General features: G+C 42.4%; 3 protein-coding genes across 5 annotated transcripts in view; 2 read left to right on the forward strand and 1 right to left on the reverse strand.

Annotated features, from left to right (window-relative positions):
* Nucleotides 1-3,916: 3,916 nt before the first annotated feature.
* myofl (myoferlin like) lies at nt 3,917-49,229 on the reverse strand. Of its 3 annotated transcripts, XM_083775596.1 has the most exons (54): nt 49,095-49,229; nt 48,609-48,664; nt 48,095-48,186; nt 39,027-39,135; nt 38,680-38,776; nt 38,160-38,335; nt 37,644-37,772; nt 36,832-36,894; nt 36,515-36,565; nt 36,332-36,362; nt 35,081-35,196; nt 34,448-34,583; nt 34,255-34,358; nt 34,069-34,137; nt 33,836-33,879; nt 33,650-33,732; nt 33,153-33,191; nt 32,180-32,304; nt 31,181-31,294; nt 30,285-30,462; nt 29,763-29,887; nt 29,553-29,662; nt 28,780-28,972; nt 28,095-28,250; nt 27,858-27,989; nt 27,523-27,686; nt 26,440-26,554; nt 25,075-25,177; nt 24,356-24,495; nt 23,762-23,926; nt 22,807-22,894; nt 21,641-21,718; nt 20,835-21,016; nt 20,183-20,341; nt 19,681-19,782; nt 18,630-18,791; nt 17,351-17,519; nt 16,490-16,560; nt 15,873-15,887; nt 15,685-15,786; nt 14,997-15,125; nt 13,327-13,482; nt 12,703-12,794; nt 11,484-11,654; nt 10,441-10,589; nt 9,921-10,060; nt 9,376-9,464; nt 9,182-9,277; nt 8,666-8,807; nt 7,415-7,514; nt 6,914-7,101; nt 6,443-6,552; nt 6,177-6,324; nt 3,917-5,202 (listed from the first exon to the last, which is right to left on the reverse strand). In XM_083775596.1, the coding sequence occupies exons 1-54, from the start codon at nt 49,180-49,182 to the stop codon at nt 5,164-5,166; spliced, it is 6,180 nt and encodes a 2,059-aa protein (XP_083631722.1). In that variant the 5' UTR covers nt 49,183-49,229; the 3' UTR covers nt 3,917-5,163. The 3 variants fall into 3 exon arrangements, with proteins under 3 accessions (XP_083631722.1, XP_083631724.1, XP_083631723.1); XM_083775598.1 differs by lacking the exon at nt 33,153-33,191; XM_083775597.1 differs by lacking the exon at nt 15,873-15,887.
* Nucleotides 49,230-53,357: 4,128 nt separating this feature from the next.
* cox20 (cytochrome c oxidase assembly factor COX20) lies at nt 53,358-57,835 on the forward strand. The gene is made up of 4 exons (XM_083775620.1): nt 53,358-53,425; nt 55,212-55,329; nt 56,537-56,600; nt 57,458-57,835. Exons 1-4 carry the CDS (start codon nt 53,405-53,407, stop codon nt 57,600-57,602), a joined length of 348 nt encoding a protein of 115 aa, XP_083631746.1. The 5' UTR covers nt 53,358-53,404; the 3' UTR covers nt 57,603-57,835.
* Nucleotides 57,836-62,435: 4,600 nt separating this feature from the next.
* The window catches only part of LOC310866172 (leucine-rich glioma-inactivated protein 1-like), a 17,036-nt gene continuing 7,382 nt past the window's right edge, over nt 62,436-72,089 (forward strand). Inside the window, exons 1-6 of the mRNA XM_083775614.1 lie at nt 62,436-63,248; nt 63,564-63,635; nt 64,300-64,371; nt 64,954-65,025; nt 66,930-67,001; nt 71,400-71,572. Coding sequence (XP_083631740.1) covers nt 63,046-63,248; nt 63,564-63,635; nt 64,300-64,371; nt 64,954-65,025; nt 66,930-67,001; nt 71,400-71,572 — 664 coding nt within the window. The 5' untranslated portion in view covers nt 62,436-63,045. The remainder of the gene's footprint in view (nt 63,249-63,563; nt 63,636-64,299; nt 64,372-64,953; nt 65,026-66,929; nt 67,002-71,399; nt 71,573-72,089) is intronic.

A 72,089-nucleotide genomic window follows, 5' to 3' on the forward strand; every position in this document is an offset into this window, starting at 1 on the left:
AACAGGTAAGCTGCAGCCAGGTTTTCTTTCCTCTCGAGTTGCATGGGTTTAACACTAACTACATATTAAAACATGCGAACCCTCCCAGGTGTTGTACATTTTATATAGGATAGGCTAACTTACAGATCAGATGGTCAGTGAGTTTTGACCTGTTCGAGGCACTGCTGATAATGTGGTTATACTTTTACGTTTTGAGACACATGGGAGGAGGAGGAATCACAGCCAGGTAATTCATAATAATAATAATAACTGTGCCAAAACGCAGTTTTGTATGTGCATTGAGTCACTGGAACAACCTCTCTGTAGTCCGACCCCAAACCCTAACCCCACGTTTTTGTGGTTAGACCCCCCCATCCCCCCCTCCCCTAGGGTGGTGGGGGGGACGGATTTTTATCCCCCCTAGCGTTCGGTCCGTGTTGCGCCTCTGATGTAGATACTGTAAATCCTAGACAGTCAGAGTGACCACAGGGCTCAGTCATGGCTCTGCCTTCTGTATGAGAAACAATGTTTGCTGACATGTCCTTATCTAGAAGGCTTCTGACCAGTTCAACCGACTGTGTGCCACTTCAAACCCTATACTGCTACAGTATCTAGTGGCGTTAAAGCTGAAGCCTTTGCCAGAAAGAAAGAAAGAAAGAAATGATCTAGCAGAATCTACAAGTTCTACAGGCTGCAGCTCACAATGCGTTGCGATACATGGGTAAACTTTTAAACATTTAAAGTATGAAACAGGGCCCATGCAGTGCCCACTCAATCCTGGTCTCTAAACTGCCTCCCCCTGGCCAGCTTAATGGAAGGGAAAGGAACTGGTTGGAATAACATGTTCCTTCCACGCGCTACGTCCAACCAGGAAAACTCCCCCCTGACAGGTGTAAAGGAGCAACTTGGACACTCAGGCATGAAGGAAGCATGAGTTCAAGTCCGTTGCTCTCCCCATGTCCCCCATATATGGGGACTAGGTTGGCGGAGGATGTGTAGAGCCCAGGATCACATTAGATAATTGACACAGGGGTGAAAAATGGGTTACAAAATCGTGGGATAAAAATTATAAAAAAGGGAAAAAATGAAACGGGCCCACCCACCGGACTCACCCCCACCGGATGACGGTGCAATAAAGGCCTATTCATACTCCAGTTTTAGATGAAGAGGTGACCACCAAAACGGTGGTTAGTAAAAACAGAGAGATGCGTTGTGTGAGCGGTGACCTCACACATGACATCATGTAATGTTGGTCACCTCTTCACCGAAAACTGGACTATGAATAAGCCTCTGTATTTTTACTATGCACTTTAATTGACTTATAGTTTATTGAGTGTTTCAGGTCGTTTCATCACATTTTTCTTGGATTGGAGCGTACATTTTTCACACTAACCAGTGCATCTAAGTGACAATAAAGTGAATCTAATCAGACAAAAACTAATTAGTCCCGATTATTCGAGTAATCTAAAACGATAGAATCATCGCTAAGAAAATAATCGACAGCTGTAGCTGCCCCAAATTACACTGAAAAACATAGTGTGTGTGTGTGTGTGTGTGTGTGTGTGTGAGCTTGCGCATCTGTCACCTGCTGTGTTCTTCCCTCCAGGATCTCCTCGATCTCGGCCTCCAGTGACTGGACGGCTCTCAGCTGGTCCCTCAGAGCACTGATCTCCACGTCCTGGGCCACCCGCACCTCTGAGGCTTGTCTGATGGTCTTGTGAGAGTGCACGTTCTGCCAAGAAAATGTCGTGCCCATACAGTATGTATGTATGTATGTATGTATGTACAGTATGTATGTACATGTATGGACAAAATGAGGAGCTGAACAACAGTGCTTTCAAAACGATCCATCTCTAATACCGGTAAACCTTTTCAGAGCTACAGTGCAGTGGGCTACAATGGCGGCAGTGGTTCAGGGGTAGAGCGGCCGCTTGGGAACCGGAAGCTTCCCAGTTCGATCCCCTGAACCCCTAATTGCTCAAGATGAGCAGGTTTGTGTCTTGCCTGGTTTCTTCCGCCATTGGTGTGTGAATGGGTGGATATAATGCACAATTGGATGAAGGCCCCGATTTCCAATCATGTGATCGGATCGGGACAACCCTAAAGTGCACCATTTACCATGAAGTAGGCGTGCGAAAGGATTTACTTGACTATTTCTTTGACAGCAATTACCTGGTGGAGGTAGTCACTCTCAGAATATGTTGACAGTTGGCCAAAATGAACACACTTCCCATCCCGTCTCCTGGGTCTGTTGATGTCCATCTCACACTGAGATGTTTGTTTCGGGGCAGCAGAGCAGGCTGATGTTATGTTATCCAACAGTACCTATTTCCAAAAACAACACATACCGTGATAGTACATACCGAACTAGCCCTCCAAGCAGAACCCAATGGTACTGAAGTTTCTGACATTTTGTTCGACCCATCAAAATTTCAGAAAAGCTTTATGTAGGGTCCCGAAAGGGGCTATACCGAACCAGTGTGTCAGCATCTTTATATATATATTCTTTCATTAAGAATTGTTTGTTGTTATTTGTATGATACCCCATTATGTAGGCCTATGTGGTTGGCAGACATCAAAATGACAACAGTAACATGTAGTGGCAATTAGCATTATTAATCGAATGAGATCTAATTTCTACATTTGAGCAAGAATCGTACAGCACTAGTAGTTGGCTGTCCAATTCATTTTAGTTAGGGTCTTGTGTTTTTGCTAAAAGAGAGCCTTTTAGAGGTTTAAGTCAAGCACTTTGATGTTGTCTGTTTAAAGCCACAGTATTTGGCTCCAGGTGCCACATTTGGAATGTAGTACTGTTCAGCAACTATAGACTAAAGACAATAAATTATCTTTCCTGATAGTAAATACTGCATGGAATTTGTGGTCAAATGTCATCAAATGGTGGTCCGTGGCTCAAATTCCGAAAGCCGAATAAATAATGGACATTTACTTCATTGTTATGAAAAGGGTTGAAGACTGAACTAGCTCATGAAAAGCACCGCACCTGTGGCTGCTTTGAGGGAACGATGCAACGAGCAACTGTCTGAGTTCAGAGTGCGTTTTTTGTCCACGTTTGTCCGACAACAGAGGCACAATTTACTATTCTTTTGGGTATATTTAGCAATTGTTTTTTGCCGGGGTATATTATGTAAGTAGTCGTGTATTAATCGTCACAGTACCTTAAGAACCTGGATGTTTTGTTCACAGCTTTGTTCAAGCTGCTGAAGTGTAAATGTTGTTTCCTTCTCACGTTGAGTTTTCGGCAGACTGACTAGAAAAACTGCCCGTCGGTCGGCGTATTGCTGCCCCCTACTGTTGGTGTTTAGTAGTGGTTCTCAAACCAGTTTGGTAAAGCATTTCATGTTTAGATTTTTAGTGGTGGAAAAGGTACTGACATTTTAGTACTGACACAAGTAAAAGTATCAATACTGCAGTAGGCTATAGAAATACTCTGTTATAACTTACAAGTAATTCGAAATGTAATCAAGTAAAAGTACAAAGTAATTGGCATCAAAATATTCTTGAAGTACCTTAAAGTAAAAGTACTCATTATACCGAATGTGTAAGAATCCTTTGAAAATAGCAGATCTACAAGATTGTAGCTTATATCTGATTGTTTCAGATAGTAGTAATACTAATCAGATCCAATAGTCGAGCTGCCTACAGTAAGTCTATATCTCAAAAATAACACCCACGACTGTTACCATAAGTATCGCTACAATCTGCAGTCCCATTTTGTGTAATAAATCATCCACGCCATGTGAAAAATACGACAACAAAAGAAGAAAATACAAATTAAAATGTTTATTAAAATGATTGTCATTATAAATAGAGGCAATAACAAGGTTTAAGTACAGAATAAAAATCTAGAGTTCATAACTTTCAGAAGATGAAGAAATGGGGGGGAGGGACAGATTTGAATTTAAAAACCCTACATGCATGAACTTAAAATAGCCGATCTACAAGCTCTCGATCTAGGCCGGCTATTTTCACAATTTTAAAATGTTTTTGAAAATAGTAAAAAATGGCTAATACGTTAAGGCTTAATGTGATTAAACGAGATATATCTCAAATCACACCTACACTCAATTATAGGTCAACACAACTGTAAAAAAAAATCACACAAACACATACTGTACAATGTTTCACGAAATCCTTACCCCATTGGTATTACATGCCGGTAAACAACGGTAATGTATGACAATGCAGTGCGAGAGTGTGGTCTACAACACCAACTCGGGACCCCTACATCTATAAAATAACAAAATGGCACTTAATTTCAAAAAGTTTGCTAGCCCCTGCTCTACAGTGTTATGTTGTATGATGATAAAGTGTGTTCAAGTATAAAATAACCTTTTGACTACCGTAATTTGAAGACATTCAACATGCATACATGGTTGGCAAGTCCGAATTGGAATTCAGTGAGAAATACATTTAGATTTTATAACCTACAGATCAGAATACAGGCCAATACATGAAGTTGCCATCACCATGAGGCCAATTCACGTGCATTTGGGCTGAAACTTTGGCCCCATCTAACCACGTTTGGTCATGTTTGGTCTTACAATAGCCTCGATACCCAGGCTTTCATTTCGTCTGCGCGAAAGATGAAAGCCTGGAAAAAGCCGTGGGCTGAACCAGTCTAAAAGTGGGAGTCAACCCTTCCGCGTAGGCGTCACTCTAAATGATGTGACGTAGCGCTGCACTAGGGGGGAGAGGAGGGGCCGGGGGTGACGGACAGATCGATGAGATCCAATCAGGGTGCGCGTTTTTCTGAGCCGCGGCCCTCCCATCTAGGCCAGAAATGTCTCTGCTTAGGTCAGGCTAGTCTTACAATTGCTCACATCCAGCAAAGAAATAATTATGGACAGAACAGAAGAGTAATCTTTACAAACCCAACAGTACCTTCAGTGCTTGGACCCCTAACATAATTAATGACACTGTTGTGAAATGTTATCAAAACAAAGCAGCAAGATAGTGAAATGCAGCAGCATCATGTACAATAATACAATGAGTGCAAAGAAAAGACAGCAATGGTTTTATCAGAGAAAATACCAGCCAATGAACACTGGAGGCTGAGAAAACATTGTTGCATATTTCCCACGGCGGACAGTTGGAGTCTATATGATGAAGACCCATTATCCCACAGAAAAAGAAAAAAAAGGCTTCTCTGTAGTGCAGTGCTCCTCATGAGAACGGTTTCACAATCTTCATTGAGATGTAGTTCTGGGGATCAAATAATCAATTTAATAGTTACATAATTAATTACAACTATTGTTTGCCTGAATTCATTTTTCGAACAAGCTCAGCAAATGGACTGGAAACACGGACATAAAAAAAATCCACTTCACTTTACTGTACTGTATGTCAATCACGTTTGCACACTGCCACGAATGTTTCGTCCATATAAAGTTTTTTTTCCGGATCAGGGTCGATTTTGTCCGTTTTCCGCAGCTGTCTAGTGGGGTGTTGGTGACAGGCTGACAGCTATAGTGATAGCCTACTAATTTCTACTGTCTGTGTCTAGTGGGGTGTTGGTGACAGGCTGACAGCTATAGTGATAGCCTACTAATTTCTACTGTCTGTGTCTAGTGGGGTGTTGGTGACAGGCTGATAGCTATAGTGATAGCCTACTAATTTCTACTGTCTGTGTCTAGTGGGGTCTAGTGGTGTTTGTGACAGACTGACTGATAGCCTACTAACTTCCGGGTCCGCAAAATGCAGCGAAAGAAATTGTGCAACCACCTTTACTGATGCTAAATCTGGTTAAATAACATTAGAAATAAATCTAATATGTGTTATAGAATATTAAGTGTACTGTATATAACCCATTTAGACCTGAGGCCGATTCTAAAAAGAAATGCTTCTAAATCCTAACAGTTATCTGAATAACCTATGTTTCTATGTCAGTGGTGCTCAACCTTTTTCAGGTCAAAGACCCCCAGAATTATCTGTATTTTGCCGCAGACCCGCATCTGAAAATATGTTTGTTCCAGGGACTCCCCCAGAAGCAAATATTCACACTGAAAGAATATATATTCAAAGACTTGCGCCACATTTTCAAGATTTTTCAAAAATAGCAGATCTACAAGCTCGAGCTTGTAGATCTGCTATTTTTCAATAGTTAAAGTATATAACATAATGCTAGAAACACCAAAAGGGGTTCCCGTCCAGAATGGGATAATAATATTTGATCTTACGGGCAGAGAGTAGAACATGATCCCCAGGAACAAGAGGACCAGCAGGAGGATAATCCCAACGATGAAGATGCACTTGAATCTTCTCCAGACGATGAACCTCATGGTCTTGCAGGGACTCATGAACCAGAAGAAGGACGTGTCTGGACGGCTGGTGAACAGAAACACAAAGTGGAGGGGAAATTATTCAGACTCTGTATACTGTAATAAACTGTTTGCACATTTTACACTTTAATTGTAATTGGTTTAATGAGCCGAGTGCGCCTTACTTGGGAGCGTCCAGTTTTGGGTTCATGTTGGGCTCATCTCTGCCTTTCGCAGCAGGCCTTTCTTCCATCTCCTTCTCCTCCACTATTTCCATGGTCATCTCCACTTTCCCCTGTGAAACACACAAACAGTGTGATATTCAGTGGTGCTCAACCTTTTTCATGTGAAGGACCCCCAGAATTAGCTGTATTAGGCCACCGACCCCCATCTGAAAATATGTTGTTCCAGAGACTCCCCCAGAAGCAAAGATTTTAGTTAAAAACATTCGCTCTGAAAGAATATATATTCAAAGATTTGCGCCACATTTTCACAATAAAAAAAAAATAGCAGACCTACAAGCTCGTAGCGCGGCACTCGTTGCCGCGCTATGAGCTTTTTCAATAACTGGAAACTAACTGCTATTTTTCAATAACTAAAGTATAACAACGCTTAAAACACCAAAAGGGGTTCCCGCCCAGAATGGGTTAACTCACGCCAAGCACAGCTTTCCCGTCCTGCTGGATGACGCACGGCCACCAGCCTCGTACAGACTTCTGAGAGAACAGAGAGTTGGACGGTGCTTCTTTGCCACCGACACATCCTGGGTTTAACATCTTCAGGCTGCACTTCTCTGGGCTTTTGGCAGGAGGAACGAGATGGAGAAGATCCAGCTCGACTGCTCCTGTTGTCAGAGATGTGGATTAAAACCCATTTAGACCTGAGATCATATTCTACAAAATGTCTTCTAAATCATCACGTCAAGGACCACAAGAATTATATGTAATTGGCCGCCGACGCCCATCTGAAAATATGTTGTTCCAGGGACCCCGCCAGAAGCAAATAATTTAGTTAAAAATGTTCGCTTTGGAAGATTATTTATTCAAAGATTTGTACATATTATCACGATTGGACACAATACGATCGGACACAATAGTTATGGTATACTCCCCCCCCCCAACCTTTTTCCACTGTATAGCTTTATGATGGGACCTTACCTAAGTAGTCATCCAGGGAGAACTTGTCATTGTCCCATATCTGGACGATCAATTTAGGAGGTCTCCTGGATTCCGTTTTATCCAGATTCCAAAAATGGTCCTGAAAGAAGAAAGTTCACAGTTTCGACTTTCTTATTTTGTCACCACACCATAACAAGTCTTAAAGGATCATTCTACTGTCCGTGCATGCTCAGTAGCATATCACAGCTTCAGCCATATTGTAGGCTATGAATGCATTAACTGATTAACAGTTAACACGTCAACTTTGTTTCACATCAGGCCAAGGACCCTTTACTTCTATGTTTTACTAAGATAAGACTGGCATGCAGTGGTGGAAAAAGTACTCAAGTAGTGTAGTAAAAGTACAATATTTGGATCTGAGATGTAGTGGAGTCGAAGTAAAAGTATTGGAAATTGGCCTGGGCCGTGGCTCAGCGGTCCAGGCACCTTGGCTGGTAATCCAGTCTGGCAGTGTGCTGCAGGTTCGACTCCCGATCCCGACGGCCTTTACTGCATGTCTTCCCCCCCATCTCTCTCCCCATTTCCTGTCAGCCTACTGTCTATCCCTCCATAAAAATATAAAATAAAGGCGAAAGCCACAAAAAAACATTAAAAAAAAAAAAAGTATTGGAAATTGGAAATACTCAAGTAAAGTACAAATACATTAACATTGTACAGTAAACTTGAGTAAATGTACTTTCCACCACGGCTGGCATGGTACTTTAACCCATTCTGACCTGAGATCAGATTCTAAAAATGTCTATTACATCCTGACAGTTTCATTATTAACCCATTCTGACCTGAGATCAGATTCTAAAAGTCTCTTCGATTTTTCAAAAATAGCAGATCTACAAGCTCGTATCGCGCCACTCGGTGGCGCGCTATGAGCTTGTAGATCTGCTATTTTTGAAAGTTGGTAGAGTTGGTAACCAAATGGACCCTTATAGATCGTAAAATGAAAAGCGTAAAATGAAGAGCGTAAAATGGAAACCAAAGAGCGTAAAATTAAACCAAATGGACCCATTTGGTTTCATTTTACGCTCTCAAGAGTTTCATTATTGTTAAACACCTGCATTACTTTATTTACAAGAAGTCTACACAATTAGAGAATGTAGAAAAAATATATTTTGATAAACGTTTGGCATTGTGGACAAAATCCTATCCGACGATTCCGTGGCTCAAAAGCCGAATAAATAGTGGGCCTTGAAATGAAAGGGGTTGGAAAACACTGTTCTATGATTACATGCTTACTTTCTGTGAGAACAGACAGAGTTGCTCAGCGGGCAGGTAGTCAAACTCGAAGACGAATCTCCAGTTGAAGTTTCCGTCTCCGTCCAGGGACCTGTAGTGGACATCAGTCTTCTGCTTGTCGTCCTCCTTGCCGTCCATCCACCTGGTGAACACAGCACAGCCATCTTTGATTCAGTGTGACCGACCACGTGTATGAAAAAAAAGAAAAGTGAACATGATAGGGCATTCACTTCTAGTCATTTTTACTAGTTGACTAGTTGCCTAGTTTACTAGTCGACTAGTTGTTTATTACCCGTTTGTTTACCTATTGTAAAAAAGAAGAAAAAAAAAACATACATACATTGGTGACTATAGCCTAACTATAATCTACCTGATCTTGAGGCCTGCAAAAAAAAGAAAGAAAAAAAAAAGATTTTTTTTTTTCTTCTTATCAACTAGTCGACTAGTTGAATAGTCGACTAGTTGCTTAATGCCCTAGTAGTACATGAACAGAATCTGCGTTAAAATCGCGTATACCCTTTGACGTAGATGTCGCTCATGTCCTCTCCAGTGATGCTTTTTTCATCGAGTATGACGTCGGTGGTGTTCCAAACGATGGCTCGCAAGGTGTACCTGTTTCAAAACATGCACTTTGTGTTTAATCCTCGACAACATCACAGAAACCTTATTTCTGCTGTTAAACTTTGACCGTGTCATTATTGGAATCCTACTTCTTGGCCTTGCGTGGGGTGACGACGACAGCAGGTCCAGGCGAGCCCATGCTCTTGGGGAATATGTCCACCCACATCTGGATTCGGCCCTACGTACAGCATGTGACACAGGCTATCAACATGATTGATCATCATCTGGAGTTCAGGATCCTAATCAGGATCAATAAAGTATCCGTCCATGAGGTCCGTCTATGACTTTAGTTCTTTATTTGATTCCGCAAATTACAATTAATTTTACAGGGAAACTTATATAACGAGGTTAAGAGTTCATGGACACCTAAGGATATACACCTTCTTCTCCACACACACACACACACACACACAGACAAACTGCCTATAACAGCCGAAACAGAGCAGTATTTGGAAAGTTTTTTGGCATGCCAGCTATTGTTAGGCAACTCGTGGTCAGTTTATGTATATGGCCCAGGCTTCCATATATCAGTATAGCGAATCTACATCGATATCCTAGGTTTGTTATGATTATTTCCAAGTAACGTGGTACTTAGAATGTTTTAAAATGTGTTAAACTCCAGTGTGTTGCTAACCTGGGACAGTGTGGGCTGGTAGGAGCTGGTCAGGGTCCTGGTTTCCACGTGTTCTGGTACCAAGCCCTGAGTTCTGAGAACATGAAGGGCCAGCCTCTCTCTGGCCGGGCCTAAATGCTGGTGGATCTCTGTGGTAGCTTCTGCACACGCGCACACACACACACGCACACACACACGCACACGGTCAGACACAAAAACAACACGCTACAAGTCAAGTGTCTCTCTGCCTTTGTCAGTTTCCAGTTTCCTTCCAATTATCCATGTACCTCGTTGTTTTCCATTGTATTCTGTGAGATTTTTAGCAGTGTTATCCAATGGTCCAATGGAGTTCAGAGGATTTGTACAAAACTCTTTTCACTAGCACAGATTTATTTAAATAAAAGTTAGGTGGTAAGGTGGTATCCTCCCGAGAGCAACGATATGTAGTCATTGCAACATGGTGATGATTATATATCCATGCATGTTTTGAAAAGTGGAGCAAAATCTAAGATCAAGGATACTGTATTAAAAATGACAGTACCAAAGTCCTGCAGGCTGTATTGTTTCCCTGCAAAGGACAGCGCGCTGCCGTCTGCCTCCGAGCGTGGAGCTGGGATTCCTCTCAGCCTGGACAGGTTCTGGAGGATCTGAGAGGGCTTCAGCTGGTCTCTCCATCGGTTGCTCCCAGAGCTGAGAACAAATGTCAGTCGTTCTCAAACATTTTCCGCCAAACCCTATCTGAACATAAGTTGTTCCAGTGACCCCCCCCCCCCCCCCCAGAACCAGAAGCAAAGATTTGAGTTAAAAACGTTCGCTCTGAAAGAATAATATTCAAATAACATTTGGGCACAGACGGAGAAGTGCCCCAGTTGTATTGGAAACCCCAGACGCTATATATCCAAGTTCATCTGCATTGAATTCATGTGTTTGTGGTACTAACTACACATGTACACATCTAGTATACACAACTGAGCCGGTAACAGTTCAGTTGTGCAAGTCATATAGACCGTGACGCATGCTGAGCTTGCGGACGTGCTGCCTACGCGATACATCACCGACCCTGTGGAAGTATAGACTGTGGCAGGTTGCAGTATAGGAGTTATGAACCCTCTCTCTCTACTCACATGCAGTAGGACTGTGGCAGGCCGCAGTAGGAGTTATGAACCCTCTCTCTCTACTCACATGCAGTAGGACTGTGACAGGCCGCAGTAGGAGGTGAACCCTCTCTCTCTACTCACATGCAGTAGGACTGTGGCAGGCCGCAGTAGGAGTTGAACCCTCTCTCTCTCTACTCACATGCAGTAGGACTGTGACAGGCCGCAGTAGGAGTTATGAACCCTCTCTCTCTCTACTCACATGCAGTAGGACTGTGGCAGGCCGCAGTAGGAGTTGAACCCTCTCTCTCTCTACTCACATGCAGTAGGACTGTGACAGGCCGCAGTAGGAGTTGAACCCTCTCTCTCTACTCACATGCAGTAGGACTGTGGCAGGCCGCAGTAGGAGTTGAACCCTCTCTCTCTCTACTCACATGCAGTAGGACTGTGGCAGGCCGCAGTAGGAGTTGAACCCTCTCTCTCTACTCACATGCAGTAGGACTGTGGCAGGCCGCAGTAGGAGTTGAAGCGAGACAGAAGTCTGTTCTCCAGGTCGATGACCGTTTCGCCGATCTTGTCGTCGCGGCTCAGTAAGTCGTAGTCGTACACGGCCACCTTCAGGTCCTTGTCCTGGGGCAGGAAGCAGGACAGCTCAAACATCCTGGACAAAGAGGAAAGACACATGATAAGACGCAATGTGTACTCGTTTCTAATGTGTAAATTCTAGTGTCTCTGGGTAGCTCTTGGTTCGATCCCGGGCACCGCCAACTCAGTACAGCTTGGGTGCAGTAAGTACTGGGAGCTGATGGTAGGTGTGGCGCTACACACCAGAAATCCATCTCCCAGGGGTCTATAGCACATTGCTACGGGGGACACGACAGGCGTGTTACCAGCTGATACCGACAATAGCGACCTATACTTTCTTTTCTAAACCTGTGTTGTCGGGCAGAAACCTCTTATCTCCATATTCTAACTTTTTGTGGGGGGGGGTTTCTCTCGTAAATTGGTGGCCAACGTGATCATCATCCTACAGCGTGTCAGCATCAAAAGTAGCAGATCCACAAGCTTTGGAATTTGAATCCTGAAAAGTAACAGTTTTTGGACATGATGAGGTTTCCACGCAACAGAGACGATACAGTACAGTATACGTACGGTAACAATAATTTTAAAAATAAAACGATCTGTCACATCACTGAAACATCACTGTCAAAGGTGGCACAGTCGGTAGTGCTGTCGCCTCACAGCTAGAAGGTACTGGGTTCGATTCCAGCTGGGGACGCTGTGGGCGTGTTCTCTCCTCCGCGTCATCAGTGCCCATACCTGAGGCGGGGTTGGTGAAAGGGCCTTTCTGTGTGGAGTTTGCATGTTCTCCCCGTGTCCCCTAGGGTAGGTACCCTCACAAAAAACATGCAGTAATCCTGGTCTCTAAAACTACCTCCCCCTGGCCAGCCGGGCTGCCTGATGGATGGGAAAGGAACTGGTGTTCCTTCCACGTGCTACGTCCGGCCGGGGAAACTCTCCCCTGTCAGGTGAAAAGAAGCAGCTTGGACTCCTCATGCATAGAAGGAAGCATGAGGCCAGTCCGCAGCCCCCCCAGGTTAGCAGAGGAAGTGTAGCGCCCAGGATTACATTAGATAATTGACACTGGGTGAAAAAATTGGTTGCAAAATTGTGTGATAAAAAGAAAAAAATAAACATCACTGTCTCACCTGCCAACCTCTGGATTGAGGGTGTTTGGTTTGTAGTTATCTCTGTCGTCCACTGTCTTCCTTCCCAAAGTGATCTTAATGTAGGGGTCACACTGGAATCCGGACAAAGCAAAGGACATGCTGAAATATGTCCGTTTTCATAGCGTCCGTCAACCTGTGTTTTGTCTGTTTATGATACAGCTAGTCCTCTGAGCCCATCTCAGTCAGTCTATTTATGATACAGCTAGTCCTCTGAGCCCATCTCAGTCAGACGTTTGTTTGGAGGAATATTATCTGAAATAACTACATGATAACTTGGAAGTCAAGTTACTACATATAATCACATAGAAAAACAAAACAAAAACAGTACATTGGTTTGCTATGGACAGTCACAATTATAATGTCAATGATCCCTATTTGAAAACACATCAGACATGAGACATGGTGATAAGAGTCTGGATAAAGGAACCTCTAGTATTTGTATATGTGTGATGGTCAGAAACTATTCCTACGGCCATACGGAAGCATCCCTACTTGAGAACACAGAACATCTGATGCAGGACTGTCTGGATCGAGGGGACGGGTTTAGATGTTCATTTTCATATTCCAACAACAACAACTTTAGACACAAGCGGCCTGTCTCACCATTCCGTTGGTGTCTTTGGGCTGCAGGTCGACACAGCGCACCACATAGATCCTCACCACACACTCCTGAGGAGCGCTCTCAGGCAGCTCTCTGAACTGACGGGGAGGAGCCGGCACACCCGGGTCGTCTGACAGGGGGTAGATCCTGAACGAGCCCTGGAATAAAAAAACACAGAACAGAGTGACCGGTCAGCAACAACATTAAGAAAAACACCAGCAGGTTGAAGTACATAAGAAGCACCACCAGAGGGCAGACCGATGCCAGGAACAGTAGCTATAAACAGGCAATTAGCCCTTGCTAAGTCCCTCCCCAACGTGTCCTTGTCCAATAGGCAGCGAGTTAATAGGACAAGCTGTCCTTCTCCCCCATAGAGATGCATGTTAAATGAAGGGATTTCTCCATATAAATACATTAAATAAGGGATCATATCGGTAGCAAAACCTTCAAAATGTCTTCTAAATCTATTCAACCAGGCCTGCAGTAGGCTATGCACTGGAGAAATGGGCATGACATTATTTAAATAAACTAGAAATACGAGGAAATGACGACCACCAGGTTTTTGTATTCCCCATCCAGAATTCCTGTAGACTTTTTTTTAAAATATATATATAATAATAATAATAGCTCAGATTTATATAGCGCTTTTCTAAATACCCAAAGCGCTTTACATAGGAACACCAGGAACAGACTTTATTAAGAAAAAAGATCAAAGCTAAAACATAACAGATACAGGGTTAAAAAGATAAAAAGATAAACGAGACCTCAACTGGGGAAGGCTATTCTGAAGAGGTGGGTTTTAAGTGAGGTTTTGAAAGAGAGGAGAGAGGGAGCAGCTCTGAGATGGTTGGGGAGTTCATTCCAGAGTTTGGGGGCCGAAACATAAAAGGCCCTGTCCCCCCAGGTACAGTACTTGGCCTTGCGGACCTTCAGGAGGTTGGCTTCACTGGACCTGAGGGAGCGGGGGGGGGGGACATATGGTTCGAGAAGATCGGAGAGGTAGGGGGGAGCCAGGTTATTGAGAGCTTTGAAGGTGGTGAGCAGGATTTTGTAGTGAATTCTTTGTTTGACAGGAAGCCAGTGTAGGTCGTGGAGGATGGGTGTGATGTGGTCTCTGGAGCGTGTACTGGTGAGCAGGCGGGCAGCGGAGTTTTGAACGTGTTGTAGTTTGTTGAGGACTTGGAGGTGGTGCCATTGAGTATACTGTTGCAGTAGTCAATCCGAACTGTCCGAACGCATCAAATAAGAACTGTTCCAAAAATAAACAAATGATCCCGGCGGTTTTCAATCGTATGGATATGAAGAATCAACGGATGGCGAGAAAACGCTAATGTTACTGCAGCAGAAATAATACATGTTTTATCGGAAACGGACTGTATCAAATATGAGTGACCAAGTGTCGTAAATGATACGGAGCAACCTCCCTGACAATATTATCGCAGAGACGGTTTGTTCATTTTCGGACCACAATGATTATAAGAGAACATTCTAAGATGACCATATAGAAAAGGTACTTCCGCAACCCAGGAGATGAACAGGACAGAGTCAGGACTTCCAAACCAGGAGATGAACAGGACAGAGTCAGGACTTCCAGTCCATGGATTTAACCGAGATACAACGACGTGCACAAGACAGTGTCAGATTTCCTACTAAATGTGTCCGTCTTCATCACCTTGAACTCTCCCACCACTGAGGGGTCATCCTCATCTTCCTCAGTCTTCCCTCGCTGGAGTTTAAAGGTGCTGCAGAAATCAGTCAGACCCTGGTAGTCTGACACCTCCTCCAACTCACAGTCATACACCTGAGAAACACACCAACGCACGTGCACACACACACACACACACACACACACACACACACGCTTGTGAGCTTGTAGATAGGCTATTTTCAGCAAGTGTAAAATCAGCCATTACGACGGCATCAAGGCCCGCCAAAATACATTTTAGTCAAATAAATCAACTGTAGATTTAGTCGACTAAAATCCTATGATATTTAGTCAACTAAAACTATACTAACACTAAGACATTCCAGGTGACTAAAATGTGACTAAAACTAAATGAAAACTATTCAAGAGACTATGACTAAAACTAAAATCAATTTGCTGCCAAAAACAACACTGGTCGCTACTAGAGGCAGTAGTGAATGTAGTCCAGGCGCTTTTCAAGCACCTGGCGAAAAGAAGATGTGGTTTCTTATGAACGCAGCACGGTCGGTCTGGCGTTATCGAGCGCCTTGTCTTCAGACTATACATTTTGGTAGAAGTGTGATGTGTCTTGTCTTCAGACTATACATTTTGGTAGAAGTGTGATGTGTCTTCAGACTATACATTTTGGTAGAAGTGTGATGTGTCTTGTCTTCACCTGTAAGGTGTCGTATCCTTTCCTGAGGTAAGGTCCACACTTCTCCCGCTCTCCGATGGAGGCGTAGAATTTACTCCACCAGTCCACTGCCTCCTCCTCATCCTAGAAGATGGGACAGTTAGAGCACACTTAGTTTTTGTTTTTAGTTTAGTTTAGTTTGCTTCTAAGTTTCCATGTATATGTCTTACCTTTTCTTCCTGCACCTGCACAGAGGAGAGAAAACATGGATGGGATACTATTACTTATGAATAAGGGATTGTGGAAAATATCAACCTTTGGTTAACACCCCAAACGCCCGGGGTTATTTAATCCATTAAATCATAGCACCCAGCGATTTATAGCAGCGGAGCACTTTTACCGACGGACCGGATGTTGTCCCGGATGTGACTGAAGCAGCTAGATTCAGTCAAAACACTCTCGAGGCGATCGACAACAATGGGAGGTATTAATTCTACCGCGACCAGCGACGGGACCGCGGTGGGCCGTCTAACACATAATCTTTGCTCAGAATTGGACAGAATGATTTAGATCAAGAGTTAATAACATTTTAAGATTTTCGGTCTCGTCAGAAAAACAGGGGGGGAACATTTCCGATGACGTCCCACTGTTGCGCAACATCGAATGTTGCACAACAGACGCTCCCAGCTTGTGGAGCGATGCGATTGGTTTTGATATCAATAATCTCCGTCCTTTTGATACATTTTCGACCTGGGCGCTGGGCGTTACTAATTGAAAAGGCGGAGAACGTCGTCCTGTGCGCTCAGGGTGTTAAGATCTGCCTCCATGTGACAGGTGCAATATTTACCTGAAGTTTTAGAACGGCTCGGTCCTCGATGTCGATGACGATGTCTCCCTGGGGAGCTGACATCATGGCCACTAATGATGAGAGGAAATTAAATGATGAATATTGTATGCATCCGGTGCGTTTTTACAGTACGTGTGCTCGCATGTCAACAGTACATGCTTTGTGTATCACGGTGTGTCTGGCATCCAGTCAATATGGATCAGTCAGTGTCGTTCGTTTTTTCACTGACGAAAACGAAATGAAAGCTAAATAAAAACCAATCTATGATGACTAAAAGTAAGACTAAAATATGTCCAACAAATAAAAACCAGCATAAGAATGTTAGGGTGGAGAAGAGATTTAGTCGAACTAAAAGATAAAAGTCATGTTGTGTGTGGTTGCAGATCTACAAGCTTAAAAGTTAAAACTAAAACTACACCGAACGACCAAAACCATATAAAAATCTGCTGTCAAAATTAACACTACATGCAAAAACAGTACATGCTTTGTGTATCGCGGTGAGTGTCTGGCAAAGAGCAGGCATACAAATGTGCTGTTTGAGAACTTCACATACTATATATCCTGCCATTGGCAATTCAGTAGATTATCAGTGCATTGTCAGTGAGAAAGAGGGCATTTTCCAAGGCGTTGTGTTAATTCTATTCAGAATCCCTGAATAGATAAGAGTTCCTATGCTAGAAGTGTGAAGGAGTAAGTGACACTTCTTTTCAGTCGCAAAACAGTAGAATTAGTGAGACTAATAATCAGCAAACAAAACCTGCAGGGAAAAACATGCACTTTCAGAAAACCTCCAGGAAAAGGTCAGGAAAGTGCAAAGAGTTGGAATATGGGACATCTGTTGGACAAGTAATGGGACATTACCTCTGCTAGCAGACATGGCGACATCGCTGTTGAGGCGATACGGGTCGCAGCGGTACGCCTCCAGCGAGTCGATGGTGCACTGACCCACCGTGGGCTTCCTGCCGAACGGTCGGTGGTCCACGACCTTCAGCACGATGGGAGGGGTGTACATCTCCTCTTTGGGCAGGAGCTACGTGTATGTGTGTGTGTGTGTGTGTGTGTGTGCAGAGGAAAGACTGTGAGGGTGAGGCCTGTCACAGTTATTACATCGTCAAATCGCTAATTATTTGAGATAATCTCTCAAATGATTTGATGAAATAGCTGATCTACAAGTTTACAACGCATTCGCTACAACGCATCACTTTGTCATGCGTTGTAAGCTTGTAGATCAGCTATTTCCACTATTTTCTTGAATATAAAAATAAGGAATGTCAGTCATTTCTTTGTACATTTCAGTTATTTGTCATATCTGCCCCGTGCATTTTCTTATTACCAGGCAAAAAGAAATGTATTCTTTATTCATACTGTTTGTTCTAATGTTCAACGCCACCAAACACAATTCAATCGTTATAATCGCGATTATCTGCGTGACAATTAATCGTCAACTTAAATGTGTAATGGTGACAGCCCTACTGTATGTGAGGGGATACGCTGAATATCTAGATGTGTAAAGGGAAACACACACAAGCTGCGCACCAACATAAGCACGAACAACAGGACATTTGTAGTGACATTGCCAAAGTGGGAAAGGTCCATTGGAAAATAATGGAGGCGGCAGTTTTGACGCGTGCTTTTTGCAACCCGTTTATGTTGCCCTCAAAACGATACATGCAACTGTTGGACACGCGCTCAGGGACAGTAGCAGTGTTGTTTTCGTTGACTAATACTATGACAAAAAATGTTCGTCAACTACCTTTTTTCACTGACAAAAACGAAATAAAAACTAAGCCATTATGACAAAAACTATGACTAAATATACAGTACTGACAATTTCGTCAACAAATAAAAACTAGACTAAAATGTTAGGAAGGGACTAGTGGACAAGAGATCCAGTATAAGTCATGTTATACTTGGTTGCATGTGTAAAAACAGTCATTACGACGGCATCAAGGCCCACCAAAACACATTTTAGTCATCACCTGTAGATTCAGTCGACTAAAATTATTCTCATGATATTTAGTTGACTAAAATTAGACTAACACTAAGACATTCCAGGCGACCAAAATATGACTAAAACTAAATTAAGTTTCAGTCCAAAGACTATGACTAAACAAAAACACCACTGGACAGTAGTGCGTACCACTTTGAGGAGCAGCACGGATCCAGGGAAGTTGGGGTTCTTCCTGAAGTTCCTGATGACGGCGGTCTGAACGATCTCACCGCCACATTCCACTACGAGGCTGGGGGAAGAAACCGTGGCCAGTTGGTAGGTCTTCATGTTCCTCAAACCCCAGGTCAAGATCTGGACACACACACACACACACACACACACACACACACACACACACACACACACACACACACACACACACACATACACACACACAGTTCAAGTATGAACACAGAGGCAGGAATGTAATAAAACAGGGCCATGGGGGTTAGATAAATGAGAGACAGGCACAACAGACAGAGCAGTGATTTCAATCTTTTCTTTTTCATTTCTTATTTATAGCTGTCTGATAGCTTATAGGGTAGGGCTGGACTTGTCTGGTCATGCAAGTGTGGTGCAAAAACAAGTTATCAGGCAATTCAGGGGCGGCAGATAAGTGTCACAGGGAGATATAAAAGAAATGGAGGCAGCGTTGAAACATGACATGGTCATTCATTTCATTGGAACTTTCTCACACAGCACATACTGTACACTTCCAGGTGTTCACATACTGTAAGGGGCTCCATTTTCGTCACCGCTAAACCCCTTATCCCTAAACTTCTTTGCCCTTTTTTTACTATTTTGAAAAACATTTTTGAATAGTTCAACTAGCAATTCTACATTGACACGTTGTGAGCTGGTAGACTGGCCATTTTAACTATTCAAAAATGTTTTGCAAAATAGTACAAAAAAAAAGTTTAGGGATAAGGGGTTTAGCGGTGACGAAAATGGAGCCCAATAAGGTCACACAAAGCTCAATAATGTCCATGCATGCTCTGTTTAAGGCCCAACGTCACAAATTGCCATGCATGGAGTGAACCCATCAGAGTATGAGCCACGTGACCACGACATTTCTTATAGGGCCTAGAATAGATACAGAGTTGGCCACTCGGCCAGCCTTCCTGGGTCTCGGCCAGCCCTCCTGGGTCTCGGCCAGCCCTCCTGGGTCTCGGGGGCTTGGTTGGTGTAGCGTATACCGTACCTCGATAGCAGTGAGCTGCACCACGGGTCTGATGCCCTGAGGAACCATGAACAGATTCTCTCTCCGCCTGGGAGGCACCAGGGGCAGGTCTCCTTCTGTCACCTGCAGGTGCAAAGCAGCAGGAAGTTAGCGCATTTCCCCCAAGTATTAAGATTCACAATTCTCTAAATTTTCAGACTGAAACGGAAGCTTCAGCTCAGTTACGGTTTCATACTGTAGAAAAATAAATCCAGAGTGACTTACAACTAAGTGCAAAATCACAAACAGCATCGTAAGCATGATCTATAGTTAATTAACAAGGTCAGTGTCGAGAGAACAACATAGAAGCTCCTAAGGAGCTTGGATGCAACGTAAGCAAATGCACATCTAAATCACATTATTAACATTTGTGACAGAAAACTAAACAAGAGAACAAGTAACCAACATACAGGTATATTTGCAAAGTAGCATCAAGAAGGAATACAAGCGGGAGTGAAGCGAAGTGCGCTAGGGGATGAGGTACCTTGTCCTTTAGCAGGAGCTCAGCGGCCACGAGCATCTCCCCAGCACCGCGACCTTTCCTGGTGACGGGGAACCACAGCAGCTTGGGTTTGACGGCCACACTGGGGTTCAGCTTCACAACAGGAGGGCAGATGCAGCAACCCATTGGCTCATCTTTACCCTAGACAAGAAAAGATGAGACAAAATAAAACCCATGGAGCTCAAGTTTCAAGTTATTGTAATTTGTTACGTCTTGTTTACAGGTCCTTGGGAGTTACATTTATTTTAGTCGGCTCCTCAGGCATTAGCAGCTTTAGTAATAATAGTAATAATAAAAATAATAAAAAACTAAACTAACACAAATGTAGGGGTGGTAGCTATATTTCCAAAGCTGATTTTCCTCTGACAAGCTTGTGCAATGTGCAGTGGACAAAGGCCTTTACCCTTTAGCAGCTTTCCATTTGAAAACATCTTCAACAGTCCCTGGTTTCGGGACTGTCTCCAACAGTAGACAGTAATTCACAAAAAATAATTCACTTTGCGAAAGAGGAATTCACACAAAGTGGAATGTCATTGCTGACAGTAACAGGAAACAACATTTCATACTGTATACTATACTGCAGTAGTTCGCTGATAAAACTGGAAGCATTAAAGTGTTTGAGGTGGCACATTACCACTTGATCTTGGTCGAACAACTCCAGCACCACGTTGGGAGGGTTGTGGGCGATGGCCTGTGGGTCTCCGTAGATCTGAACGTCCTCGAAGATCAGCGTCTGGTCCCAGGTGGGGTTCAGGGTAGCTTTGGCGATCTCGGTGGTCTTACTGACGTGCAGGAATGACACATGGGCGTAGGGATCTGCATAGGGGAACAGACAGACCAGCGTAATATGGTTATCATACGTGTTTTTAGACAGCACATTTTGATTTTAGTTTTAGTCAAAGTCTGTGGAATAGTGTTTTAGTCACATTTTAGTCATCTGGAATGTTTTAGTGTTAGTCTAGTTTTAGTCGACTAAATAGCATACCATTTTACTCGATCTACAGTTGATTTAGTCGACTGAAATGTATTTTGGCGAGCCTTGATGCCGTCGTAATGGCTGATATTACACTTGCTGAAAATAGCTGATTTACAAGCTCACAACGTGTCGCGCTGCAACATGTTGTGAGCTTGTAGATCTGCTATTTCCGGCATGCAACTAAGTGTACTAGTCCCTTCCTAACATTTTAGTCTAGTTTTTATTTGTTGACTAAATTGTCAATATATTTAGTCTCATTTTTAGTCATCATAGCTTAGTTTTCATTTTCAAATTTCCATTTAGTTTTCACCAGTGGAAAAAGGTAGTCGACGAACATTTTGTGTCTTAGTTTTAGTCGACAAAATCACCACTGATACGTGTGACCGGCAGGATGAATGTGAGAAAAAGCCTTGCTTCATATTGCTTCAACAAACTGATCGTTTACGTTGCTTTATTTTTTTTACCTGAGAAACTGTCCTTGTCCATGGCACAGAGGTTCCTGCCCTGGTACACGTACACCCTCAGATGATACATATACGATCCTGAAAGGGAGATGATGTGTATTATTAAAACATTAAAACTAGAAAAAGTGCCCCTCGGGGTACAGGTCTCCACCAGGGCAGGTCAGGTTGTGGCCTCCTGGTGGCGCTATAATAGGCCAATGTGAAAAGGGTGACATTTCTTCTTACGTACATGGCAATTGGATGATTTGAGGCATTTTGTTCCAAAAATATGTTTTGCAAAAATCCACCTGTTGGTGGCGCTATAACAGGCCAATGTGAAAAGGGTGGGATATATTCCTCAGCCTAGTACGAAAGTCTGTGAAAGATTTCACGTAAATTATTTGAGGCTTTTTGTTCAAAACGGGCCAATCCTGCAAACTTTGAAAGACAATGTTAGCCAATTAGGATGGAATCTGAAATATCGGACAGATCCATCTTGAACACATGACTATAGAGATAGTGTGTATTTGTGTAATGATTTGCGGGACAGAATCTGGGGGAGTAATATCCAAAAATGTGTTTTTCAAAAGTCGGTCTCCTGGTGGCGCTATAACAGGCCGTTCTGGAAAATTTGGGGCAGAGGTTCATCGTTGGCAACCAGGGAGTGTGTGTGCAAAACATACTCTGATTGATTGATTGATTGATTGACTGATTGATTGAATACTTTATTGGCAGAAATGTAAACAGTACAGAATACAGGTCCTGGGTGTTCAATACATAATCATGACAGTGACAATTTGCCAGTGATTTGCATTTTTTGATGGAGGGAGTCAAAGCATTCCACACTTGGGTGGCAGTGCTGTAGAAGGAGAATCTACCCATGTTTGTTTTGAAAGTGGGTGGTAAGAGATCGTTGTTCTCTGCCTCCCAAAATCATGTTGTTGCCTTCCATCTTCCTTCTGTTTTGTGTATCATGTGTAATTGTGTATATGTCATGTCTCGGGTATTATATTTGTGTTTGAAATGTGTTATAAAATACATAATAAAAAAGAAGACTTGATACAGGGGCTAATTAGCAAAAATGTATTGTATCTTAATTTAGGGTCAGCCTTCCTGGAAGGAAGTGGAGCGAGGCCGCAGTCTTGTTTAATCAGTGCCAGCCAAATGGAACTGGCGAGAATACTTACGTTCAAAGTGGCAGGAAACCGTGGGTGTGTTGGCACCGAACAGCTTGGCTGCATCTTTTTTACTGGTCTTCTCGTCAACATCAACCCCCTTCGAGCACAAAAATAGAGCGACACTTTAATGAAGCACTTTCCATCAGCCATGATCAAAATCACACAAAGTAGAAAATCACTCAGGACAGGACATGGCTCCGTCTCCTAATGTAATGTGTGTGAGCACAACAGAAGGGCCCTTCCTGGTATAAGACTAAGAGGTATATACTTGATAACCTCCTTTTTCCCCTCGACACCCGACCTTTGCTAAGAATAGACAATTTACTGTACAAGCTCACAGTGCGTTCTCTCTAGGTCGTCCTCAGACGAGCCCTCCATCGTTGCTTCCAGTCATAATAATAATAATAATGCATTGCATTTGTATAGTGCTTTTATAGTCATCCCGGTTCTCCATACATCTGGCCAGCTCGTGGCTCCCTCCCTACCCACATGACGGCCTGTCCTACAGCCGACCGACTCAGTACTGTAGGACGGGCTCCCTACTCACATGACGGCCCGTCCTACAGAATCAATATTTGTGACCAGATTTGACTGAGAGCCTGCCATCGCGCAAATTCCAGCTTTTCATTTTTTTATTCAAAATTAGTTAATAGCACAGGCAGACTCTTCACATACTAGAGCATGTCTGAAATAAGTGTCAGAGCTGAAATAGACATGTAAATATGAAATATGATGTAGCTAGGTGTAATGTTAGAGACCACAGAAGTGAACCTTTCAAGCCTGTTTTCTCAACTCGCTGTTTCTCTGCAAGACATTACTCTATAAGCCATATCTCCAAAACTGGTGGGTCAAACTGAACAACCAATATGTCAATTTGAAGCTATGATTCCCTGCTTTCATATGACATTAAAACATTTGGTCACATTTGCGTACAATACTGCACACCACAGCAGCTAATACCCACCAGCGCCCCCTCCAGCCTGAAGATGGCAGACGCTCCCATGCAGTCCGACGGCTCCATCTTTCTACGCCAGCGCCGGCGGCGGAACGTGTCCGACGAGCGCTCCTTCCTGTGGAACTTCCAGCCAATCAGAGAAGAGTACTCCCAGCCTTCGCCTGGATCCCGCCTCTGGAGAAGGGGAGGAAAACAATAGGAGAATGACAAGGCTGTACTCAATGCAGTGTTGTTTTCGTCGACTAAAACTAAGACGAAAAATGTTCGTCGACTACCTTTTTCCACTGACGAAAACTAAATGGAAACTAAATAAAAACTAAGCTATGATAACTAAAACTAAGACTAAATATACTGACAATTTCGTCAAAACATTTTAGTCGACTAAACCAACTGTAGATTTAGTCGACTAAAATCTTATGATATTTAGTCCACTAAAACTAGACTAACACTAAAACATTCCAGGTGACTGACTACAATGTGACTAAAACTAAATGAAAGCTATTCAAAAGACTGACTAAAACAAAGCTTTGCTGCCAAAAACAACACTGACTCAATGTCTACGGCGCTCTGCCTATTATTATTATTATTATATCTATTCGTCACCTCGATAACAACTGTGGAGTCAGACGTCTTCCTCCTCGGTCTTACGAGTCTCTTCCTACGGTGGACGTGGTACATCTTCTCCGCTGCCACCCAGGATTTGGGTTTATCGTCGGGGGGAATGGTGACTCCGTACTCCCAGCCTGGTGGCAGGAAATACACATGATGGGGGATCAATTAACTTTATCAGCAATATCTTAGGTTCATCTTATGTTTGCATGCACATATACGTACTGCGCATAATGCAAAACATAAGAATAATATATGTTTGACTGAGGGACTGCCATTGTATTTTTTGGAACTTTCGTTATTTCATGTCCTATGAAAGCAGGGAATCATAGCTTCAAATTGACATATTGGTTGTTCAGTTTGACCCACCAATTTTGGAGATATGGCTTGAAGAGTAATGTCTTGTAGAAAACAGCGAGTTGAGAAAACAGGCTTGAAAGGTTCACTTCTGTGGTCTCTAACATTACACCTAGCTACATGTTTAAGCATTTATTTCATATTTACATGTTGATTTCAGCTGACACTTATTTCAGACATGCTCTAGTACGTATGTGAAGAGTCTGCCTGTGCTATTAACTCATTTTGGATAAAAATGCGGGATGGCAGGCTCTCAGTCAAATCTGGCCACATACTGTATGTGTCTTAATGTGTGGTACACACATAGGAATACATTGTACATATAATATGAATATATATCATATTTCCTATCGTACCTCTCTCATCTACAGCCCTGTTGCTGTCAAAGCTCCACTCGTCCTCCCAACTCCATCCTGAGGGACATTCAAACTCTGTTGGGCTCCGGGCCTTTTCTCCGTTCTGCGCAAAATAGAAATGTAATGAATTGTTATTAAAATACATGGGCATCTTGCACTTTTGGACAATAACGTGATCTACTAATCTACTATGTAAAGTTTGAGTTGTATGTCATGTCACATGTGGGCAGGCGGGACATGCCTAAAGCCCACTCAGTGGAGTGCATATCTCTGCCAGGCCAGGATGCCTACCCAGGGCAGTGGAAGTCGTCCGTGGCAGCTGTCAGCGCCTCGAGGAAGCAGGGGGGATAACGCATAGTACGGTTGAACTTTTCACATTCGTGGCACCGCTCTGTGTTCAGAAGTGAAAGTGCTTTTGGAAGTGTACTCTACAGCGGCCCCTCAACATAATGATTCATTTTGTGTTCATGATATATGGCCACGGCAAAAAACCTGTCTGGCTGTCTGAGATAATTAAATGAAACACATTTAATGTATTGACACAACAAGAATAACGAAAGAAAACACCTGCTTTGAGTAAATAACGTAATAAGGGAGGGGGGATCAGATGACATGGGGGAAAAAAGCTAGTTAGCTTTTGTCTATTTCTTTACAGAAGCATCATGGAAGTGGTGGCGGTTGTGCGTGCATGTGTGTGTTTATACAGTACACTGAGTACAGTACAGTACAGTACTGATCAAACATCTCACCACATCAGTGTAGGGCTCTGCTGCAGGCTTCCACTCCCTGGCAGAGAAACGAGTGTGTGCGTGTGTGCGTGCATGCGTGTCTCACAGTGGTATAAAGTACTTTTACTTAAGTACTGTACTTACGTACAATTTTGAGGTATTTGTACTTTACTTGAGTATTTCCAACTTCCAGTGCTTTTACTTCTACTCCATTACATCTCAGAGACAGAATTTGTACTTCACTACAATCATTTGAAAACTTTAGTTACTAGTTACTTTTGGTGATTTTAATTTTGATAAGAAAACATACATTAACCACTTCAACCCTATACATTTTGGCCATTTGAAAATAGCAGATCTACAAGCTCACAGCATCACAACGCAACACATTGTGGGCTTGTGGATCTGCTATTTTCAATAGATTTTGTACACATTTTGAACTTGTGAAATGGGACATTCTGCAATATGAGTTTTACTTTTAGTACTTTAAGTACATTTTGATGCCGATACTTTTGTACTTTTACTCAAGTACATTTTCAATTCCGTACTTTTACTTGTAACGAAGTAGTTCTAAATTGCAGTATTGGTACTTTTACTTAAGTAAAACAATTGAGTACTTTTTCCACCACTGACTCACCACATCAGTGTAGGGCTCTGATGCAGTCTTCCAGTCCCCGCCAGGGAAACGCGTCTCGTTCTGGAAAACCTCGTCAGTGAACTCGGTGTGTCCTGCACACGCCTCTGTGAGCAGGCTGAATGGAGACACATACACAGCACAGGTTGTTGTCTTTATATTTGTCAGCCTATAGGGCATAATACGCACAGACTGGTTGTTAGAGGGTTCCAACAACTTGGGATGCCCAAAAAGGAGGCAAAAAGGCTGGAAAAGTATTGTGGTGTCTATTTTCTCTGCTATAATTGGCAGCCGTCATATGGTGGAGATGTTACTTTGTTTTGGTGGTGGGGAGGGGGGGTCGCGAGACATGGCCAAAGCATTTCCGGGGGTCCCGAGCCAAAAACGTTGAGAACCCCTGCCATAGAGTACTAAGTGACATGCCTATTGTACCTTGAAAGCACATGCCATGAGTTACACTTACATTTGTAAGTGTAACTCCAATGCATCTATAATAATTTGTGTCTCCTTTGTGTGGACATCTCCTTTGTGTGGACATAAATGTGTGTGTGTGTGCGTGCGTGCGTGTGTGTGTGTGTGTGTGTGTGTGTGTGTGCGTGCGTGCGCGTTTGCGGCTGTGCGCGCGTGTGTGACTCACAGGGCAGCTATGTGCTCAGGAAGATGAGGCTTTTATTGCCTTATTATTTACACATGGGGCCGCCGCGAAAGAATGTAAACATGTCCCAAAAGGGAGGCTGAAGAAGGCCAGCCAGGGAACGAGGGCTCGTTCACCCACTGTACTTGGGGAATGCCAAAATGCTTATTCATTTCCTCTGATTGTGCTTCTGATATGGCTGGCTGGCTGTGGCTGCTGCATGGAAAAACACAATGATTGATGACCGATTGAGCACGTCTGTGAATGTGAACACCGTGACCCAGCGTTCTATACGCTGAACGACACGCTGATAACAGGATGCGTGGACTTCAAGCTCTAGAAGCCCTAAAGCACGTACAGCTGTGTGTGTGTGTGCGTGTGTGCGCGTGTGCGTGGGTGCGTGTGTGTGTGTGTGTGTGTGTGCGTTCGCGTTCGTGCGTGCATGCGCTTACCTTCTCTCAGGGTCAACAAACCAGTCTCCCTCCCATTCCCATTCTCGCGGAGGCATGAAGCGCTCCCGTTTCAGTTTCACCTTCCCCTTCACGTCTGAGAACTTATGGCGGTTCACCAGACCTGTGGTTCCCCACTTCCCAAGCACACATGCCTGGTTCTCATACTAGAGAGAGAGAGAGAGAGAGAGAGAGAGAGAGAGAGAGACACACACACACACACACACACACACACACACACACAGAAGGATGCTCGTGGATTGCTTTCAATAAAATGTATAGTTACACAATCTATGACTTTGAAACTCAAAAACAACAGTGTTGTATACTGTAGATACCATTTCAGCGAAAACACTGAAGGCTCCTTCGGAGAAGCTGTTGAACTTCTTCTCGTGAGCAGAGAGGCCCAGCCACATGTTGACACGAAGCTGGACAGGGATCTTCAAACCTTTGTTCTTGTCCATGGGGTACTAACAAACAACAAAATGTATTATTATTATTATTTTATTTTTTAACAGTAAAACCCACTGTAAGGTTTGAAGAGAGCCGCTTGTTTCAGTAGATTGGACTGGCACCTGCATGAAGATGGTCTGGGTCTTTCCACAGTACTTCCCACAGGCCTGCTCGTTGAAGGTGGAGTACAGGATGCGGTGGGCCGGTACCCGGGCGTACGCCACCCGTCTCTCTCCTCTCAACATCCATATGATGATATCTGGCATGCTGTTCTGAGGCTGAAGGAGAGAGAGAGAGAGAAGGAGAGAGAGAGAGAGAGGGATACACATATGAATGTTAAGGAGGAGGCAAGATGGTCGTGTGTGTGTGTGTGTGTGTGTGTGTGTGTGTGTGTGTGTGTGTCCTTTTGTCTGTCAAGGGCTAAGGAAGTATCTCCTCGACACTATCATTATTCTTTCAAATGTTCGATATTTTTCAAACATTTACATTTTACAATAGAGCGTACCGGTATGCGCATGACGTCATCATCATACCCGGAAGTTATGCGGGAACGCCTACTGAGTGGCAAAAAAACTACTTTCTGGCCTTGACAGCCCATACATCAAAGTCCTACATAATTGCATAAAACAATGTTACATGTTACGTCAAACTCAATTTGCCACTCACTTCATGCATGCACATACCCTCTATTGTGATATTTTGTTTGTTACTAGCATCTCATCTCAGCATCCTAATTGTTTCCCAATAGCTTGCTAGCTTGGCTTCATACAGTATAGAGTCATCATCATGGATGGTTTCAATCCTGACCTCCTCTGCCAGCTGCTTCAGTTTGTCCAGCCAGTCTTCGATGTCGCCGACGGTGGCTTTAACGTCAACAGCCTCCTCTCTTATGCGTCCGGCCATCTGCCTCATGCTGGCCGCCGCACAGTCACGCAACTTCTTTATCTGCAAGTCCAGTGCAGTCAGGTTCTGGCAGCCTTCCAGCTCCGGAAGCTGGAAACTATCAGGGGCGCTTGTTAATCAAAGCTAATTCGGAATAACTCACTTGGAAACAAAGCACAATTCCATCAAAGACAGTTAGTTACACAAGTTGTAGCCCTAGAAAGTTCACTGTGATTTCAGCTGACAAATTTGATGTCCAGTGTTTTATTTTTGGTTTTTGATTGATTGATTAAATGATTTATTGATTGATTGAATACTTTATTAAAGATGGAGTGCTGTGATTTTTGTATTTTTTCCAGTTTTTCATGTGTTTATGAGGTATCTTCATTAGACCCCTTGTGGTTGTTATGTGAAATGATGTCTTCCCTTTGTACTGTATTTAAGGTTTCTTCCTGGAGGCTGAAACCTTGACACTGACAGTCAAACGTGCCAATGAAAAAAACTGTTATATAGTGACATCACACTATCATCCCCTCCCCTAACCCCTCCCCCTTTATAACACAACAACAGCTGTGGGTGTGGCTTCATTTAAAAATGTCATTTTAACAAATACTGTAATACTGTAAAAATACTGTACATACAGATACAGTAGCCTACATGTGACACAGACCTGATATATGGTCTGACGTCAGTCTTACCTGCTAAGATCCTCGATCAAGTGGTTGATGAGTTTCAGCCAAATCTCTGCCAGACGGTTCTCGGGCATCTTAGCCAAGATGGCTGTTTTTAAAGAGGTGAGGTGGGACTCCTGCGAGGAAAATGTACAAACAAATGTATGTAAATGTATAGAACAAGTAACAGCCACAGAATCTGAACACTCACTCTACCAGGGTGACTATAGTTCTCACCAGTCTCTCTGCGATGAAGAGGAGGACGTTGACTGAATCCAGACGGTGGCTGATGTCTTCCCAGAAGGAGGTGAGGATCACCACAGGCTTAGTGTCAGCCCAGGGAAGGTAGTAGTACTGATTACCTGTTGGAGGGAAGGTAGTAGTACTGATTACATGTTGGAGGGAAGGTAGTAGTACATAAAAGCCCTAGATGCCACCTCCACTGGCTGCTTTCCACATAAAAGGAGGAGCAGCGGTTCTCTCCCGGATGACTGAGCTTCTTGCTCCATCTCTAACGAAGATGCCACCCACCCTCCTGAGAAAACTCATTTGGCCGCTTTCATCCACCAAGTTACAGTAGATCGAGAGCTTTGCCTTCTGACTCAGCTCTCTTTTCAGTGCCAATTATTTTTGATTATATACATACTTTTATGGTATAAGTTTTGTGCAGACATTTATTTTAGAATCCGATGGTTCCATTATACTGTACAGTAGGTGACAGGAGGAAACCAACCAAATTGATTTTTAAATGGTTCTTACCGTCAAACACAGCATAGCTGTACTGGGTGGTGGATGCCAGGGGCTTGCAGGTGGAGTCCAATTTGTTGCCATAGTTACCGATGCTGACCTCAAACTGGATTGGTTCACCTGGCTCCTGAAGCATGCAGGCACTGTGGAACACGGCGGACAGGGAGAACTTCCTCCTCCGCTGGAACTTCTGCTCTCCGGCAAGAGGGTCATGGTGTCAGTAATGATAATGATGAATGATTTCAAAACAATGGTCTAAACTTCTAAAGTGCTGCACAGAGCAAGGTTAAAAACACCAGATAACACATCATATCAAAAACTGTTAAAAAGACAACAAACAAATAGCATCATTTAAGTATGTACAATCACCTTAAGAACACATTAGGAAAAACACTTGGTGTATAGAGGTACAGTAGGTCTTCAACTGTGATTTAAACACAGGCACGGAGGGCGCTAACCTTAGCGGTACCGGCAGTGCATTCCACAACCTAGGTGCCCGGGCGGCAAAGGCCCGATCACCCTGAGTAACTTTGTCAATTTGTCATAGGGACCACAAGGAGGGCCTTCTCTGAAGATTTAAGGATGCGTTCAGATTTTGGAAGGGAGAGCATTTCAAAGATATTAGTAGGGGCCAGTCCAGGAGTAGATCAATGGATGAATGGTGTAGTAATGAATTCACGTAAACAACACCATCTATATCCCGTCTATGAGACACTGCATAAAGGCCAATGCAACTATAGCCGCAACACCTTTCAACAAAACCCCCATGGCAGTTGCAAGGAGTTGCATTGGTGTGGTTGACCTTAAAACTGTTTTGTTGCAAGGAGTTTGGGCTCCTTGGGCTTTAGAGAGAGGCGACTAATTGACATTATAAATAATATAAGGTCTAGTTGGACTAATGTCAGTACCTGAGCCACCAGGATGTCGTCACTGGAGATATCATCCACATTCTTCTCAGGTTTTCCTTCCAGCTGAGTGGATAATTCAATGAGGACCCTGCCTCTATAGGCCACCCCTTCACCCTGGAATAAAAAACACAAACAAACACGGCTTCGTTTGAGATGACACACCAATTATAGTGGTGACGCCAACATTGAGAAGCCATTTGGAGACCTGTTTGCTGTTAGCCTAGCGGGGTTTATGTTCAGAATCAGAATCTGCTTTATTGTCACATCACAGGTTTACAGAAGTAAAAAAGTACATAGTTCCCGTCGTATTGATATTTCCATAGGAAAAAAAAGAAAGGGAAGAGGAAAGTTGGGGAGATCAAAGTAAAACAAAAAGTAATTATCTACATATTTACACATGCTACTTGATAATCTGCTATAAGATATAAAGTGTGTGAGCAATGAGCATAGCAGCAGATGATATATTAGTTAATTAGTTAAGGTGCTAGAAAACACATAAAAAGTCAGTGCGTTGTCAGTGGAGTCAGGTAGACTGACATTGGTTCAAATGTGTGTGTCCAATTTGTAATTAAATCCTAAATGTGACGCAAGCTTGTATGCATTGGATTAATGTGTAGAGTGGAGAGCGACCAGACGTGTCTGTGACAATTTAACCTGACACATGGATTAAAGCTAAATAAAATCTTACGACTGAAAAGGCCAAATCCTAAAATGCGATGCCAGTTGACGAAATTGCAGATTGATACAAAAGCCATACCAGCTCTCTGATAAAAAAGGTTTCGTATTTTTAAAACAAAACGCCAGGCACCAGAGAGTTAACCTTTTCTTTTATTCTGGCCGATTGAACATGCATTCTATTGCTAATTTAGCCACTTCAATATACTCTTTAATCTTAAAACAACAAATAACCAAAAATAGGCTATTTACCGTACGAGCTGCGACGTGTTGTAAGCTCGTTAGATGGCCTATTGTCGGTATGCTGACAATGTGTGGACTCACCGTGCCCATGTTGAGGTCGTCGTACGGGTCAGGAAGGCCAGTGAACTCTCTGGTACTCCCATAGAAGTTCACATAGCAAGGCCCAAAGGCTGGCAGGAAGCCAACTTCAGACTCTGACGTGCTGACTGGAACACAATGCAAGTTACACTTATATTATTATGAGATGCATCATGCATTTTATAAATAAGTACTGTACTTGTAGAATTTCCATTTTTCTGTACTTTTACTCCTCTACATCTCAGAAGCTAATTTCATACTTTTACTCCAATTACTCCAATTATTTGATAACTTTATTTACTAATACTTTGTAGATTTAGATTATTATTCCAAAATATTTACAGTAATTTTGTACTTTGTGATCTACAAGCTTGTAGATCTGCTATTTTCACTCAATGTACACACAATGCATAGCTATTGTGAGCTTGTAGATCTGCTATTTTCCAAAAATTACACGTGTAACACCCGGGATTCGAACGCGGGTCTCCCGTGTGAAGGTCCAACATCTTAACCACTAGACCAAATGGGCCAGGGGAGATATTTGACTTTTGAGGCCATTAGGCAGAGGCTCTGAGCCACTCTGCTACACTCACCCCCCTTTTGACCTCCTCCCACGGGGAAACCCGAGCCGGGTCACGGTACCAATGTAACTAATGCCCGGGATTTGAACTCGGGTCTCCCACGTGAGGTTAAGATATTGGACTTTCACGCGGGAGACCAGAGTTCGAATCCCAGGCGTTACACGTGCAAAGGGTCTGCTTACAATTTGGGCATCTGGCCAATGTAATAAGTAATCAAAACAGTAAAATTCAGAGTACATTTTTACACTTACGGGACAGACTACGGGGACGTGGCAGACATGATGAGAGACAGTTAGCTGCTCTTTAGCTGTGAATAGTTAGTAGCTGAATGCATGCATGTTTCAAACATGTCTCTAAAACAATGGCAGCATGCAAACATGCAAATCATCGCTTACGTTCAGCGGACAATGCGCTTTCACTGTCAGCAGGCGCGTCTGTTTCAAACATAAAGAAGGCACATACAAAATTAGTTTGAAAGGTTAATTACATGATACAAGATGTGATTATGCAACATCAAGAATTGCAACTTAAATAACGGCGATTTGATATAATCTATACTCAAGATAAAAACAGAAACAAAACAAACAGACATGCAAAGACGACCTAGGTTGTGAGGTGCAAGTAGTTGCATGTTGCAAGGAGTTGCAACATGCATCATCATCATCATCATCAGTATACTCACTGTCTGAACTTAATGTGGGACTCCTATCCTTTCTAACTTTACCAAATGTAATTAATTAAGCTGTCCTTTCTAGGTTGGCCATCTAGGCAAGGCAAGGCAAGTGTATCTCTATAGCACATTTCAACAACAAGGCAAATAATGTACAGCACTTTACATAAATCATTAAGCAAGCATCTAGTGACGATAAACAGACAAACATTCTGCCATTACCTTCAACCTCACCCCCAGACGATGCTATTTGGTTCAGATTCAAAAAGGCGGTACCGATGGTATCATTCTTGTTCAGACGATCCCTGAAAGTAGCGAAAAGAATTATGGTAATCTGGGTTTGTCACAGGTTTGTTAGCTGTGATGCCATCCTTATCCACTCACTGTATGAACGTTTCTGGAGCTTACCAGTCATAAACGGTCAGTTTGATACGCTCACACATCGAGGGGAACTGTACAACACACAGGAGGAGAGTTGAGGTTCATTTTTACTCCATCCTATGACAGTTGCCTAAAGTTTTTGCCTAAAGTAACTGATGTTCAGCAAGCAACACTGCTTTAAAGTAGTATTAGTAGCTTTAAGAGTATTGCTCAAAGCCAAACAAAGTTGTACAGTACATCATAATATTCATCTTCCATACCTTGACCTGGAGGTTGATCAATTGGTTCCACTCTGGATTTGCGTTTTTCTCTATAATCTTGGTGCGCAGCTAAAACAGATTCAAACCAACATTTTGAATCCAACATTCATTCTCTGGCGTGAGAGAACATGTTAACATATAAACAGTGTCTGTCTGTGTACAGTACTTGAACACGCTGAAAAATACCTTTTTGCCAGCAAAACTGATTTCCAGAAATGGATCCACCAAGTTTTTCTTGTCTCCTTCGCCTCCAAAAACATTTTTGACCGTCTGGATAAAGGCATCATCCACTACAATACAAGAACATTTTTTATTGAGAAGCTTGATATTTTCCTGAAAGTGATTTCCCAGGTGTGTGGTCAAATCAGACATGGTTTACTTTGGGGCATATCTTCAGCGCGGTAGACTTTGAGGTTCAGTGTGACCCATCGTAAGGTGACGCCAGCCGGTACCAGCAGGTTGCTCTCTATGTCGTCCTGTTCATCCGTACCGTCCCTCCTCTGAGTCCTCTCAACCTGCACGGACAACAAGACACAATGACACAAGGTTTAAAATGCTTTGGATAAATGGCGCTATGTAAATGCACCATTTACACAGTGGGCCAGTGAACAGTGGGCTTTGCATGTCTGTCCTCAACAGAGATATAAGGCGACCGTGACTGAGTGAGTGAGTGAGTGAGTGAGTGAGAGGTAGCCTCGGAAACCCAGACGTTTTTATTTCCAGGGAGGAAAAAAAAAGTCTGGGTCCGAGTCCACTTCAATTCGGCATAGAGTAGCGCAAACGTCGATCACTCTCTGCTGATTTCGGATTGTCTGCATCTTTGTTAAATTGACGCACACACGCACACATGTACACACACACACTCCTCTCTCTCTCTCTGTCGCTCTAATTAATCAGTCTCATGTCACGCAGCTGTGTCTAGATTCTCCCGGCGGATCCGGCCGGGAGCTGCCTATGCCATAGAAAGCATAGGTGGACCCCAGGCTAAGTGCGAGGTGACATTCGTACATACCGGCAGTTCGTCTCCAGTTCCAACGATCATCACGCTGACCTTCAGGTAACCTCTGGCTCCGGAGCTGGAGTCGTCCACGTCGCTCAGGAGAAGCCACCTCCTCATCACAGCGTGAGCTGCCAATGGACACACAGCGCAGTGACGATGGAAAACATACTCACGTTATTTTAAATTGCATCAATATTGCAATATAGAAATAATAATAGAAATCCAAAATGCACTTGAGTAAAAGTACAAAAGTATTGGCATCAAAATATATGTATATGTATTCATTCTGCGGAATGTCTCATTTCAAGTTTTAAAACGTATTCAAAATCTTTAGAAAATAGCCAACGTGTCACATCGTGACGCATTGTGAGGTTGTACCTGCTATTTCTATCTGCTATTTTCAAATGGTCAAAATGTGTTTAAGGGCCCAGGCCGTAGCGTAACGGTCTGGGCACCGGACTGGTAATCCAGTCGCAGTGTGCCGCGGGTTCGACTCCCGGACCCGACACGGCCCTTACTGCATGTCATCCCCCCATCTCTCTCCCATTTCCTGTCAGCCTACTGTCTGTCCCTTCAAAAATCAATAAAAGGCGTAAGCCGCAAAAAAATATCTTAAAAAAAAAAAAAAAAATGTGTTTAAGGCTGAAGTGGTTAATGTATGTTTTGTAATAATAATTAAATCTACAAAGTAACTAGTAACTAGTTTTCAAATAAATCTAGTGAAATAAAAGTACAATATTTGGATTGGAGATGTAGTGGAGTAGAAGTACTCTAAATTGGAAATACTCAAGCAAAGTACATATAACTCAAAACAGTAATTAACCCATTATGGCGGGAACCCCTCTTGGTGTTTTAAGCATTATGTTATACTATAGCTATTGAAAAATCGTTAAAATGTAGTGCAAATCTTTGAATATATATTCTTTCAGAGCGAACGTTTTTAAATCGTATCTTTGCTTCTGGAAGGTCCCTGGAACAACATATTTTCAAATGGGGGTCGGCGGCCAAATACATACATTTTCACCCCCAAAAATGTATGAGAACGACATAGAAACATGGGTTTTTCAGAAAACTGTCAGGATTTAGTAGGCATTTGTAGAATCGACCTCAGGTCTAAAATGGGTTAAGTAATAGTAAATCACTCCACCACTACAAATGGCACCGCACAGTCACAGTGCAAACTGCAAACACAGAATTCTGATCAGGGGAAAAACTCAGGCAATAGTAATTATACTGAGCGTTCTATGAGCAAAGACTACTAACCAGGCTCATCGTAGATGAAGCCAACATCCACCTGGAAAAACAAAGGGAGAATGTCACGGTAAGGTTAGGTTAACAAATCTTCATTCTGTAGAGCTGAAAAGCTCCAATGCTAGAGAAGAGAGAGCACTGTCTCCTGTAGCTACATCATAAATAAGCATAATGAAAGCTTTTCTCATACTCGACCTTGAACTCCCCCATTAGACTGTCTGCTCTGAGCGAGTAGGAGTCATAGACCTGTGTTAAGAGAAACCACATTTGCTGTCAACAATACATCACACAGTGGTGGAAAAAGTACTTGCATGTGTTGCTTCGGTAAAAGCATCAATACTGCAATGTAGAACTACTCCGTTACAAATAAAGTTTGTATAGCACCTCTATTATCTTAAAAGGCAAAATGCCAGAGACATAAATCTTTAAAGACATGACATTTCACACAAACAAGGACTTACTCAGATTGAGATGGAGTGCCAAAACAATTACCAAGAATCATCTGTACTCACCCGAAAAGTGATGTACTCCTCAAACAGCTCCGAGGGGAGCATGTTCACATTGTAGAAGAATATCTGAGGAACCAAGATGTATACATAAGAAATACTGGGTATTTCTCTTAACACGTTATTTTATGTGAGAGAGAGTAAAAATGCCGTAGTTGTCATTATGTCACCAAACATCATTGGATTTACACCATATTAAGGTGATATGGACTGCGATAGAAGATGCAGACGAGAGGGATTAGAAACAAGCGAACGAAGGGAGCTCAGCTGCAGTAGTGAAGACAGAACGAAGGGAGCTCAGCTGCAGTAGTAAAGACAGAACGAAGGGAGCTCAGCTGCAGTAGTGAAGACAGAACGAAGGGAGCTCAGCTGCAGTAGTAAAGACAGAACGAAGGGAGCTCAGCTGCAGTAGTACAGACAGAATGAAGGGAGCTCAGCTGCAGTAGTACAGACAGAATGAAGGGAGCTCAGCTGCAGTAGTAAAGACAGAATGTGAAAGGAGAGGGTTAGATACAAGCAAACGAAGGGAGCTCAAGTAGTGAAGACAGAATGAAGGGAGCTCAGCTGCAGTAGTAAAGACAGAAGATGAAAGGAAGTAAAAAATGTAACAAGCTGTAATAAGGGGAAATCTTCCTGATGAAAATCTCCGCCAATCTGCATAGATTATGGAGATTTTCCAGCTCTCAGCACACAGAATGCATACACATACAACACAAAGATAATATTTTGATGAAAAGTTTCACTTTAACAAAAGGCCTCTCTTTGAGAGTAGTGCAATTTCTGAGCGTGGTGTTAAAGTAAGGTAATCGATTTATTACCTCATCAAAGAATGGATTATTCCCTCTTCTAACTCTGGTCCTGTGGGTGTGCCCACATACGTTCACCTTGACCACCGGCTTGATGTTGTTGCCGGGCAGCTGTCGACTCTCAATAACTCGAACACGGATCTGGACAAAGTCAGTGACACAGTCGTTCTGTTAGCCTAATTTACCTGTGTTTACCATAGTTCAGTTTTCGGTGAAGAGGTGACCACCGAAACGGTGGTTAGTAAAAACAGAAAGATGTGTTGTGTGAGTGGTGAGCACCGCGGCATGACGTCATGTTGTAGTGTTCGGTGGATAGGCCTTCAGTCTTGTTATTACGGTACTATGACTACCTATGACAGGCATGGTTCTGATCCACATATCTGCGTGTGTGGGTGTGTGTGTGTGGGTGTGCGTGCGTGCGTGTACGTGTGCCCACTTCTCCAGAAACCACTACACACACCATTGGTCCTCTTATCTACACTGCATTTTTCCGCTTATCAAAAACCAACCATGTGTTGAATACAATACCTGGAAATCCTGAGGTTTGTTGACCAGGGCTCTGTGCCTTTTACGGCTGAGACGGATGGCTTTTTGGCTGGAGTTCCCTGGAGCCTGTCCTGGTGGCTGAGCAGCTCCCGAAATGCCCAGCACCTGAGCCCCCCCTCCCGTATCCTCGTCCCCCTCTGCTCCCTCCTCACCTCCACCTGAGATGCAAAACCACACACACATACTGTAATCATGAACACCTTACTACTTATTACTTAAACAACCAGGAACATACAACCAGAAAACATCACTCATGGATCACACCAGCACCTTTCAGTTCTTGCAACAAGTAGTTGCAACAAGTAGTTGCAAGGAGTTGCGTGGTGAATCATTGGTGCGTTTTGGAATTAAACGTACATTTGCCTCTTAGACATAGTGGAGTTGAAGTAAAAGTACAGAAAATTGGAACTATTCAAGTCAAGTAACGTAATGATACCTCAAAAAGTACAATACTAAGTATCATTAGCATGATACTAATGTTTCCTATTCCTGAATGACTCACCGTCATCCCCTTGTGACATATATCCATCAGGTTGGTCATTTAAGTTGGGACTGCTGTTGACAGGTGGTTCATAGGCAATCAGCAAATTAATGGTTGCCTGTAAAAAGAAAGAAAGAAGGCGAAGAAGAAGAAAAAGACAAAACACTTTTTAATGAGTAACATTGCATCTAAATGTTTGAATTGAAGATGTAATGTGTAAATGTAACAACAATAATAAACATCCAGTTTATATAGAGCTTTTGTGTGTGTGTGTGTGTGTGTGTGTGTGTGTGTGTGTGTAAGGGGGGGGGGGGGGGGGGAGTAGATGGCATAGGTGGATTTTTTATACACTGTAAGTAAGTAATTACCCCAAAGGCCTGCTGTTTCTCATTGACCAAGGACACATTCCTGGATGGGAGAGACTTGGTTTGACCACTGGCCAAGTCCCTCAGAGAAACTTTAGCTGAGCCAATGAACCTGAAAATCAATCACATAATAATAATCATTATTAAAGTGTCATTGTACTGATTATTATCAGTTTGGGGACAATAACACATACTTTACTCTCCACACAAGTTCTACTTCCTGATTAGACGCACAACCTTACCCTGACAGATTTATTCTTGGCTGCGAGCTAGTGACATTGTTTTTGTTAAACTGTGGTGTTCTTTGATTTTGTCACAATATTGTATATGAATTTATTTTATTGTTCATCGCGTCATCCTGATCGACTTCTAATGTAGTACATATAGCCTACTTAACAGTAGGTTCTCGCTGTCCAGATAATGCAGATAATGGCCCTGCAGTGCTTGGTACTGTACCTCCAACACAGGGACACAGTCAAGTACAGTAGATGTGTCAAATGCATTTATTTGTAGAGAGTGCCAAGATGGTACAAGCCAGAGCACATTGTTGTCCATGACGCAAACTAGCTAGGTTGCATTAGTATGGGATGAGTGAATTTAACAGGTGTACTGCAGTCACACACAGTTCAGAGCCCAATTAGTTTGGACTCCAGGTGTGACTGTGATTGGTGATCCTTTATTCCTGGGTGTAGCCTTTTCTTAACCTGTATCATACACAGGGACTGCCCTTAAGTCAGACCTCCTGTTAGTCCGACCTGTGCTACGGATTTCAAATCACTGGTGGCTTCCTGTGAGGTTAGGGTTAAGTTAGGGTTTAGGATATAGTGTTAGTAATGGTCAGACTAACGCGAGGTCGAACCAATGCCAGCCACGCTACAGTGTCAAACACTTTTAATCTAAACCGACTTGTTGCCTGAAATATTGTCATTTTTACCTCTTTATGTCCTAATAAATATTGCATTGGAAGTTATGAGTGACTTATGAGTTATTCTATTTTAATGACTTATTTTAGGTAGGGTACTGTACAGTATACTGTATGCATATCATCTTCTTGGACTTTGACGCAACTTGGCAGGCATTTCACTTGGTTGAGCCAAACACAATGCCGCAAATCAAACAAACTACATTCTAGAAAATTGCCCACAGCCGCCAGACAACGTGCAAAATGGACAAGTCTGACACATTGGCATGCGTTGGCTACACAACACCGCTTCTGACGCAGTTGTGTGCCCGTGCCGTAGCCTAAGTCAATGCACTGTTGCCCTTAGTGAGATGACTGTGCTGAAAGGTGGCAATGATACAGTTGAGTAAAGTTGTTGTGGTTACCCTTTCCTCTTCCTATTCATGAACCTGTGGTAAGACTAGCGTAGTTCCCCATTTGTTTTGAAATGTGTTTGCTTAATTGGGTGTATATTGTATTTCTGGCCTCTGACAGCTTACACTTCCCAGTTTCACTTCTTCACATTACATATTATTATTGGGTCAACACATATCGTTGCTATAGAGCGGCGCAGTCCCTCCCCCTTTCAGAACAACGAACGGCCAAGGAAATGAAAACGCAATGCATTTCCCCATAGGCAGTTTTTATTTAATTTATTTAAAGACCTTTTAAGCGTCGTACGAAGCCAACTCTTGTCGTGACAAATCATGACAACACACACAATATTTCGGGCCAAACAAAGAATTAGAAAGTAGAAAAAAACGGCAGGTTACAACACTTTTTTTGTTGTTTTTCTTCTTTGTAATTATTTGTTTGGTCCAAAATATTGTGTGTGTTGTCATGATTTGTCACGACAAGAGTTGGCTTCGTACGACGCTTAAAAGGTCTTTAAATAAATGAAATAAAAACTGCCTATGGGGAAATGCATTGCGTTTTCATTTCCTGGGCCGTTCGTTGTTCTGAAAGGGGGAGGGACTGCGCCAACTAATAATTGTCAATACTAGATTTGATTTGATTTGATTTATTTATTAGATCCCCATTAGATGCAAGGTGGAAATGTATGCCCCACCCAGTTATTATATCTGTGTCCCTTTTATGCCCATATATGGAGTTATTTGTCAGGCATTCCCAAATATGGAGTCTATGCAGTGTGGTGGAAATTTAGAATGCCATAAGTGGAGACAATTAGACAATTGAATATACACATGATTGGTTACTGTCTTATCATCTCATTTAATCCATCCTTCACTATTGCCTCATTTCAAGTGACCAGCAGCTGTCACTCGGCCTTTACTGTTCCTAATTTATGTTAACGACATGACTTCAGCTTGTGACTGCAACTTGTTCCTGTTCGCAGATGACTCAGCACTGCTGGTCTCGGACAGGAACAAACTGCAGGTTGAAAAGACCCTCAGCTCTGAACTCGGTAGAATCTGCACCTGGCTCGCTGATAACAAACTATCCTTACACCTGGGAAAAACTGAATCCATCCTCTTCGGATCAAATAGTAAACTCAGCAAGGCAGATGGCTTCTTGGTTAGAGTGGGTGACAATATTATCACACGAAAAGATCAAATTACCTACCTAGGTTCCATCCTGGAGGCCAATCTTTCCGGTGATAAAATGGCCACCAACGTAATCAAAAAAGTCAATCAAAGAACAAGATTCCTTTACAGGATCTCCTCACTGGTCAGCAAAAACACCTTGAAGACCTTAACAGGAGCCCTCGTACAAGGTTTCTTTGACTATGCATCCACCTCTTGGTACCACAGCACCTCAAAGGCCCTTAAAACAAGGCTCCAGACCTCCCAAAACAAACTGGTCAGGCTCCTACTTGGCCTCACCCCCCGAACCCACCTCACCCCTGCCCACTTTGACAGGCTGGGAAGGCTTAGGGTCGTCGACAGAGTACAGCATCTTGCAATGGGTCTGGTCCACAAGATTCGATACACCACCAAGATACCCATGTACCTGTCTAAATACTTCCTTAATGTAAACGAAGTCCACACCCACAACACCAGAGGGAGTGCAACAAACCATGTACAACCCAGATTCGGCACAAACAAGGGACTAAATTATTTTCGCTCCTATGCCACCAAAATGTGGAACGCCCCACCAACAGTCATTAAGACATGTGAATCCCTTGACTCCTACACCTACGGATGGCTGCAATTCAAAACTGGCCTCTGTAAAATCTGAATCCCCCCCACCCCCCCACCCCATTTTCCCTCACTGTATATTGTATCTTTTCCCTTTTTTGCTTCCCATTATGATGAAATACTGTTCTGTTCTTTAGCTACATAGAAATGTCTATTTGTATGACTCTAAATGTTTGTATGTCTTTAAATGTTTTGATGAATTGAACAATGTGGACCCTGTTGTAAACAAGTGTAATGCTTAATTGGGTCGTCCACTCACAGTTGACAGTCTTTGTATTGAGTTTGTGCTTAAAATGTACTGTAAATTCTACAAACTGTTAATAAATATTTCAATCAATCAAAAGCCACCATGTCTAATTAGGCCACTGTAGCTATGTACCTACCCCATTCTAGAATATGAGAACAAGTAGCACCGATGTTGCTAGAATAGAGTCATTCGACTCTCTCCATGGTAGCCCATGGAGTGCAGGACCCACACCTGTCAGTTGTCATGTTTAGCTAGACCACTGTATTTGTGTAAGCTACTACATTTAGAATCAGACCTTTTTCCTTCCTGTAGTAAGGTGCCACATATATCCTGTTGTTCTCTCTCCTCCCACAAACCAAGGAAGGACATGTTTTAGTATGATCACCTGTTACTGACTGTCAATGCTATTATTGTGAGTGGGTCTGGGAGAGAATAAAGGGGAAAGGTGGTGATTGATTAGGAGAAGGGATGGTGGAAGGAAGCTGTTGCTATGCTGTAAATTGACCGGAAACATGAAAATAAAGAACGATGACTGAACTATTGAGATGAGTCCTGTGTCCTGATATCCTTCACTCTGCTGAGATCGTGAGACTGATAAATGCTCCTACAGCAGCTGTCAGCACATCATTGTGATGTCAGAACAGACCAGCTCCATATGTGGAGATCTAGAGGTGATCAGGTGTGATCAATTGGCTAATTTAGGCCCTGTCCAGAATACGGTTGGGATTCGTTAGGATTTTAACGGTTCCGGATCCTTACCGGATCCCTCTTAACGGTTCAGGTTCCTAACGGTTCCCTTAACGGTTCCTAATATAATTTTTTACATTATGCTTATATTATAACTAACCTAACCAAGTACATAATAAACACAAATTCAATTATTGTAATTGCACTTTACAATTATGAGGTGGCACTGTTATTTAAACTTCACCACCAGCTAGCCACCACAAGAATATCATTGTTGCAAATTGTACTGTATATTGCAATTTGTACTGTATATTAAATATACAGTACACATTGCAATAATGATATTGTTGTGGTGACAAATGTTGTGTCTTTAATGTTCAGATGAATTTAATATGAAGGACCCCAGTTACCCTAATGGAAACAAGCCACAGTGCTTTCTTGGGTTATAAAATCCTCTTAGCAGGCCTTGTATTGAACTGTAGGCTACGTTACTGTGCTTTTTTCTGCAAACTGTTTATAAAGTAATCAATCTATGGAGGTATATATGTACCAAAAGGCTGGGCTCTCAACAGTCACGCGATTAATTTAGAGACAATTCAAAAGCAGTTGAGTTGCTTATAAGTTGTAACTTGTAAAAATAAGTGCAGACAAATTATTTTTTATTTAATTAATCGCTCTATAGTTAACGTGATTCATAAAATATCAGACAGAACGACGTTGAGTCATTGGCGTTCTAAATTCACCATTAAAAAGCTCTGTAGAAGTTAGTAGTTTTTATTTTCTAACGTTAATAGCCTGGGGAAAGTGAACCAGTCTGGCATCATCCTTGATGCAAGACCGCAGGCACTCAAACACGGTGTGCCTAGATTAATCTCGTGAGTCGTGGACTTGTGTAGGCATATTGATTTTGAGATGTTTCCTCAATGTGGACGTGCAACAACCTTTGCAGGAAACTATGGCATCACATTTATTGAACTTTGAGTGCTCAGCCTCAGAGCCATTTCCCTCTCTGTTAACCACACTTTGGGCATCTCTTCGACATACTGTCCCGCTCACTCCGCGGCGGTGACCGGTCGCTGAATGCACAGAACAGTGGGCGTATCCTCCCCGACCCCACTCACTCATGTAGGTGGGGTGACGTCACCCCAGGCTCCGCTTGCATGCATGCACAGACACAGTGGAGCTAAATGACGACTCATGAGAACCGTTTGCGAAACCGTTAATAAAAACACGATGGATCCACAATGTCGGAACCCTACTCCAGAACCTGGGCAAGGGCCCTGTCCAGAGCCTGGGCAGAGGCTTTAGTGCAGGTTCAGGGCAACGGTGTATCCCACCTACTCAAGGCCGGGCACTGCACTTCCTGTGGTGCGATGTGGAAGGCATGTGTCAAATTTGAAGTCGGTGATGCAAACGGTTCTCGAGTTAAGTGGATTACAGACGTACACACACACACGGAGACGGTGCATTTATAGATATAGATGTTGACGGCAGCAGGAACGAAGGATTCAAAATATTTCCAAGTATTATCTTCATATTACTAATTAACAATGGGACCATACCAATTTCAGGTTGGTTTGGTATGATAGTGGCACTGGTGAGTATGATGAATTCTTTCCAACTCCCCAAAACATCTAATCTAAAATAACCTGCAATCTATAGCTACAGTATAGATAGCAAACCTTTTGTGATAGCAGTACCTTTGTGAACCGAGCACAGGTGATTAACAGACTAACGTATGCCCCCCCCCCCCCCCCCCCCCCGAGATACAGGGAAGTAAACAGTGATACAGGGAGACAAACAGAGATAGACTACAGGGAGACAAACTGATACAGAAAAACCCTGTTCTAGACAGCTGCCCCCTTCGGCGCCACGCCATAAGAACTTGAAAGATTCCAAAGCATTATAATTAATGATGAGGAAGTCAAAACAATTTCAGTTTAGTTTGGGTCTAGCATTGGATTGATTCCAGTAAGAGTTTAGTATCATATTGGAGAGCTGCATGAGGAATTCTCTCCAACTCCCACAAGAGAGTACATTATCCAAAATAAGCTGTCACAAATATAGCTTTGCATCGTTTAGTTTGGCAATAGAGGCAGACTCTACTGTACTGTGGTATTATTATTGTAGAATGTATTGTAGAGCTATTTGGCAGGAGCACTGTAAAAGTGAATAAATGTCAGCATTGCTTTGATAATAAGAACCATAGTGAGTTCCACTGGCAAGCCTGTAATAAAGGGACTGAACGACTGAAAAGCAGAAGGATGGAAACAATAAGTGTGAGCCACAGGCATGTGCTGAGCGCTACATGCCCTCATGAGAGGTGGACACACACACACACAGTACAGTCAGACACCAGAAACACTGCTGTGCATATATATATATATATATATATATATAAAATATACCGGTATACAGTTATACACATATTTATACCGTAGTGTTATGTACACACAAAACACATGAAAGAAGCCACTGAGGAAAAAAGGGGTTGACATGTGTTTACAGCAGTGTCTCAAGTGTGAGCGGTCACATTCCTGATGACCACCCACCAACACCACCCCCCCCCCACACACACACACACACAGACACACACACACGCACACACGCATGCACGCACGCACGCACGCACGCACGCACGCACGCACGCACGCACGCACACACGCACACACACACACACACACACACACACACACACACGTGAAATAGGCTCTGTGCACAGCTGTAGTGCCGGGGTTTCCAGGAGGTTATGTGAAAGTGTCATTATGTGTTTCTGGTTCAAATCTGCTGCTGAACCAATCAAATTAAGTTGTGGGAAACTGAACTTCCTTCTGGAAAGGTGGGACTAATGCACAGACCCTATTAACTATCTTAATATCATTGTCTGCAATTAATAAAAGAAAAAGGTCGCCCAGGCGGTGGCGTAACCGTCTGGGCACCCGACTGGTAATCCAGTCGCAGTGTGCCGCGGGTTCGACTCCCGAGCCCGACACAGCCTTTACTGCATGTCTTCCCCCATCTCTCTCCCGTTTCCTGTCAGCCTACTGTCTGTCCCTTCAAAAAACCAATAAAAGGCGTAAGCCGCAAAACAAATATTTAAAAAAAAGAAAAAAAAAAGAAAAAGGTCGTTCATAAATGGTAAATGGTGCATTTATATAGCGCCTTTATCCAAAGCGCTTTACATAGATTGTGCATTACATTCACCCATTCACACACACATTCATACACCGATTGCGGCGGAAGCCATGCAAGGTACCAACCAGCACATCGGGAGCAATTTGGGGTTCAGTGTCTTGCCCAAGGACACTTCGACATGTAGACAGGAGGAGCCGGGATTCGAACCGCCGACCCATGGATCATTGGACGACCTGCTCTACCTCTTGAGCCACAGTCGCCTCATATCATATTACATTATAATAAAGGTGTCTAGATTCAACCCTAACCCTATTAGAGCATAATCTGAATATTTGTGAATCTTGTGATATAATTACGGTAGTCGAACAACATGTTTTTCTCCTTCATGTCTGAACAACAGACCAACCTTTTAAACACAGTGGTGATCATAATAAACACATGGTGTCCCATGTTTAGACCTGTGAGGCAGGACTAGTTCAAACAGTTTACAATAATAGGATAATAAGTGCATTTACATGTAAATCCTCAAACAAACCAAATCAGAGCCCACAAAGCCATATCCTCTCATAAAGAAAAGACAGCTGAAACACTTCAGACAAACTGTCATGCTTATACTGGCATCACAGACTAGAGTTAGGGTTCGGTTGTTTCAAACTGGGCTTGACATAGAGAGCAGTTCAGCTTGTTGATTTGTACCATACGGACGAGAAATCACAACCTAACCACATTGAATCCTAGTGTCGCTATTCTGGGCATGTCATTATTTGGTGTACACACAGGGAGAAAGGAGGGGACCAATTAAGTAACAGAGCCCTGGGGGGACCCTCGGTTAAGTCAACCAAGTGTGTAGTGTTTGCAGTACTCCCTCTAACTGAATCATTCTCTGAACTGAAATCTGAAAGTGCATACAATGCATACCGGTATATACAAGACGATGTATATGTAGCTCTCTTTTTCAACCAAATAAACCGTTAGGCTGCCAACTAGACATCACCATCTGACAATGACAAGCCAGCGCAAGCTTTCTGGCTCTGCTCTCCCTTCCTCTCCCCCACGTGTTGCTAGGTTACGCTAGGCAGTGACCATGGAAAAATGACTCGAGTAAAGTTAGCCCAGCGCTGGCAGCCCTCCGCCTGCATTACATGCAATCACTGAGGTGACTCAGACTCGAGGAAGCCATACAAGACATTCTTGGCTAAGAAACTAAAAAACTATTATGTTTCTGCATTTAAGTGCATTTATAGATTTGGAGGTTCTTCTAGTGTTTTTTTTTAGATATATAATTCTATGCCTTGACGATGGTGATCTAGTGATTCTAGTCAAAGATATCCCTGATGGGAAGTTTAGACAAAAGGCAAAACTTTCACTGAGGGGAGATAAAGCTCCTCCTCTAACACAGCATGCCTGGACATGGTGGCAGAGAGGTTCTGTGGTTTGGTTTGTGCCTGTAGTCATTGTAATGTGATATACTCTGTAGTCTGTATGTACCAATAGCAACCTATAAATCTCAGTAGCGACATTGAGGTTTTCTACTGCATTCACAATCACAATCGAATTTGTCCAAAGTCTGAAGACAAACAAGTCCATTTAAAAGTATGATCTAATACCAATGTTCTCAAGCGGGGGAACCCTCAGTGATTCAACTTTCTCTCTGCTATTATCTGTATTATCAGGACATAACACCTATTGTAGAATACCCACCTATACGGTACACTGTCATCACTGTCAGTAATGGAGTAGACTTTACAATAGTAATTGTCATGTGCATAATTGATCTCACGTACCTCACAGAAAGCCCTAATTTAGCTTGTTAGCGTGTGTGTGTGTGTGTGTGTGTGTGTGTGTGTGTGTGTGTGTGTGTGTGTGTGTGGGGAAGGACATCATTTATTTTTGTCACACTTACTTGTCTTTTCCAATGGTTTCATAATCTTTCACAATCACATCTATGAGTGAGGAAGGATCCAATGGAAGACCTTTCAAGTCAAATTCAAGAACCTACAGTCACGAAGAAAAGAAAGACAAACGTTGTTGATTTATGAATAATATAGCATCTTCTCTAATAACTGCTAATTGAACCCATTGAAACCGGGAAAGAATCTGTGCCATTTTAGATTTTAGCGTTGGCTATTCAAAAATAGCAGATCTAGCTTGTACATCTGTTATTTTTGAACATTTTTTAGGGAACTTTGGAAAAATGTTGAATGATTTTTAATTATTTAACACAAATTTTCTCTTATGGGGGTCCCTGGGACAATGTTCAGATGGGGGCACAAAAAAGCTTGAGAACCACTGACTGAGAAGTCATTTAGAATAGAATTGGCCTCAGGTCTTAATGGGTTAACCCAGTTAATCATTGTAAAGTAAATACCTGCACAGTATTCGATCATGACCATTAACTAGGCCTATTCACCACTTACATCATTCCACACAGGATTTAATTCATTGTCGATAGCCTTCGTTTTCTTCTTTTCACCTGTAAGCAAAATGGAATTTAGGAATCCTTAACAAATTGTTATAATTCAGACAGTATAATTTATATAGGCTCTGACTAGTTCAACAGTGAAATGAACACAATTGTCTCCCAAGACACAAGATTGGAGAAGACTATAAATTGTGCATTTATAATCAATCTGACAGCCACTGTATAGCCAGAAAGATAGCAGTGGAAAAGACTCTGGCATGAGGAAAGGAAAAGGGACATTCAAAGCCTTATAAGGATGCGTTTTTGGTGTATGAAGTTTAAGCTGAGTAGCTGAGGTTTGTCTACAAAATCAGACATAATGTTACTTTACAATTACAACAAAAAGTTAAGCTTATAGCCTATGTGTTTTAGCCTTAGTATAGACACACAGTCACACACTGTCACAGACACACTAAGTAAGGTATTCAAACATATATCTCACCTTTAAACACAACTGCAGCAATTGGATCAGGGCTTCCCAATTTCTTTTTGGGGATGCCACTGGCCGACTCCACCACCACACGCAGCATCGTCACTAAAGTTCTGTCATATTCTCACAGTCGCACCATGCATGCTCATTCACCAGAGAGAGAGAGAGAGAGAGAGAGAGAGAGAGAGAGAGAGAGAGCGAGAGAGAGAGAGAGAGAGAGAGAGAGAGAGAGAGAGACCGACAAATCAGTGAGTCACAGAAAATCATAGCCTACCACTGCAGCTGTGGCCCGAGTTTGTTATTTACTATAGGCTACAAAGGCACCGTAAATAGTGATTAGTCAAAAGATGTTTTATGAAATGTAGTTTTATGAACATATCAGTCAGTGTCAGTGAGCATAATTATACTATATAAAGGCAAGTAGGCGACTGAGTTGTTGACTTATAGTGACAAAATTCTGATGATTTACCAACCTGGCTGGCAGTCAGACCGCTTTGTTTAATTTATTTTCCTTTATTACGGCGCCACCCAGTGGTGATGGACATTATAGCTGTTGTAGCACTTACGAAGGTACTGTGGCTCTGCTGTAAGCATGAGGGGCCCGTTTCAAGACCAAATATGAGGCCCCCATACATACATAATTATTCTGTTAATACAGGCTTTGAGCTGAGGGCTAGAGATAGGCTAGAGAAGAGTAGCCTAATCAGTTGTCTATGTGAATAATGTTGATGCGCTTTTAATTATGACAATGCTGTAGCTCAGCTGACCTGTTCAGGCAATAAAGAGGCTATTCATAGGTTGTTTGTTTGAGAAAGTTGATTACTTGTGATTAATGATGATCATTGTACTGTTTCTTCAGAGCAATCAATCAATTGAAACTGATGAAACATAGCAACGGCCTCCTATATGGCCCTGGGCAAGTGGTCTTAAGGAGTCTGAAGAGGTGGGTTTTCAGACGGCGGAAGATTGGGAGTGAGTCTGCAGTGGGAAGTTCATTCCATTATCATCATCATCATCATCATCATCATTCAACCCACTGACTCTATAAAAGTACATTAAATGTTTATAATTACTTATGCATTAAATTAAAAGAACAACGAGCTGGTACCACCCACTTTTAAAACAAACATGGGTAAATTCTACCCAAGCGTGGAATGCCCTGACACCCCGTCCCTCAACAAATGCAGACCACTGGTATCCTTTAAGCCAGGCCTGAACATCCACCTTTCAGCAGGCCAAAGGGAGAGAAAATGATCTCCCTTAAATAGGTGATTCCCCCTTATATTTTCATCCACTCTGTCTCTGTACATACATATACATATATATATATATATACCATATACCGGTATACACATATATATATACACACACACACACACACACACACACACACACACACACACACACACACACACACACACACACACACACACACACACACACACACACACACACACACACACACACACACACACACACACACACACACACACTCATGTTTATGAATCTAATACAGATCCTGAATGGAAACAAGTGCGTGCGTGCGTGCCCTATACTGGTGCCATCCTTTCAGAGTCTCTGTTGTAAAGCACATTATATATTAAACTCTAATAGCATGGACAATGTATATAGCGTACTTTATGTTAATTATTTATCACAATGAAAAATGTGTTCATCACAGCAGCAGTGGTGTCAGAACCATTTTCAAATGGGGCCATACAGTATTTATTTGAAAATATGAAAATGCATTAGTAGTCTAGGCTACTTGCCAGGCCATAGAGCCCAATGTGAACTCGGCATTTTGAGTACCCTAAAGCAGTGGTTCCCAAAGTGGGTTCCGGGGACCCCCAGGGGTCCTGGAGGGAGTTCCAGGGGGTCCCCAGCTAAATGATAGTTTGGAACCAAATGGACCCTTATGGGTCTATTGAGTGTACAAATGGTGGGTCCATTTGGTTCCATTTGTACACTCTCAGAGTTAAATTAACATTGATTTTACAATATAAATTGGGGGTCCCAGAGATGCCATTAAATGGGGGTCCGTATAGACTAATGCATGTCAAACTGGGGGTCTGTGGAAATTAAACGGGTTGAGAATCACTGCTAGAGCCGTAAACATCTTCTCTTATCCCTGGAGTATGTTTTTAAATGGGGGTCCGCGGGCTAATGTGTCAATTTGGGGGTCCTTGGCATGAAAAAGTTTGGGAATCAATGCACTTAAGTTTTATGTTAGAAATGTCAAGTACGGGTCCCCAGCATGTAGAAACTGCCGGATGCTAACTTCCATATGTTGGGCATTTTGGGCAATGTTCATAATTGACATAATATGTGACCATATATATACCATTAACCTACATAAGGAAAAACAAATCATCATGCTTTAAGCAGCATGTGACGTGTCAAACTAGGTGTCTTTCATGATTCTGAATCCATTCCAAGCATTAGTTTTGCACAAAAAACATTCCTTGGGCTTAAAACGGCCATAGCCGTTGTCACACATGTGATGAGGTCAGCACATATTTTGGGCACATTTGGGCAAGTGGCTACGGACGTTTTTACCTTCTGTATAGTGTATTTGGTCTGTTGCCATGGTAACCGTACGCCAGGGTCATCTCGGGGTCACTGAGAGGTCACCACTGTGGGGTCACTCAGAGGTCACGGCTGTGGGGTCACTCAGAGCCAGAGGTCACAGCTGTGTCCTGACCTGAGGATTGCATGTGTGCAATGTAGAAATACTCAGTTACAAGTAAATGTCCGGAATTCAATATTTACTTGAGCAAAAGTAGCCTAATAGTTGGGTCGTTTACGGCAGTTCCGTGACCGCGGAGAGCAAAGGTCTGTTTCTCAAAGGATTTGTCATCTAGGAGGGTTATTAAACAAATTGAGACCCCATGTACCTCGCAAAAATGCGAGCCCCAAATCCATATGGCCACCATCAAAAACCTGTTAAGGCACAATAAGGCAAATTTACCTAAAATTCATTCTGCTTTCAGTAGCATGTGACGTGTCAAACTAGGGGGTTTTCATGAATCCATTCCAAGCATTAGTTTTGCACAAAAAACACTCCTTGGGCTAAAAACAGCCATAGCCCCTTGCCCAAATGTGCTCAAAAAGCCACTTGCCCAAATGTGCCCCTTTTCCCCCTCACTGTATGTTTCTTTTCCCTTTTTGCTTCCTTTATGATGAATTCCTGTTCTGTTCTTTAACTGTATAGAAGTGTCTATTTGTAGGCCTACACGTCTCTAAGTGTTTTGATGAATTGAACATGGTGGACCCTCTTGTAAACAAGTGCAATGCTTAAAGGACAACTTTAGTTTTTTTCAACCAAGGTTCATGTTTAAGGTTGTTATTAGAGAAACTAAAAGATGTGTGTAAACTTTTCTTCATTTGCTGCTTTCTTTAGTTTTAGGGATTTTAGCTGTTTTTGACAGGGGGGCGGGGGCATTCGAGCATGGGCCTAAATATGTATTTTTGTACAAGATTTTATAGCGATTTATTGTTTTATTATTTACTCTACTCCTACTAAACCCCAAGAAATTACATCTGGCCACCAAAGATCACGAGATCTACTAAATGTGTCAAACTGACATATTGAGCCTATAACACAGTGTTGCTTCCCCCTATAGGCTACCTTCACATTCAGTAGATCCTGTGATCTGCTGCGGCCAGATGTAATTTCCTGGGGTCTAGTAGGACTATAGTAAATAATAATAAAAATTATCGCCATAATATTTTGTAAAGAAATACATATTTAGCCCCATGCTCGAATGCCCCCGCCCCCCTGTCAAAAACCGCTAAAATCCCTAAAACGAAAGAAAGCAGCAAATGAAGAAAAATTAACACACATCTTTTACTTTCTCTAATAACAACCTAAAACATGAACCTTGGTTGAAAAAAACTAAAGTTGTCCTTTAATAATAATTGGGTCGTCCACTCACAGTTAACAGTCTCTGTATTGAGTTTGTGCTTGAAATGTACTGTAATTCTGAAAACTGTTAATAAATATTTAAATCAATCAATCAATCAATCAGATTACAAAGGTATAGCTATAGGTAGACATTACCTTTAATTCACCACACTGAAACATATCCTAATTACGTCACCATCGACAGCCAGTTACTTATAACCCGACATTGAAACATATCTTAATTACGTCACCATCAACATCAGGGTATAATACCTCTGAGCATACACGTGCACTGCATTCGTAGTATTTACGTTCTAGGAACAAACCTACCAAGCAGTCAGCGTTTCAGGTCGGACGTTATTACCGAACGAAACACATTTGCACACACTACGCATGCGCGTAACCCCAGATGTGAGAGATGTCAGGCTCAGAAGAGAAGGTTTGTTTACGTTTTATTTAATGTTTAATAAATTAACCTTTTAGAGCTTTGACGTTATTTATCCAGTTCTGTTGTTGAGTGACGTTCACCATAATATGTCATGCTGAGAATGACCTTTGTACACTCTCAGTCGGGTAGGGTAAGTGATTTGTTTGGTTAAAAAGTGCAGATTTGAGTGCAGATTTGACTATGAATGTATTGGTTTGGACTGATTGAAGTATTTATTAACAGTTTGCAGAATTACAGTACATTTCAAGCACAACTCAATACAAAAACTGTTAACACCATAAAGCATTACACTTGTTTACAAGAGGGTCCACCGTTTTCAATTCATCATAACATTTAGAGACGTACACATATACACTTCTAGCCAAAAACAGGAAATCATCATAAAGGAGGTAAAAAGGGGAAAAACATATACAGTGAGGGGAAACAAAGGGGTGGTGGGGGATTCAGATTTTACAGGGGCCAGTTTCGAATAGCAGCTGTCCGTAGGTGCCCTTTGAGAGGGTTTTTGAAGGAGTCATGGGATTCTCATGCATGTGAATGATGTGATGTTTCGAATCTTGTGGACCCGACCCATTGCAAGATGCTACACTTGTCTCTGTCGTCAACCCTAAGCCATTCCAGCCTGTCAAAGTGGGCAGGGGTGAGGTGGGTGAGGCCCAGTAGTAGCCTGACCAGTTTGTTTTGGGAAGTCTGGAGCCTTGTTTTAAGGGCCTTTAAGGTGTATGCATACTTGCATAGTCGAAGAAACCTTGTACGAGGGCTTCAAGGTGTTTTTGTTTACCAGTGAGGAGATCCTGTATAGGAATCTTGTTCTTTGGTTGACTTTTTTGATTACGTTGGTGGCCATTTTATCACCAGAAAGATTTGCCTCCAGGATGGAACCTAGGTAGGTAATTCCATCTTTTCGTGTGATAATATTGTCAACCACTCTAACCAAGAAGCCATGAGTGATGGTGCTCATAGTGGAACCTGCTGGCTAGTTAAGGAGAAATGCACACGCACACATTTAGCACATGAGACAATATTATTGTAATTATGTTATCATTTTGGAAATAAATTGTAATAAATGCCAAATCTTATCCACATGACGTAGCCTGCACACTTCTCAAGTACCCCTATAGGCCTATGTCTGCTGTAAGCGTGCAATTGCTGATAGCTTGCATATATTAGTATTATTTATATTCAGGGTTGATGCTCACTTTGCTCAGTACATATATCCATTCATAAAATCAACTTTATTGTCACATCACAGGTTAACAGGTGTTAAACAGATGGCGAAATACTTTTTTGTGCAAGCACCATCATTTCTGTTATTTCCAACGAAGCGAACAGTGACGCAACTCTCTAATCGAAGGCGCTGAGTCAGACCAGGTGCAGATTCCTACTAGGATCGACCACCGATATATATTCACTCCAAATGACTCGATTGGTGATCGACAATTTACCCGATCTGGAGAAAACAATATTTTATACTGTAAGACTAAGTGGTATAAAAGTCAATCAGATATACAGTATAGTAGTATGTCGTTTTGCATCTTTGTGACAGGCCTAAACAACATTCTCCCCTTCCTCCCCACACACACAGGAACAGTTTTGACGTGTGTTTTGACATATAATAATTTTGGAAATATAAAACCTTTCCCCTTATGCACAAGATCGGTATCTGTATCGGGCCGAAAAACAATCGGTGATCGGTCCCAAACAACCTGATCGGAGCACCTCTAATCATTTCCTAGTGTCGTTCTACCGCTCTCCCTCTCTCTGTGCTGTGTTGCAGGGCGGCTCTAAGCTTCTATGGCTCCCGGACGTTGAGAACACTCCATGTGCCAGAGAGTCTCTGCTCTACGGATCCGCAGGATACATAGTCACCGGGCTGCTGCACTTCCTGGTTACCAGTACGAGATACATTAATATTCATAATATACCTTATATGGTCACTGGGCTGCTGCACTAGTGCACTTCCTTGCTACCAGTACGAGATACATTAATATTCATAATATGGTCACTGGGCTGCTGCACTAGTGCACTTCCTGGCTACCAATATGAGATACATTAACATTCATATATACCTTATATGGTCACTGGGCTGCTGCACTTCCTGGCTACCAGTACGAGATACATGAATATTCATATGATTTATACACATGGTTACTGTGCCGCTGCACTTCCGGGCTACCAGTGAACATGAATATTCATATAATTTATATATCGTCGCTGTCAGGCAGAAACCTCTTGTCTTTTAAAGTAAATCAAAAGATAAGTAAAATGTTTTAATCTAGTAACAGTAAACAAAAAAATTATATATAATATACCTTTCTTTCTCAAGGACATCCTGATCACCCCATTAAAATAAACACAATACAATTTATTTCCCTCCCTATGCATTTCACCCATAAGTCTTAGAGAACTCTTCTCTTATGGGGGTATTCCTGGCACATTATATTTCAGATGGGGGGGGGGGGGGGTCTGAGCGTGGCCACAGAAAACAGTTGAGAACCACTACTGTAACAGACAGATGTTTTGAGCAGACTTTGATGCAGTACCTGTTGTCAACCAGTAGGTGTCCTATCTGACCCTGGATCTTAATGTTTCAATAGAAATGCATTAGTTATCTCTATCTGCAGATAGAAAAATATTAACTTAAAATATATCATCAGAGCTGGTATGGTGACTTTATACGTTTATACTGTACTTACTACTTATATTATTTACCCAAATACAGCTCAAGTGGATTTAGGAGGTTTTTGACCAGTTCTTTTGTTGTCCGACTTAGTTATTCAATCAAGGGGACAAACCACTTAACTCCAGAAGTTTCAGTTAGACAGTTTGAGGATTCAATGGAGTTGGGACACAGACATGAAGGGTGTTCAATAGACACTGATTTATAATAAATAAATAAAACGTTGAAAATTTGAGTTACCAGTAGCCGTTTCTGCCTGACAGCTACGTTTATTGTTTTACCATAATCATACAAAGTAATGTATGAACTTTGAACATATTTGACAGAATAGTACTTTTTGATGTACTGCAAGTATTGTCCAATGTCAGTGTGTTCATGTTTTCATTATAAGTAATAGTATTTTATGACGTTTCGTCTTCCAGGCAGAGTGAGGCGTTCGTTTGACGTGGGCATGGCCGGCTTCCTGTTGACCACTCTGGGATCATGGTACGTGTTTTTATTTGTTTTTTATGATATCCCACCATTTTTTTCACCCAGTGTCGATGTAAATCTGGGTGCTACACTCCCTCTGCCAACCCGGGGAGAGCAATGGACTGACCTCATGCTTCCTTCTATGCATGAGGAGTCCAAGCCGCGTCTTTTCACCTGACGGGGGAGTTTCCCCGGTTGGACGTAGAGCGTGGAAGGAAGTGGAAGACGTTATTCCAACCCGTTCCTTTCCCCTCCATCATAGAGCCCCAGCTGACCAGGGGGAGGCAGTATAGAGACCAGGATTAGTGCATGTTTAGCTGTGAGGGTATCTACCCTGGTACGTTTTCTAACACGGTCTGGGGGGGTGGGGGGTCCAAATTGACAAACCCTTATGCAGTGATGTAAAGTACATTTAAAGTTTAAAAAAAGAATTACTGGAGTATTTCCAATTGTTACAGTACTTCAGTACTCCACTACATCTAAGAGGCATATGTACTTTTACTCCACTACAATTATTAGAAAATGTTAGTTACTACTAGTTACTTTGTAGATTTTGAATATTACTACAAAACAGATTAACCACTTCAGCCCTATGACAATTGTGGCCATTGGAAAATAGCAGGTCTACAAGCTCACAATGAGTCGCTTTGCACATTGTGAGCTTGTAGATCTGATATTTTCAAAACATGTGTATACTTCTTAGCAATTTCTACTTTTGGTACTTTAAGTACATTTTGATACCAATACCTTGTACTTTAAGTACATTTTGATACCAATACTTTTGTACTTTAAGTAAATTCTGGACTAACGCATGCAGAGTGTGTCCAAATGGAAGTGGCTTTTAACACCGTTGTCTCTCGTTTTCTGGCCAGGTCTTACTGCAGATACAACAACGCTCAGCTGCGTTTTCGACATAAGGTGATCAAGGAAGGCATGAGGAAAAAGGCCATTTATGAAGGAACCGATCTGGACCCACACAGGATCCCCAAACCCACAGAGCAGCCGCCTCCTTCATGAGCGTTTGTACGTGAAATATCGGGAGCAGAAACCTCTTATCTCCATATTTCCAAATTGTGTTTTTTTGCAGCAGATCTGTTTCAAGCTTGCAGATCTGCTATTTTTGCTGCTTTTGACTAAAAATTAACTGTTTTGGACACAGGCGCTATAAAATGACTTGAAATGTGTAGAGTAACTTTATTTATGTTGATGTTGCCTTGAATAAATGAATAAATAAATGATGTACCGATATTAACCTATTACATTAACGTCCCAGTCTTTATTGTTGTGGTGAATCTCTGCAGGTTGTTAAACTGAAAGCATAGTCATTTTAGATTTTGTATTCAAGCCTATATATATATAGTTCCAAGCCAACCCCCCTGCACAGCTCCAGTCTTCCCGTTTCCACCCCAGTCCTTATCCTCAAACCCCCCCAGTCTTATGGGTGAAGTTGTCCTTTCAGTAAGGTCATAATGATAAATGGTGCATTTAGATAGGACCTTTATCCAAAGCGTTTTATGTAGTTTACATTCACCCATTCACAAACACATTTCACTCACCAATGCCAGAAGAAAACACGCAAGTCACCAACAAGATTCACAAAGGAAATTTACGACCAGGTGTAAATTTAGTGCGTAATGTGAGCGTATTAATCCGTCCGATCAATCTTACGTATCATTCACCAAAGGTTGCGTAATGGCTTAATTTGTGAGGATCGCTGCTGGAGCTCGATTCGCCTGGTATAATTGAAACATCCACGCCCATTTCACGCCATATAAGGCAACAGGAAATGGCTTTCCTTGGGTGAAAAACATCATCACATTCCTGCAAAATGCACAGATCTCCGAGCTTACAACGGTGAGCGTGGTGGTCCGCAATGCACCGCACTGCATGAACTGGTAGATCATCTTATTTTGACAGGCAAGTCTCTCGCAATGTCAACTGACTGAACGGTATAAAGTACTCTCATAACGCAACTCTAGTTAATGTATTGATTTAAGTAAGCTCAGGACCAAGGCTACTTGGCAATTCTATTATGAAAGCCCTTTCTATTGAACAATTGCACACTAGCCTTTGCAGAGGTAAAAAAGATTTGGATATATTTTAAACAATTATCAAAGCTGCATTGATTAATGGGGGGAAGACTGTCCTTTCGCGGGACATTTGGCGTTAGTTGGCACTTGGCATAATGGAAGTTTGGTGCTGATCGATCGAGGCATGTCGACATGATGTCGTTCATGATTAGATCAATGCCTACAGCTACAGTATAATTAATTGATAGCCTACCATTCCACGAAACAATTCTGTGCATGCCCAGCGAGGCAGCCGGCAGCACAGCAATATTAAAGCATGCATAATCTTACCTTTGGAGGAGAGCGCTGGAGAGGTGAGCTGGCTTAAAACTTTGACTGGCCGACTTGCAAAGTGCAAACATGCTGATGCCATTCAATAATGTGGACTTCTATTTTTTATATATAATTAGCTCTAGTGACTGTCAGTCTGCTGTCTGTCTGTCATGTTTGTGAACCATAGATTGTCTTGTCAGATGGTTTTGTGGACATAGCATACAAACATTTTATTTGAGGTTTGGGGACTTTAAATTGATTCAGCATGAAGACTAAAGCATTCTAAATACATACGCATGGCTTGATCACTATACGGCACCCTCCGAGCTGACTTGGAAATGAGTTTTACGACCAACGTCGGCCAAGTTAAAATGATGAATTCACCTTTAGCAAAGCCCCGCCCTCTACCACTTAGACACTTTTTACACATTAAATACTGGTTCATTTTTGGAACCAGACCTTCAAAATCTCTTCCAAATCTGTCAACAAGGCCTTCCATATGCACTGGAAAAATGGAAGCAAATGGACCTGCAGGTCCATTTGGTTCCATTTCTGTACTCTCAGAGTTAAGTTGACTTGATTTTTATAAATAAAGGTTATAATAAATTGAGGACCCACATATAAATGGCATTACATGGGGGTCAGTAGCTATGCAGTATCCTTCAAATTGAAATATGAGAATCCCTGCCATATCCTTTCAAATGGGGTCTTGCCCTGAAAATGAATTAAATTTGCCCTGAAAATGAATTCAATTTAAACTCAAAATAGAGTTAAAGATCAATAAGGGTCCATTTGGTTACCAACTCTCCGTCATTTAGCCTGGAGACCGTGCACTGGTGGTCCCAGGACCACTGGTGAGAACCACTGTTCTACATCGGCCCCCAGCCTTGAGGAAAATGAATTGGGGAACCCTGGTGTAATGTGTTTGTTTTTAGATATTTTAGTCATGACGCCATGTTCATAACCACAATTTGTCATGAAAATGTGGTCTCACTTCCTTACTGGACTAGGCCTACAAAGTCACACCTCCATGCAGCCTGCTTTGGGGCAATGCACCAAAGCGTTATAGTAAATCCAGTTATCCAGTCAAACCCTATAGTCAAACACACAGACTTCATTCTTCTGGCCATATAGTGCAAATTTCAAATTGTGCTGCTGTTATCTAGTACAGACACTATTAACAGTGACTGCAATTTCTTCCAGCTGTGAAATGTCCCTTTAACCAATAATAACTTCAGCCATCCTCCCCATTCCTCACTTCCATATAGAACCAACAGCATGACTGGATGGGACATCTCACAAAACACCTGGACAGTGTGGGTTTTATCCATTTCATAAGCCAAATTGCAGACACTGCAGGGATGTCCAAGTGTATACACCGGTAATCACATTAGGGGGAAGTGGGGGGTGGGAGAGCTAGCGCTGCATTGTGGGGAAAGCCGAAATAGCAGATCAACAAGCTCACAACGCACATTTTGTCGATCTGATACTTTCAGCAAAAGCTTTCGCCCAAAATAACAGAAAAGGTACTAGTATACTATAGAGCCCTGAGGAACTCGACGTTAAGAGAATGTCCCAAAATATATATAGGCATTGATGGGATGGGACCATCTCGCAAAAACCTGCAGGAGATTGTGGGTTTTATCCATTTCATAAGCTAAATTGCATCATGTACAGCGAGCAGATACTGGATATCAAGTGTATAATCACATTAGGGCCGGTGTGCGTGGGGGGTGGACTGTTTTTCTGTGTACCCGGAAGGCTTTTAAAAAAGGCCCTTGTCTTGTTTTGCGTCCCTCTCTCTTCCCAGAATGGTCAGAAGCACTGCAGGCCTGCCAAGCTCTGCCAGAAAACATATTAATCTCGGGGCCCATGAGGCTCCACAAATGAGATGGGCGAGAGACCTTTACTGCTCCCTGAGGAATCTGGCTGGGCTGTTCTATAGAGCTCAGCTGGAAATGCACAGCACAGCCAGGGACGGAGGAAGTATACTCTGATTATTTACTTGGCAATAATAATTAAAAAAAGAATACTCTGTTACGGAAAAAGGCCTGAATTTGAAAGTGTACTTACAGTAGCCTACCATGCCACCGAAGTCAAAGTACCCTAATTTGTAAAAAGCAAAAAAACATAGCCGATCACAAAGCGTCAAAAGAATGTGATATATAATATATGATTTATAAACAAAGTATATAAAACATGGCTATGTTTTGTAATAATCTAAAAATAAACAAAAGTTTACTAATTATCGCAGTGGTGTAAAAAGGAAGATATTTTCCTCTGAGATGTAGTGGAGTACACAGTAATGTACACACTACACTACTGTTAAAATTCTACTAGAGTAAATGTACTCAGTTACTTTGCACCGCTGCTTTGCTCCCAGGGGATTTGGGATGAGCTCAGCTGCAGAGGCATAGCACAGCAAGCAACCGACAACATTCCCATAAAAACCCAAAACAGCCGAGAGGACCAGCCTGTATTTTTGTTGTTACCATGGCAATATTGTGGACTTGTGGGCTATGTTGTGAAATCACCCACCACGCGTGCGTGTGTGTGTGTGTGTGTGTGTGTGTGTGTGTGTGTGTGTGTGTGTGTGTGTGTGTGTGTGTGTGTCGGATTGTGGAGGAAAGGTGCCAAAGATGCTCTCTGATTCATGGCCTGAAAGGTCCTTTGTCCCGGCTGAGAGAAACCATTTCATTTTAGAGAGAGCATCAGCTGTCAGTTATAATGACCTACACCCCCCCCCCCACCCCCCCCCACCCCACACACACACACACACCCACACACACACACACACACACACACACACACACACACACTCCCCCACTCCATCATAGACCTGGAAAGATCACATTTGCATCCTTCTGTAGTCACCATAGCAACTAGACAGTAGACACTAAAAAAAACCTCATATCTTAATATAACACATGCACACCTCAATTCCGTATATTTCTTCAAGTGAAGAAAACATTATGATTGTGGATGCACCTGCAATAAAGTATTAGAAAGATCTGTATTACATGTAATTATTATTAGTAGCCTATAGCATTATCATCATTATTGTTAACATATATAATACATAAGCACAACAATACATAATTTATATGCTATAATAATAATTAATGCTACATAATGTGGTCATAGAATAGGCGCCTACATAGCTTAAATATAGCCTATGGGCCCAGACAGGCCAGAATACTTTCCTTATACGAATGACGTTCATTTATCTATTGTTAATTAATTTGACTGGATTTCCCTCCAACTACACCCGCATAAAATGACATTTATGCTTCTAGGTAATATTATAGTCCCCAACTCCCCATCGTCTGCTGTCCATCCATCCATGACTCCATTCTAGCATCACAACAACATATTACAGCTGATTCAGAACACTGAGGAATCCTTCAGGACTCATAGATATAGGCGTGGTTTTGGATGGAGGTGGCGGTATAGCTCCTCTCTCCTGCCCCCCCGCTGGGAACCTCCCCACCTGCCTTCACAACACAGTCACACCGCTCTCCTCTCTGCCTGTCTCTCTGTCTGTCACCGCAATGACCGCATTTTCCTCCTGACGTTTCATTACAGCGCACATTTTCATTTGAATTTTTGCCTTTTTTTCCCCCGAGCTTTTTTTTTTTTTTTTTAGCAGCGTCTTTGCAACAGGCTAATATAACAACAACATAATACGGACCGTCCGTCGAGTCGACTATCGGGGCTGGTGGTGATCAGTCGAGTGGATGAAATCATCCCCCATGCATTCATGCAGGCAGTGGTAGCCTATGTCACCCGCACGGCAATAAACAAGCATTGTTTATAACGAAGATCTGCTGGCCTCCAGACAGTCCAGGACAGGACAGGACATTGCAGGACTGTCCAGTCCAGGAGAGGACAGGACAGGAGACTAAAGGACAGGAGGACATTACACGACAGGGCGGGACCGGCCACAGCAGACCAGGGACCCTGGTTTTGGTGGTCCATGCTTCGGAGGACCACCACGCACACACAGACACACAGCAGGGCGCATTCGAAGCGCAGCGGTCGTGAGTGACCACTGCGGTTCCATCCATCCATCCATCCATCCATTCATCCACGGATTGACGTCCCCGCGGATCGACAAGATGCATCCCAGCAGAGGCTTGCTGTCCTCCGGCGGCATACTGTGCGTGTTGTCGCTGGTCCTGCTCCACCATGGCACCGTGGACGGAGGGAAGAGACCGCGGCCGCCGCGCTGTCCCTCGTCGTGTTCGTGCACCAAAGATAACGCGCTGTGCGAGAGCGCAGTGCTCATTCCCCGCAGCTTCCCTCCCGATGTCATATCACTGTAAGTCCACGATGACGATGATAAATAAGCTTTAAATTATGTCGTGGTGGTCTTATTATCACTGCATGTTAGTTAGGGCTGTGTTGTTTTGGAATTACAAAAACGTAACGTAGCCTTGATACGGCAGCATCAGCACATGATCAGCATTCAGCTGCCTATATAGCCTGTATGGCAGCACTCTGCATGCGTTTCTAAATTCTTGCTGGTGATATTAACAATACATAATCGGCTATAATGGAATGGTTGTTTGTTTGTTTGTATCAGAACAGTTCTCTAGGTATAACTGCCTTCCGTAAATACGTGTTTCCCCCACAGATCATTCGTGAAGTCTGGATTCAGTGAAATCCCTAAAGAGAGTTTCATCCACACGCCAGCTCTGCATCTCCTGTGAGCAACATTCTCTCTCCCTCTCTCTCTCTCTCTCTCTCTCTCTCTCTCTCTCATTGTGTGTCAGACCCTGTGGTTCTGTGTGAGGTGATCATCATCATCATCATCAACGCCATGTTTAGTTATCTGCTCCCATTGATGCTGGAGAAGATCACCTTGATCATGTCTATATAGCCTAACCTGCATGATATGATACAATCTAAAATTGGTGAATTATGTTTGGGTATAATTAGGCCTACTTAAAATAGCTTATATATAATATATATAAATAAAAAATAAGACAGTTTCTTTTGCAGGTTTGAGATAATGTTCTATACCCCAAGATCAGAGTGCCTATAGTGCTGTCAAAAGGCAGTTTCTATGACATGTACGGGTTAATAAAATGTTGTTGTGGGGGAATTCCCTGCATGTGTGCCATGGAGGGATTCCCCCATGAACATCTATCTCATTTGGACTGAGTCACTGCATGTGTCCCTCCCTCAGTTCAGTTCAAAGCAAAACACACCATGCTCACTCACTCATATACTGATGTGTTGAGTCCAGTGTCCAATCTATATTTATATTAAAATCACAGCTGATCTGTTTCTGAGAGTACATTAGAATAATGCACTTACGCACGTTCATAATTCTTATGAATCTCTGACCAGCACTGTTCCTCTCCTAGTCTTTTTACAGCCAACACCTTTGAGTCCATCAGTGAGGATGCATTCCTGGGTCTGCCGCACCTGGAATATCTGTGAGTAAAACGACTGTATATCGTTAGGGCTGGGCAATTGACCCAAAATATATCAAAACTGATATTTACACGGAATACATTTAGCTCATGAAGGTTAATCGACTAGTCGATCTAAGCATGTTTTTCTTGTGATACATATATCAACGAATCAACGTGGAAAATGTCATTGATATTTTATAATACACTCAATCGGTTAGTCTGATTAACCAGTTAAGCCCTGCATTATACAGCGTTGTGTAATATATCTTTTCCTCCTATGTCCAGCTTTTGGTGTTTGTGCACAAACTTTGTCCTACACAAACATTACATTCCCTTTGACAATGAATGGACAATTTTACGTCATGATGATGTGTAAGATTGAGCACCCCTCACTTCACACGGGTGTGATTTTTAAGAATTGTTCATTAAATTAATCATAATTGAGGCGAAAGTTTGAAATAATGGTGATACTGATTTGAAGTCATATTATGACTATTCCTTATTGCTCCACTGTACGATTATCCTGAATTTTACCGTTCCAGTGAATAATGGCAAATGGATAACATTACACCATGTTGTCTTTCTATTGTATGTCATTTTCAGCTTCATTGAAAACAACCAAATCACGTCGATATCACCACATGCTTTCCGGGGTCTGAAAACATTAGTACACCTGTAAGTACTCGTCTATTAACTAGAAAATGACAGGCCTGATACTGTACTTGTGTGGAATACTGGACTACTCGCCCCGGTGCTTGCCCGTTTTTCCTCCCGGAATTTTCCCCAGTGAGGGGGATAACTTTGTAATATGTTATTGGCTGTTTGTATTCTTTTTGGAAAAATATAAAAAGATACTCCTGTGGAAAGGCTATATTATTTGACTTATATTGAACCTATAAACAATTTAGTATTATTTAGTATAATATGTAAGGTTTTGCCCCCTCAAATGGTACCTCGTCAGATAATCCCCACATATCCTACAACAACTTCTGTGAACAGACTTCACTGTAGTAGCTTTTCATAAATTATATTTGTTCTGCTGTCATGAAAGTTTATAGTTAGAGAAATTCAAAGTCCAGCCATCTGCTGTCCAGCCTCTCCCACCCCTCACTGGGGAAAATTCTGGGAGGAAAACAGAAACGGGGCGAGTAGTCTTGTTACCCTTGTGAACAGCAGAAACATGTTAATAGATATACAGGTAATACCTGTATATCTATACCTGTATACATGCTGTTATATTCTTTTTTATGCATGAGCTCTGTACTGTATGTTCCAGCATGCAGTGCTGAAATTAATTACAGTAAACTTTACTTCATGTTATTAGTTGTGACATCTGGGCAATTGGTCTTCCTTTGTTTACAAATGGGACCTCTGCAGTGTGAAATCCTGAATGTTAATTTTACTCGGAGAGGATACAAATGGAACAATTGTTCACTCTCATCAAGAGTTGAATGATATACCGACAAGTTTACTGTGCAGGCAAACCTCGAGGCAAAAATTCCACTGAAAAGTTCTGTTATGTAAAAGTTACATTACACTATGATCTGTCAGAGAAAACGCCGTGTCCGCTATAGGAACTTTATGGTATGAATATTTAAAGGGAACATACATAACATGTTCAAAAATTACACAATGCATGAGAAGGCCAGTTTAATTAACACTGAGGATCGTTCATATTTGCTCTTGTGCCAATGCATGCTTCATGGCTTTCTTATGAGGCATAAACTCTGCTGTTCCTTCCCTGTACTGTGGCAGAGAAAGCCGTTAGCATGGCTGAGGTAGACACAGAGCTAAGAATAACCATGCCGTTTCCCTCAAACTCGCAATAAGCAATTTTCCAGCCTCCAATCTCCAGGGTGACAACAATACGAGCTCCGAGCTCCAGAAGAACGGCACTGCTGTTATTTACCGTACAAGGAAACACTCCCATGCTCACATTCCACGTTTCAAACCGCGCAAAGGTTTTAAAATGTCACTCACATTTAATTCCTCTGGTTTTGTATGTTTAATAGCCTAATGTTTAAATGACAAACTGTCTGTGAACAGCGGTATTCCTACAGCAATGAAGGTGATACAGTGTATTACTGGGTGTGGGTGACATGGACACAATTTGTGTCCCGAGTATTGGAGTGCGCCCAAGATGCTTGAGACATGTGCGTACAACGTGCACTCCAGTTAAGTGGTACCGTAGCTCATTTTAAAAGGTTAGGTACTGTATTCTACTACATGTGCAACTGATCACGTGGCATCATAAGGGGGCAAAATCTGTGAAAAATGGTTATTATTAAAAAAATATTCCTAAAAAACAATAATGGAGCTAGGAACTTCCCCTTTGGTCCACCCATTCCATGTGATAATGGTCCAGTGGGAAAAAAATCCCTATTACTAAACACGGGTGAACTATTCAAAAATGTTTTTCAAAATAGTAAAAAAAAATAATGGATAGGGATTTATAGCGATAAGGGGTAAGGCACTGGCGAAAATAGGATGCCTAGTCTCAGTAAACGCTTGATCCTGCTTGTGTTGAGTTTTTACAATACAGTATATCATTATCATGTTTGTTTCCTTGTCATTGGCAGGAGTCTGGCCTACAACAATCTGGAGACTCTGCCCAAAGATGTGTTCAAGGGTCTTGAGGCTTTGACCAAAGTGTGAGTACTATATGAGTGTTGTATCCTCTAGTCCTCCACTGCCACAGTAACCTTGAGGTGCCAGCCTTTCCACCGCTGAGGAAAGCCAGGTGATCCGGTTTGCCTGTGATCCGGTTTAGACAAAAGGAAAATTGCTCGCTAGTCAAACAAAAATACTATTATAACAAAAGAAACAAAACAATTATGCCAAACTAAACACATTTTAAACTAGGGCAATCATTTTGGAGGTTTGGAACTTCCGGCCGTTAGTTCCGGCCGCCTGATATTTCTGCTCCGACCAGATCAGAAACAGTATCGATCCCAGGCTACTACCATAGTGGTTCTCAAAGGTGGTGGTGGTGGTGGTGGGGGGGGGGGTTCCAGCGGGTTCCCACTCCTCCCGTTCAGTGTGTTTCCTGCTGACGGGTGGTGCCACCCCAGCCTGTAGCAGTACGTGCGGGGACAAAGACCATCGTCCCCTCCTGGCTTCTCTCCCCCCGGGCTAGCATGGGCCAGTTGTGTTCATATAGATGTGAACCCCTACCTAGACTTGTTGTGGTCGGCACTATAGGCACTTTACACCTGCACGCCATCCGAGCATTAACATTTTTAACAGCACATGCAGCAAACAGCCAAATGTTCTGTTAGACTTTTGCACAAATTGATTTTGTACTGAATTTGTGGGCCAAAATGCGTATCAATTTGGGGTCTTTGATATGAAAATGGTCCAATGCACTAACGGCTATGTTCCAGTGGGACGGTGATGGAGTGCACCATGGTGTTGCATAATGTATGCATAGGGCAGAGCAGTGTAGCTATATATGGACTAGCAGCCATATCCATGGTGAATAATGTGTGGGTGGGCTGCTCACACGGTTAAAAGGGATATTTCACTTAAAAAAAAAAAACTTTTGGTCATTTCATCGTCTACTCGGGCTTATGCGAACACCTCAGACAGTTTTTACGTTGCTCGATTCAGTATTTAGATATTTGATATTCACTGTCGCTGCCCCACCCCCTTCCTACACAAAGCAATGGTAAATTCAAACTCTTAATTGAAAACACCCGTCCTTTTTTCTGGTGATTCATAGTGTCCCATGTGAGGTGCCCGTGTTTATTTATTTTTAATAACTAGACCGGTGCCCGGCTGTAGAGCACCGAGTGAAGTAGTGAGGATGAGAAGACATGTAACTAGAGGTGTGCATTGGCAGCCTCACGATTCAATTTACGATGCATTGCAAATTGCATCACACTTTTCTATATTATGTCGGGTTCGACTCCCGATCCCGACGGCCTTTACTGCATGTCTTCCCCCCATCTCTCTCCCCATTTCCTGTCAGCCTACTGTCTGTCCCTCCATAAAATATATAAAATAAAGGCGAAAGCCCTGAGGGCAAGAAGCAACCTCGCCCTAAAGGGTGAACCCAGGGGGATGCACACATCCGCCTGGGTGACGGCAGACTGCTGGGTGAGCAATAGCGCTTTGGCATGGGGAGTCAGATCAACATATGGAATGTCCGAACAGGACAGCTCCATTTAGGGTGGCAGGTTTTCATAGTAAACTGCGACCTACAGTCGCAAATATTATTTATATACAGTATTATAATTATATATACAGTATGTTACCACCCCCTGTCTAGGGTAAGGGGAAATGGAGACAGTTTTCAAAAATAACTTTAAGTTATATTATCGCTCTTTTCTTCTCAGCAGAGACAATTGATTCAATTCTTTGTTCTTTTCAGTTCAAAAGAAGTATTGGCTTCAGGGTTACATTTGTAGAGAAAATGAACTATCTAAAAAACAAAAGGTTTATTTACCCTAGTGATGGGAGATTATTCGGCAACACATCGGTATCGGCCGATTCTAGTTGTTTTTAGATTAATCGTCAAACAAGCCCAAAGTAACAGCTTGAACAGATCTACAAGCTCACAATATTACATATAAATAAAGGTATTTAAGTTAAATCCGACTTGCCTAAGCCTGCAGTGCAGACAACCTGTTACATGTATTTTTCAGAATGGACAACATTAATATAATTTTTCAATACAGAATGAGATCATATCGACATCGGTAATAATTATCGGCCATAACAGCAATTAATTATATTGGATATCGATATCGGCCAAAATGTCTCATCGGCACATCCGTACCCCTAACTCAAAACCTAACCTAGGAGAAACAAAAATACAATACTAAACCCTAACTAACCTAACTAACAAAATGACAATAAAGTGAAGGAATAACAAAAAGGGCCGCATTAGCAGTACAAATAGAATATAGGAATAATAACAAACTGAGGGTTTACTCTTAAAGCAGAACAAACTGATATACTAAAGTTTAACTAAACAAATTGGCTGGGAAGTAACGAAAGGCAATATACAACTAAGGCACAACTTACTAGAAACAGAAGGGAATCGAATTCAAAGGCACAAACAAACTAAGGCAAACAAAAAGGCATGCAAAGGGTGGAGGACAAGAGGAACCTTGCTTTGGCAATGTAAAGTATGTTTTCTCATGCCAATAAAGCCCTTTGAATTGAATTGAATTGGAACCAAGTCTCTGCATGCTGCAGCCATAGGAGCAATGTTTGGAACTATAGCCCATAGGCACGTGTCACAACTCTCCTACTCTACACTCTGCTCTGGGCCCAGCCAACTGGGATTAGGGTGTGGGCGAGGACACCCAATCAGGAAGGAGGGGCAGGTCCGAGCAGGGACCTGTCAATCTCACAGCAGAGTCTGCATTCAATCATTCACTTATCACTGCCAGCCATCAGCCTCTCTCACTCTCCAACATACTCCATTCACCTCCATTCAATACCTCACATGAAACACAGAGGGAAACAAATTATAATACATGCCATCAACATACTGCGAGTATACGGGGGATGTCAGCAGTGCGAGGAATTCATGGTAATAATGACTAAATTGGGAGAAAGGGGCGTTAAATAAATATGCTTAAAAAATGCTTACAAAAACGGGTGAAAGAAAGATCTACAAGGTTTCTGTCCGGCAGCAACAATTTGTTAAATGTATGGAGAGCACTAAGGTATAATTCTATTCACGCTGCTATACATGAGAGAGAGGCATAAATCAATGGAAGCAATCTGGCTGAATGAATTAATTAATGCAGATCTGGATGCTATAGTAACCACACGGAGGCCTGGCAGACATCACACGGACCCTTACTTCCCCCCCAAGCAGGGGAAATTCCTCTGGACAGCACTGTACTGTACTGTATTGTACTGTACATTATGAAGAAAACAGCACATACTCTGGACAGCACTACACTGTACTGTACATTATGAAGAAAACAGCACATACTCTGGACAGCACTGCACTGTACTGTACATTATGAAGAAAACAGCACATACTCTGGACAGCACTGCACTGTACTGTACATTATGAAGAAAACAGCACATACTCTGGACAGCACTGCACTGTACTGTACATTATGAAGAAAACAGCACATACCATACGATGGAACACAACACCAACAACAACATGATGATGAGAGACAAGACAACAGTAGACACTGAGGCCTGTTCGGGGGGGGTCTATTGTTTCAAAGTAGGCCAACAGACAACTTCAGATATTAAACTACCCCCTGGACTCCACTACTTTGAGAACCTACTGAGCCACAGTATACAGTGCAGGATAGCCAGGATTTACACACGACACGCGCGACTGTGATCCGCCTGCTCAGATTATTTACTTTTATTTGTATTACTCCATTTTATTTTGGCCCCCTGGGCTTGGAATTACCTTCAGACCAGACTCAAAAAGCCTTCTTTAATTTCACTATGGAGTTCTTAAAAAGATTACGACGGAAGTTCTCGCTAGAACTGTTCCCGTTTTATTTTTTGTATTTAGTTTTTTACTTTGTTAGGTTTATTAGACTTTCAAATTCCCCTGACTCACTGTAGTAATGTCAACATGGAGTTTTATCCTGCGTCGATACATTTGAACCTGTGTAATATTATGTGCATACAGTACTTATTACCGCTTAACCAAGTCAATGTGGGAATGTTCTCAAAGTATGGGGAGGGGACACCAGCAAAATTAATTAATATAGCAATCATTTTAATTCACTTTAACCATTATGTTACACTTCAGCTATTCAGAAATGGCAGTTAAACAAGCTAATAGTGTACTTTGTGCCGCATTATGAGCTTGTAGATCTGCGATTTTTTGCTCCTGGGGGTCCCTGGAACAAAACATTTTTAGATAGAGATGCGTGGCCAAATACAGTATACATAAAAGCTCTAGGCAGTGGTTTGAGAACTGCTGATATACAGTAGCATCATAGGTCTACATTTTTCTCAGAAAACTTTTTAGAAATTTAGAAGACATTTTGTTTTTAGAATAGTCCTCAGGTCTTAGTGGGTTTTGAATAAAGCTTGTGTTGTCTTGTTGTCAGCGACCTGCGGGGCAATCAGTTCACATGTGACTGTAAGCTGAAGTGGCTGGTGGAGTGGATGTACCTGACCAACGCCACCGTGGACCAGATCTTCTGCAAGGGGGGGCCGGCCTCCCACCTGGACAAGAAGATCAACGACCTGGTGCCCTTGTCCTTTGACTGCATCACCACAGGTGACCACCACAATGTATACTGCCTGATCCCCACTGTGCATTGAGCTCGGGACAACTCATATACTGCCCCTTTTCCACCAAAAGAACTTTGGTTCTAGAACTGGACTGGTTCCGTTCTATATTCTCAGAACTGTGGTGCTTTTCACAGTACCGGTGGCCTTTTTTTTTGTTCCAGTTCCGAACCAATTTTTTGGGTTCTGAACCAATTCATGTTCATTGGAAACACTCTGTTCAATATTAAACTGGAAAGAAATAACTGAAACAGTTCAACCCCCGGTGGAAAAGAGGCCCTATAGTACCATCTGCCTGGTGGTAACAACAGCTTGTCTACACTAATAGTCATCACATTTGTGATGACGGCTATGGCCATTTTTAGCCCAAGGAGTGTTTTTCGTGCAAAACTAATGATGAAAACCCCCTAGTTTGACATGTCACGTGCTACTTAAAGCATAATGCAATTTAGTTAACATTTTGCCTTATAGCCTAATGGTTGTGTATGGTACCCCAACTTTCAGCA

This window comes from Protomyctophum parallelum (genome assembly GCF_964188405.1).
Source record: "Protomyctophum parallelum genome assembly, chromosome: 10".
NCBI lineage: Eukaryota > Metazoa > Chordata > Actinopteri > Myctophiformes > Myctophidae > Protomyctophum > Protomyctophum parallelum.

Bases quoted from the DNA above. Each gene is read 5' to 3' on its own strand.
- myofl (XM_083775596.1), bottom strand. From the start codon at position 49,182: ATGCTGCGTGTGGTGGTGGAGTCGGCCAGTGGCATCCCCAAAAAGAAA. The intron at 34,359-34,447 runs GTAAACCATGTC...CTTGTATTGTAG, and splicing joins CGCTGAAGATATGCCCCAAA to TGGATGATGCCTTTATCCAG. The intron at 20,342-20,834 runs GTAATGTGCCAC...TTTCTTGTCTAG, and splicing joins TGTTCGACCAAGATCAAGTG to GGTAAAGATGAGCCAATGGG.
- cox20 (XM_083775620.1), top strand. From the start codon at position 53,405: ATGTCAGGCTCAGAAGAGAAG. The intron at 53,426-55,211 runs GTTTGTTTACGT...GCTGTGTTGCAG, and splicing joins TGTCAGGCTCAGAAGAGAAG to GGCGGCTCTAAGCTTCTATG. The intron at 55,330-56,536 runs GTACGAGATACA...TTCGTCTTCCAG, and splicing joins GCTGCACTTCCTGGTTACCA to GCAGAGTGAGGCGTTCGTTT.